This window comes from Podarcis cretensis (assembly GCF_951804945.1).
Source record: "Podarcis cretensis genome assembly, chromosome: 14".
Classification (NCBI taxonomy): Eukaryota; Metazoa; Chordata; class Lepidosauria; order Squamata; family Lacertidae; genus Podarcis; species Podarcis cretensis.
Window position 1 is genome coordinate 7,624,077 of NC_137183.1, and position 67,588 is coordinate 7,691,664.

General features: G+C 44.1%; 2 protein-coding genes across 2 annotated transcripts in view; both read right to left on the reverse strand.

Annotated features, from left to right (window-relative positions):
* The window catches only part of SEC11A (SEC11 homolog A, signal peptidase complex subunit), an 11,188-nt gene extending 364 nt beyond the window's left edge, over positions 1 to 10,824 (reverse strand). Inside the window, exons 1-5 of the mRNA XM_079953525.1 lie at positions 10,666 to 10,824; positions 7,601 to 7,710; positions 4,801 to 4,950; positions 1,411 to 1,530; positions 975 to 1,032 (exon numbers count right to left, since the gene is read on the reverse strand). Coding sequence (XP_079809651.1) covers positions 975 to 1,032; positions 1,411 to 1,530; positions 4,801 to 4,950; positions 7,601 to 7,710; positions 10,666 to 10,716 — 489 coding nt within the window. The 5' untranslated portion in view covers positions 10,717 to 10,824. The remainder of the gene's footprint in view (positions 1 to 974; positions 1,033 to 1,410; positions 1,531 to 4,800; positions 4,951 to 7,600; positions 7,711 to 10,665) is intronic.
* Positions 10,825 to 15,912: 5,088 nt separating this feature from the next.
* Positions 15,913 to 59,198, reverse strand: ZNF592 (zinc finger protein 592). Its single transcript, XM_079953170.1, has 9 exons — positions 59,089 to 59,198; positions 44,982 to 47,365; positions 29,617 to 29,795; positions 27,719 to 27,895; positions 25,880 to 26,039; positions 23,509 to 23,772; positions 22,412 to 22,524; positions 19,522 to 19,657; positions 15,913 to 18,216 (listed from the first exon to the last, which is right to left on the reverse strand). Exons 2-9 carry the CDS (start codon positions 47,355 to 47,357, stop codon positions 17,722 to 17,724), a joined length of 3,900 nt encoding a protein of 1,299 aa, XP_079809296.1. The 5' UTR covers positions 47,358 to 47,365; positions 59,089 to 59,198; the 3' UTR covers positions 15,913 to 17,721.
* Positions 59,199 to 67,588: the final 8,390 nt, after the last annotated feature.

Below are 67,588 nucleotides of genomic sequence, written 5' to 3' on the forward strand. Positions count from 1 at the left end.
AGAATGGAAGACAGGCCACTATACAGGATCTCAAGATATCATAGAATCACAACATCCCAGCTTAACAAAACCAAAACAAAAAACCTAAAAGTAATGCCCTTAAAAATGTGGGTTGGTTTTTTCGGGGGATATTGTTTTTGTTTTTATTTTGATTATGTAATTTCGGTTTTTGTTTTTTTTTTGGACGCAGGTGGCGGTGTGGGTTAAAGCCTCAGCGCCTAGGGCTTGCCGATCGAAAGGTCGGCGGTTCGAATCCCTGCGGCGGGGTGCGCTCCCGCTGCTCGGTCCCAGCGCCTGCCAACCTAGCAGTTCGAAAGCACCTCCGGGTGCAAGTAGATAAATAGGGACCGCTTACCAGTGGGAAGGTAAACGGCTTTTCCGTGTGCGGCTCTGGCTCTGGCTCTGGCCAGAGCAGCGATGTCACGCTGGCCACGTGACCCGGAAGTGTCTCCGGACAGCGCTGGCCCCTGGCCTCTTAAGTGAGATGGGCGCACAACCCCAGAGTCTGTCAAGACTGGCCCGTACGGGCAGGGGTACCTTTACCTTTACCTTTTAATTTCGGTTTTTATATTGTGATTTTATCCTGTGAACCCACTGAGACCTGTGGGTATAGAGTGGAATAATAATAATAATAATAATAATAATAATAATAATAATAATAATCCTCATCAAGGTGGCAAACTAATACCTGGATAGTGGACCATACCACCACCTTCAGACTGCAGGTGGGGTTTACGTGATGGGATCAAACCCACCCCTGCTCTTCTCTCCACAAAAAGCTAGATGTCAAAGGAGAAATGGTTCTAGCCAATTTAGGGGATATACAGGGGGAGGAGAGGAAGGGATTCTGTTGCACAAGTGGGAAGAACTGTGAAGAGCTGCAGAGATCCTGCTAACAATTTTTCTACATAAAAGCTTCCTGCCTAAGGGAGGAGATAATTTCTCCAGCAGATGAACTGAGTGGAAGATCATACCTTAAATTTTGGGTAATCGTTCATAAGGATGGTCACTATTCCAATGTATGGCACAAATCTAAAAAGAAAGAAATTATGCCACTGTTAGACACACATTGGGTTGACTGTTGGTTCTGAAGATGCATTCGATAGATAGGACAAGGCTTTGGCCACATGGAGGAAAAACAAGATGGCCGACTCCTGAAATGGTACCGTTTCAGAGAGCAGGTGGGGGAATGCAACATTTGAATGCTTGCTCTCCGCAAATTCTGCAAGTCAAAAGTTAGCACATTGAGAGAGAACTTCTACCCCAGCCGCTCACCTTCTGGTGCTAGTTTCTTTTTACTTTTAACAAAGAGAAATGTTAAAAAATGTGAGGGCAGCTCACTGACAGCTTCACTGGAAATTGAACATGCAAGGTATGCTACAGATCGTCCCCTGCTGGCTCACAGCTTACCCTCTTGCTCGCCCCACCACGTCTTTCTTCTCCAGCCAGTGCTGGCCTTGCTTGTACAAGCCTCTGTCATCAACAGCATTATTGTCACCCTTCGTCAAGAACTTGATGTCTCCGTTTTGTCTTAGGGAGGAAAAACCAGAGTTAGGTAGCTGCTGAAGGGCAACCAAGGAAGAATCCAGCAACTTTTTTTAATATAAAAAAACCTGGTGTGCATCTCATTCCTCTGGACAGGATGCCATTGCACAACAGGGTTACAAATGTGTGCAAAGGTCAGAAATGCCTGCCCCAGAGAGAGAAAATGATTGGGATGCAATTCTGGGAGAGATTCTACAAAATTATCATTATTGATTTTCATTTTGTTTATTAGTCACTTCCCATGAGACACCCCAAAGCAACTAGAATATAAATTATGCACCTTTAGTCTTAGACAGCCATGTTGCATGCACTCCTGCACAAACACACACACACACACACACACCCCACTACTGGGATACTCTGTCAGGTCCAGCACACTACAGTTTTAAGGGATGTTGCAAAGCTAAAGGCCAGAAAAAATGTTATCGAATCAAGCAATTGGGGAGGGGATCGCATTAAAAGTAGTTCCTATCAAAAAGACAGACAATTTATTTGGTCACTGCATATATACTTTCATGAGAATAGATGTGAGAGGCCTTCTTATAAACATACCGTATTTTTCGCTCTATAAGACGCACCAGACCACAAGACGCACCTAGTTTTTGGAGGAGGAAAACAAGAAAAAATATATTCTGACTCTCAGAAGCCAGAACAGCAAGAGGGATCGCTGCGCAGTGAAAGCAGCAACCCCTCTTGCTGTTCTGGCTTCTGGGATAGCCTGCATTCACTCCATAAGACGCAAACAAATTTCCCCTTACTTTTTAGGAGGGAAAAAGTGAGTCTTATAGAGCAAAAAATATGGTAGGATGCAAGATGGGTTAAAAGAATAAAACAGTCCAATAAACTCAGCAGGGGACTACGATGGGGGGTCAGGAACAGCAGCATTCATCCAATAAACTGTGCCAAAGCATAAAATAGCCATGGTTTAGATCCCACAGCTATTCCAGAACTGCAAATACCCCCACTAAGCCAAGGACAGAATGCTATTTCCTGTGTTATTTCCAAGGCAGCCAAACACATTCAGACATCACATACCCTTATCTTGTGATCTTTAAAGGATCAGGAAGAAGCTTCCTCTTCTCTTCAAGCACTGGACTTAATAAAACTATTCCAGGTTTAACCAAACTAGTTTGCTGATCTGAATCAGTAACCTGTGATTTGAACAAGCTGTTCAAATACGATTTCAAAAAAGTAAAGTACCTAGGGGTAAATATAACAGCAAAAAATCTGAGTCTATTTAAGGATAATTATGAAAAATGTTGGTCAGAAATTAAGAGAGACTTAGATAGTTGGACAAAATTGAAACTTTCTTTGTTAGGCCGAATTGCTGCTATTAAGATGAATGTATTGCCAAAAATGTTTTTGTTTCAAACACTACAGATTGTGGACAAGACGGAGTGCTTCCGGAAGTGGCAGAGAGATATCTCTAAGTTTGTCTGGCAGGGCAAAAAGCCCAGAATTAAGTTTAAGATATTAACCGACGCGAAAGAGAGAGGGGGCTTTGCCCTGCCGGACTTAAAGTTGTATTATGAGGCCGCAGCTTTCTGCTGGCTAAAAGATTAGCTACTTCTCGAAGACACTGATGTATTGGATTTGGAAGGTTTTAACAATGCTTTTGGTTGGCATGCATACTTATGGTATGATAAGGTTAAAATCAATAAGGCCTTTAAAAACCATATTGTCAGAAAAGCAGTGTTCAATGTCTGGACAAAATATAAAGACTTATTGGAAAACAAAACTCCAAAGTGGCTATCACCTCTGGAAGCTAAGGCCCGAAAAAGACCCAATATGGAGGCCAAATGGCCAAAATATTGGGAAATTTTAGAAAAAGATGGAGACAATTGGAAATTGCAGAGTTTGGAGAAAATGAAGGATAAAATGCGAGACTGGTTACACTACGCTCAGATTAAAGAAGTTTTCAAAAATGACAAAAAGTTAGGGTTCCAGGTGGAGAAATCGAAATTGGAATCAGAACTGCTAGAACCTAAGACTAAGGTACTTTCAAGAATGTATAACTTGCTGTTAAAATGGAACACACAAGATGAAATGGTTAAATCGGCTATGATAAAGTGGGCACAGGACATTGGGTATAATATCATGTTAGAGGACTGGGAAAGGTTGTGGACCACTGGGTTGAACTTCACTGCATGTAATGCTTTGAAGGAAAATGTAATGAAAATGATATATAGATGGTACATGACCCCAGCTAAACTTGCCAAAATATACCATTTGTCTGATAACAAATGCTGGAAATGTAAAGGGAATGAAGGAACATTCTTTCACCTCTGGTGGACGTGCCCTAGAGTGAAGGCCTTCTGGGAAATGATATATAATGAGTTGAAAAAGGTATTTAAGTATACTTTCCCCAAGAAACCAGAGGCCTTTCTCCTGGGTATTGTCGGCCAGAGGGTGATAAAGAAGGACAGAACTTTTTTCCTGTATGCAACAACAGCAGCAAGGATACTCATCGCCAAGCACTGGAAAACTCGAGATCTACCCACACTGGAAGAATGGCAGATGCAACTGATAGACTATATGGAATTGGCTGAGATGACCGGCAGAATCCGAGACCTGGGAGAGGAGAGGGTTGAAGAAGACTGGAAGAAATTTAGGATTTATTTACAAAAATACTGTAATTTGGTTGAATGTTAAGAAGGATGCCAGACCATAAATAATTGAGCACCACTAAATTAGACGTAATCTGGATGATAAGTGAGATTGAGGAAAATATAAACCTTTTGGAGAATTATTAGACTAAATTAAATGAACGAGACTTAAGAATGTAAACAAGATGATAAATTGCTGGAAAAAGTTTACAATGATGTAAGTGGGAGCGGGAGACGTGAGGGAGTCCAAAGAAGCTTTGAAAATATGTTATGATACATGTCATATTGTTTATTATTTTTGCATTTTGTATTTAAAAAATCTCAATAAATATTTATATAAAAAAAAACCAAATACGATTTCAAAATTAGGATCAAATCATGACTGCCCTCCTGGTTCAGAGGGTTTGCTCAAGCCAGATTGATGGTTTGGATGCAATGGCAGGCTGCGGTTTGTTCAAACCACAAAGCAACAAATGAAACTGAGCATAGAAGAGGAGAAGGGATTGCACAAGCACAGAATTTGTTCTCTATCCTCTAAACCATAGTAATGTGACATCTGAACGCAGCCGCTGTCTGGAAAAGGATTCCAGCATAAAGCGACATGTAAACAGACTTTTGCAGCAATCGCCATCCAGAAAGGCACACGTACTTTTCATGAATTTTCAAAACCCGATGCACTATTGGGATTTCCCTTCCTTCTATCCTAAAGACCACGATTTCGCCCACTCTGATTGGCTCCTCGATACGATTGGTTAAGAACAGGAGATCTCCTCTGTGAAATGCAGGCTCCATACTGCCGCTGGAAGACAAAGCCATCGGTTAATGAGCACAGTGTTTGTGTCCTGAGATACCATCACCCAGGGTGGTTTTGAAGGGCTACAGGACTGCTAGAATGGACTAAACCACACCAGCTATCACTTTAAGAATGAAACACAGTGGGAATCTTCATGTGCATGCAAATGAATACTCCCGGGAATCTAATTCCTCATGTGCTGCAGTAAGGGGCTGTTATTGATTCTCTCCATCACCAGCATTATTTTATCCCAGGCACTGCTAGGCCATTACTGATTTCTGGGAAATGGCAAAGTGATTCAAAATCCTTAACCTTTCAAATTTTACAATAATTGATCTAGTGCAGGCAGAGATGCTGAACTTTGTAAGCATTGTGCATCTGTGTGTTATGCCTGCATTCGCCAGGAATACTGACATTCTGTCAAGGAAAGCAAAGGCAAAGAGGGAGTCTTCTGGTGTCTCATTTCAAGCTCTGGCAGAAGATCTGCAGATAGTGCAAGCCATCAGCTATATGGGATGCAAGCTTAGGGATAAAGCTTCGGAATATTATTTGGCTATTGCAATCTTCGTCAACCTGGGGCCCTCCAGATGTTGTTGGGACTACAACTCCCATCAACCCTTATAGAAAACAACTACATCTGAATGGCCCCAAACTGGGGAACATCGGCATACTGTCTAAGACCAGGGTTTTCTTCAGAGCTGCTTCTTCCTGTATAAACATTTTAGAGAAAATTGCACAGCATCTGAAGCCCTTCTTACAGTCTCACCATTGATGGAGGTTTGGCTCATAGAAACACAAGAGATGGCCTTCTCAGTAGTGGCCCCATACTGTGGAACAACAATCTCAGATGGGTATATTTGGTATCCTAAGACTGCTCCTTTTCAGTGTGTGTGTGTGTTTTTTAATTAAAGCATTTTAGGATTTGTTCCATCTTTAAGGACTTTGTTTATATTTTAATCAGTTTTCTTGTTAGGCTATTGTTTCATTTTGTTTGTTGTTATGTGTCTTGTGTCTGCATCACAAAGAAAGCTGGTATAGACATGTTATCGTAAGTACAGGCAGCAAATGTTTTAGGTATGTCCAATATGTGCGCAACCGCACAAGCGTGCATCATGTTGAACCAGGAAGTGACCCTAAAATGTCACAAAAAGGGGGCAGAACAAGGTGTGTGAAGGCTTTTCCATGGGTGTTCCACCAAGAAGCTATTTCACACAATCGTGCTATGACCCAGAACGCAACCCCTGCGCAAATGGGGAGTTGCCTGTATATAAAATCCAGCCCATCTGAAGCTACTTTACTCTACTGCCACACCTGACAATGGGAACTTTTTCAAGAAGTAATGAGCTCTACAGGAGTCCTCGACATGTTACACTCTTTTCCATGAGTCCATCTCACGGCATGGCTGTTAATGTTTAAAGAAGGGATGGGGAACCTGTGCTGTCCAGATACTGTTGGACCAGGACTCCCATCATCACTGACGGCTGGACAGAAGCTGGAGGCCAAGAACATCTGGAGGGCTGAAGGTTCCCCATTAAGTGGACCCAACTGTGTGCAGAAGGCAGAGAGATAAAAATTCACAAGGCCTTCTATCCTTGCAGCTAAAAGAGCCAGAAAAGAAATATACCGCCAGCTTTCTCAGGACAGTCTGTACTGAGGAAGCCAGGAAGCTGCACACTTTATTGTGCCTTTTAGTCTTCCCTGCCAGCTGACTTGGACTACTGATCTCTTGGCAGTCTTTCTTTTCATTTCATACACATTAATATGTGGGTAGCAAGAAACGGATCTTGGCTCTTCTCAAGCTGGGGGTCCATATTTTCCCTTTTACGTAACAGTTTAGTACTTATTATTCACATTGCTGGCTCCATTAGAGTAGCAGCTTCAAAGGCAGCTGCAGAAGACCTAGGTAACCCTAGAAATCTATCCTGGAGTATATGAAGATCTGCCAGCATTAGCCCAACCATTTTACTACTATAATCAAGCTATCAGAAACCCCATAGCTCAAGTGGCCACCAGTGGAGATGGTCTGGCCTACCTCACAGCAAAATGCAGGTTCAGAACTCTGGATAGCTTTACTGTCTCTTTCTGCTCTGTAGCCCCAGTTTTAAGCCCAACCCGCTCCCATTAAAAGGGCCTCAGGAGGCACATCTAGGAAAGTATTACACTGGAAGTCTTTGTGGTCTGCTGTCAATCAAACTAGACAACACTGGACTAGATAGCCCAAGGAGTTGACTTCATATGAATAGATACGTTCATATTCCTAGAATGCCTCCCCTCAAGGGCTAATTACTCTCTTCTTCAAAAGATCTCTCCCTCCCTACATTAAAAGTGTAATGCCTATCTTGAAAAATACAGTTTACTTAATAATGGACAGCCCTTTTGCACTCTGTCACCCAAGAAACGCACCCCCTACGTGGTGGGCTTTGGATATTTTAGGGTTTGCACCCTGCCTTTTTTCAGATGTTTGAATAGCAGTTTCTTGCTATTCTGGGTTTCATAGGCCCTTCTGTCAAGATGACAGTGGTGAAAGGGTCTGTGCTGGTTGGCAGAGGCCATGCCCAGAAGATGCTCCAGCCCAGACAAGCCATTCCAGGCTATCTGAGCTCCAGCAATCCTTGAGGTCTCACCCTGCAACCAGAGATTCCCAGCACAGTTTTACCTAAGCACGACCACGATGGGGCTTTCACTGCCCGTTGCCACCATCAGCCCCTTCCAGATCATCAGCGCTGAGGAAACGATCATCCCAAAGTTCAGCACCTGGTAATACAGCTGGGAGGGGGTGAAGGGGACAAGGGTGAGGTAGGCACTGAGAACACAAAAGCCACCCCACTGCCCAAGATACATAGGCACAAAGATCTCTCTCAAGAGAAACCCCACTCCAAAAAGCCCACCCTGCTTTCTCTAACTGTAGTTGGCAAACTTGTTTCGTCTGCAAGTCCCAGCACTGTCAACAGCACTACTTGGGAGTAAGTGGAGTGCAACCAGCAGCTTGCCCGGACATACAATTACATTTGAATTCTCAAGCACTGTTAAAACAGTGGAACCTAATTCAAATAAAGTGGTTTAGACTGGCAGATTTAAATATTCTGAGACTTGATATTGTCTGGAGGTCAACATACTGGATCTGAATTTTAATGACTATGCCCACTTTTGCACTAATCACACATCAGACCTGGAGGGTCGGTCATGGGTTTTGTAGCCCTTTGCCCCAAAACAGTTAGTCACACTTGCCCTTCAGTGCTCTGCTGTCTCCTTGGGGGATACTGAAGACTAGTTTGTGCACAGGGGCCAATTAATGGACTTCCAATCTTGCAGCAGGATGTTGGGACTTTGGATGGTTTTATAGGCGCTCTGTGCTAACAGCTCAACTCTTCCTGTATCTACTGATAGCAAATCACCTTGAGTCCAGCAGCTGAACACTGCTTCATGCAAGTGTTCCGTGACAGCACCCCTTCCCACCACACCTTCAAGCTTCAATCTTAGCCACACTTACTTGAAAGTAAATTCTTTTCAATTGATAGCACTTAGTTCTAAATAAACAAGCATGAGTTCATATTGCATGGCCTCAATCCTTTGCAAACGGAAGCAAGCTCCACTAAACACAGCAGGCCTTACTTCCAAATAGCCTTATCTACAATCTGTTTGCTCTTAATCTCCAGCTGAGCCAAGGAAAAAGGAAAAGGCATTCTTTACCTGGACAAACTAACCTTTAAGCATAGTGGGAGCAAGTCTGATCCAAGGTGGGTCACAACAGCATTATTATCACCATGCAATGATGCAAATATATGGTAAAAAATTAAGAAATCTGTCCCCAAATTCATGCTTGGTTAAAGGCAAGTTCAAGGTTGGAAAAGGTTGAAGATACCTGCCAAACCCCATTTCAAAGCCATCTAAGGCCAATTCTAAGCACATACTGTATTGAAATCAATGGGGTTTCTTTCTAAATAAAGATGTTTAGCCTCAGGCTGTAAGCCAGGGGAGGCACATCATGTAACATCAAATTTCCTAAGATTGCCACCTTAGACATGACTGACTTCTGAGTAAAATTGCTTTGAACAAAGCAAGTGGCATACTACTTGAAGTACGGTCCCTCCCTAACATGCAATTTTAATTGACAGTGCACACCATCATAAAAAGGATTTCACTGCAAATCAAGACTATAAAGGATCAGGGAGCAGCTCATTTTGAAAGACTCTGGAAATCAGACATCACTGAGCTAGATAAACATACAGGTGTCAACCTAGCAGAAGGAAGCTCCCTGTGCTCTTAAAACAATGTGCTATGTGAAGAGGGCCCCCCATTGTGTAGGGGGGAAGCCACAATCCAACAGGCAAAGGACCTGCTTTGCATGTGCAATGTCCTAGGTTCACTCTCCAATGGCATCTTCAGGTTGGGGGAGGCTCCTTGCCTGAAGACCTCAAAGAGCTACTTATTGCCTGTTAGTACTGACAATAATGAGCTAGATGGACCAATGAGTATCCTGACTCCCAGCTTCCTATGCTCTATGTCAGTGGCTCTCAAAGGTTGTGGTGGGAAGATTCAAGGGCAATCAAAGAAACATTCAAACATTTCAGTGTAGTTTAGCACAGTACAGTGGTACCTCGTGTTACGTACTTAATCCGTTCTGGAGGTCCGTTCGTAACAGGAAACTGCCCGTAACATGAGACGCGCTTTCTCCAATGGCGCCTCCTGTTGCTGCCGCGCTGCCGGAGCACAACTTCCACTCACATCCCGGGGCAAAGGTCGCAACGAGGGGCATCTCCTTCTGGGTTAGCGGAGCACATAACCCGCAGCATTCGTAAGGGGGATGGTATGTAACACGAGGCACCACTGTACCAAAATAATTCTTTTTATTTGCAGAATGTGCACAGATATCTTTTCAAAATGAGAGCAAGAGCACCACGTGATACCGAGGACAATCCTAGCTGTGTTGTCCAATGTACAGTGGTACCTCGGGTTACATAAGCTTCAGGTTACAGACTCCGCTAACCCAGAAATAGTACCTGGGTTAAGAACTTTGCTTCAGGATGCGAACAGAAATTATGCCCCAGTGGCCTGGCGGCAGCAGGAGACCCCATTAGCTAAAGTGGTGCTTCAGGTTAAGAACATTCAGGTTAAGAACAGACCTCCGGAACGACTTAAGTACTTAACCCGAGGTACCACTGTATTTATAATGAATTAAAAAGTTGGTGTGGTGTGAGCAAAGTTTGAGAACCACGGCTCTATGCTGTCTGTCCTAAATCTACGGCCAGCGAGGTTTTTTCCATTATTAGGTGGCTCCTCCCTGCCTCCAAATTCGGCCATTAAGGAAGGGGGGGATATATCAAAGTCTAGTTTTGATTCTGTTAATGTTTAATTGTTTTTTAAATGATTTCCTCTCTCCCCCCCCCCCGCCTCCCCTATGTTCTTAGCTTTTCATGGTTTTATTTGCAAGCCGTCTTGGGTCCCTGTCAGGGGGAAAGGCGGGGTTTAAATTAATTAATTAATCCTCCTCCCCCCTCAAGGCGACCCCTCACGCCTTTGATCCTACGAGGCTGCACAACCCCTCCCCCCTCCGGGTCTGCGGCTCCCCTCCCCCTCTCCTCTCCCCGGGGCTGCAGCTCCCCTCCCCCTCCCTTTTCTCCCCCCTCCGTGGCTGCAGCTCCCCTTCCCACCCCCCTTCCTTTTCTCTTTCCCTCCCTCGTGGCCTGCGGCTCCCCGTCCCCTCCGGGCGTCCGCGCGCACCTGCCGCTTATTCATCCGCCGAACATCGTCTAAGAAATCCAGAGAAAGCATCACGAGGGGACTTGGGGAGGGAGAGGTGGGGGGGAACAAAAAAAAAAATGCCAGCACCGGGGAAACCAATGGACCCCCGCACTTCCGCTTCCGGTCGCCTGACACCGCTTCCGCCCAGCGCGACCATGGAGATCCATTCCCCAGAGCGGCCCGAGGGAAGCTGGTCCTCCACGCCCCTCCCCTAGCCGGGCGCGTCCCGGAGCTGCACGCGCGGAGGAAGATGAAGGCAGAACGGTTAAGAAACCGAGGCGCTTATTTTTAAAAAATGATTTTTTCTTGAATTTTGTTTTACAGTTTCAGATAAACATTTCACATACTTGAGATATGCATGACTTCCCTTCTCTTTCCATGGTCCATTTTATATATCTTACATCCCTGCATATTTTACAAAAACTGTTATTAATCGGTTTTCCATTATTGCATCCATCAAAACTTATTTACACTGTTGAATTTATCTTAATGCTGCCAGAGTTTTCAGCTGTACACAATTAGTTTCCATATATTCAACAAACGTTTTCCAAACGTCTTTCAACGTAGGTTCTTCTTGTTCTCTTATTCTATATGTCAAGTCTGCAAGTTGTGCATATTCTGTCAACTTAAGTTGCCATTCTTCTTTGGTTGGGACCTGGCTCATATACCATTTTGGGGCTAACAAAACAGGCCGCAGTTGCACACATAAATAACATTTTCTGACACCTGGGGAAATTTCTAAATTATCCCCAACAGATAGGACTCTGTCATTTTAAGCGTTTTTTTCAATTCATTATAAATCATTTCCCAATATTCATCTACCCTTTTTTTTGTTTTATTAATATGTGTGTGTGTGTTCGTAAATTATGGACTCACAGAGCGCATTTCCTTTTTTATTGCAGTGGTTTGGAGAGCATTTATGAATTGCATTTTCCCATCCTGTCCAAAGAGGTAAAGGAGCAGTGTTCTGTGCTCCTCCTTTTAGCATAACATCCGTATAAAGTAGGCAAGGCTGAGACTTGAAGGTTGCCCAATGATCACCAAAACTGCTCTGTTGCAACTCCCAGTGACTGCTCCACCCATTTCCAGTGAGGAGAGAAAGCAGGGCTTGTTCTGTTTGCTTCACTAGGGCTGGCTGGCTGGCACTGGGCTTTTCTTGCAAACCTAGCTGCAGCCGAGGCAAAGGAGGCATGGAAGAATGTAAGAGGAAGCAGTGTCCCTTCCATTAAAAATTAGGAAGCAGTGTCCCTTCCATTAAAAATTTGGAGACTTGCATTTGCTTGTTTCCTGCTTCCTCCAAACTGCTCCAATGTGTCGTGTCTCTTGCATTGTATGCCCAAGGGTAGGGCCTGTATATTTGCCAAAAATCTTTCTATGGTGCTTGTTTTAGGTACTTTAAATAATAAAGTATAAATTAAGCAATGGTGAAGATTCGTCAAGTCTCCCAAAACCAAGTCCTGCCTTTTAACTTGCGAGAAGTGGGGTTACCCGGGGGGGGGGGGGCAGGCAGAGGGCCTTCTCGGTAGTGGCGCTCGCCCTGTGGAACACCCTCCCATCAGATGTCAAGGAAATAAACAACTATCTGACTTTTAGAAGACATCTGAAGGCAACGCTGTATCAGGAAAATTTTTATGTCTAATGTTTTACAATTTTTAATGTGTTGGATGCCGCCCAGAGTGGCTGAGGGAACCCAGCCAGATGGGCAGGGTATAAATAATAAAATTATTATTAATATTATTAAACCTCTACACAATATTATATTATGTGATGATTTGGTAAATGTAAAAGATTAGTAAATGAATCTTGATGGCTGCAGAAACCTGCACCCCCCCCCCATTTAATAAAATGAAAACAGTATCACTATTATTTCTGGTAATTATGCTTTAAGAGCAGAACAACACAATGCACCTTGCACCCCATTAGTTTTAATCTTGGACAGGCAGGAAATTATCAGGTGGAGCCTCACTGCTGCTTCTCCCATCGACTTTCTGCTTGTCATAATTCATTTAAAAGACAGGAGCCCTGATATGCAAACATCATGCTTTTGGGCCCAGTGCAGTCGGGCCAGGATCAGTGTAATATGCTCAAACCATCTTCTCCTGGTGAACAACCTGGTCATCCAAATCTGTACCAGCTGAGGTTTCCGAACTGTATACAGAGACACATTGCAGTAATCTAACCTAGAGGTTATCCGAGCACAGATGACAGAAGTTAGGCTATCCGTGTCCAGGTAGGGGTGCAGCTGGAGGAATGCAGTCCACACCACTGAGGCCACCTGAGCCAAGGATCTAGGAGCACCCCCAAGCTATGTACCCGCTCCTTCAGAGGGAGTGCAACCTCATCAAGAGCAGGCCACCTCCCATCTATCCAGTCGAGGGAACCGCCCACTAACAGTACCTCCGTCTTATCTGGATTGAGTTTCAGTTTGTTGGCTCTCATCCAGTCCATTACCGAGGCAATAAATTAAGTAGACTGAAATCTGAGAAGGAACTTAATGGTGGTGGGATCAGTTCAGTTCGAGGAACTGGCCTTATGGAGGAACAATACACAATGCAGTATTATGCAAAGATGCCATATGTGGTATTGGAAATAATTTATCTAAAGCAGTGTATTAGTCCTGGTTGAGATTATTGCATCAGGCTTATTTTTTTAAAAAAATGGGCGATTATGTTGGAACAAAAACAAGAGTCTTGGGACCCGACTTAATAATAATAATAATAATAATAATAATAATAATAATAATTTATTATTTATACCCCGCCCATCTGGCTGGGCCTCCCCAGCCACTCTGGGCGGCTTCCATAGAAAGCAAAAATACAATAAAATATCACACGTTAAAAACTTCCCTGAACAGGGCTGCCTTAAGATGTCTTCTGAATGTCAGGTAGTTGTTTATCGCTTTGACATCTGCTGGAAGGGCGTTCCACAGGGCGGGCGCCACTACCGAGAAGGCCCTCTGCCTGGTTCCCTGTAGCTTTACTTCTCGCAATGAGGGAACTGCCAGAAGGCCCTCGGCGCTGGACCTCAGCGTCCGGGCAGAATGATGGGGGTGGAGACGCTCCTTCAGGTATACTGGACCGAGGCCGTTTAGGGCTTTAAAGGTCAGCACCAACACTTTGAATTGTGCTCGGAAACGTACTGGGAGCCAATGTAGGTCTTTCAAGACCGGTGTTATATGGTCTCGACGGCTGCCCCCAGTCACCAGTCTAGCTGCCGCATTCTGGATTAGTTGTAGTTTCCGAGTCACCTTCAAAGGTAGCCCCACGTAGAGTGCATTGCAGTAGTCCAAGCGGAAGATAACCAGAGCATGCACCACTCTGGCGAGACAGTCCGCAGGCAGATAGGGTCTCAGCCTACGTACCAGATGGAGCTGGTAAACAGCTGTCCTGGACACAGATTTGACCTGTGCCTCCATGGACAGCTGTGAGTCCAAAATGACTCCCAGGCTGCGCACCTGGTCCTTCAGGGGCACAGTTACCCCATTCAGGACCAGGGAATCCTCCACACCTGCCCGCCTCCTGTCCCCCAAGAACAGCACTTCTGTCTTGTCAGGATTCAACCTCAATCTGTTAGCCGCCATCCATCCTCCAACCGCCTCCAGACACTCACACAGGACCTTCACCGCCTTCACTGGTTCTGATTTAAAAGAGAGGTAGAGCTGGGTATCATCCGCATACTGATGAACACCCAGCCCAAACCTCCTGATGATCTCTCCCAGCGGCTGCATGTAAATGTTGAAAAGCATGGGGGAGAGGACAGAACCCTGAGGCACCCCACAAGTGAGAGCCCAGGGGTCTGAACACTCATCCCCCCCCACCACTTTCTGAACACGGCCCAGGAGGAAGGAGCGGAACCACTGTATGACAGTGCCCCTAGCTCCCAGCCCCTCAAGACGGTCCAGAAGGAAGTTATGGTCGATGGTATCAAACGCCGCTGAGAGATCGAGCAGAACTAGGAAACAGCTCTCACCTTTGTCCCTAGCCCGCTGAAGATCATCAACCAGTGCGACCAAGGCAGTTTCAGTCCCATGATGAGGCCTGAATCCCGACTGGAAGGGATCCAAATGGTCCGCTTCTTCCAGGCGTGCCTGGAGTTGTTCAGCCACCGCTCGCTCAATCACCTTGCCCAAGAATGGAAGATTTGAAACTGGGCGATAGTTGGCCATCGTGGCCGCATATAAAGATGGTTTTTTAAGACATTTAATGCAACACACTCATAGGTCACTCATGTTAGACTCCTGCCGTAAGACTCTTGATGGTTTTGCTGTAATAGACTATTAAGGCCACACTGCTGGAAATCATATTGGAGAGCATTGCCATTTTGGTTCATAGCTGGAGCTACTGCAGATTTCTTTTTGGAAAGGGCATATACTGTACAAAGGTCATGGGCTTGCCTCTGGAACACTAAATGCGTATCTAATATTCGGGTGTGCATGTAACTGCATAAGAAACCCAAATTATCTACTGCCTGGAGAGGGATCATGTTTCCAATTGTGCAACCTCATATTTTTTGGGGAGCAGGGATATGCTGATATTGGCAGCCGTTAAATCTGACAGAAGCATTTAGATGCTACCTCTGACAAGTCACCCTCTCCCCACTTTGCTAGCAAATCTTTCTAGATTTTATTGCACAGATGTAATCTGGAGGCAATGAAATTCAGCTGAACCTTCCCAATTGCTGGATGTTGGCAAGCTGCAATCCAATACACTTACCTGGGAATAAAGCCCACTGAGCACAGCAGAATTTACCTTTTGAGTAAAACATGCATAGGATTAAACTGCTAGAAAACTGCAAAGGAGGTTGGGAGAAAACCAGGACACAACATAAAACTGCTAAAAGCCGCAAGTGACAGGAGCAGATTGCACACCATGCACTTATTGTGCTGCTAGACCCATGTGAGATCTTCTCATGTGGCAAATTTCATAAAACAAGAGAAGGCAAGAGAACAGTCTCCCTAGTAATAGCTGAGAGTTAAGATCCAAAGTCCTTGCTGGAGGGTTATTGCGGATAAAGATGCCCACTGAGGGAATCTTCTCAACATGCACAGCATGAATTACAGCCTTGAGGGGAAGAAATGAAAGGAACTGCCTGCCTTTGACCCCAGTCATGGCCCTCAAACCCTGAACTCAGGAGGGTGGGGAAGGAGCCGTTGCTTCCTTAAGGGGGGGCTTGCTGCCCCACACATGGAAGAACCACAGTATTAGAGAATGGAGCCTGGCAGCCACACATTGTTAGATGGTTTTATTTGAAATACTTTGAAGTAAACATTATAGCAAGGCACAAATGCCACTGCAGATTAAATAGATATGTGATGGCTTGGGAGGGACACCCCCCCTCCCCACCCCCTGCTATTGTTACTATAGCTAGGCTACCTTGTAAAACATTCCCTAGACTAAAATGTACACAGTATCAAAAAATACAAAGGGTTTTATCAAAACACATTTCAGACGAGAAAGTGAGCAATTCAAATGCAATAAGATAAATAGGTTTTTTTTTCCTTTTTTAAAATTATTTATAGTAAACATATGAGCAGGGTTCAGACTCAAAACATAAAAACCGTATAAAAAAAGTTAAGTATTACACAAAGCATGAGGATCGGCACAGGTGAGGGGGAAACGGCACAGACGGGGGAGACGAGTCAATGCAAGTGTGGAAAGGAAACTCCAGAATCAATTCGGCCAATTGAGCAAAGGTGGGAGGGGCAGGGAAGAGATATAATGTAGTTCCTCAAGAGCAGGAGCACTTGGAAGAAAACGAGGAAGGGAGATCTCTTGGAGCAAGCATCTTCTTGTCCTCATTTTGCTGGGGGGTGATCTGGAAAGCTCCATTCTGAAACGACGATCGGCGGCCGGCCATGCTATACTTGGCAGCTGGATATGTCAACAGACAGACAAGTTCTGCTTCCTTGAATACTGCTTCTCCTGCAGGGCCCTTTCCACAGACTGAAATTCTTACGGGATGATCCTGCTCTGGCTGATACAGCAAGAGAAGGAACCAAACATAGGCAGAACAATATGCTAAGCTTACAAGGAAGGAGAATCTTGAGACTATGGGATGGATCACACAGGGCCTGAATGGGCAGCTTAGGCATGAGAGACAACTTGGGAGCAAACTCTCTAGCGTAGACATTTAATCGTGCAGAATTTTATCACGTATGCAACCCAATTCTTATTTAAATGTCATATGCCCAGTGAGAGAAAAGCATCCTGCAGTCTATCATATATGTCACTAATACTCCCAGGCCAGGTATGTGCATGCGGGGTGATTAGTGCAAGCTTGTACTTTGGCTTGCAAGAAGCTCCAGCACAACCCAGCCCAGTTCTGAACACAGGAGAGCTCCAATTGGGGCCAACGCTGAGGCTGATTATTGTTTAAAACACAGTGGGAACCTAGAAACTCCATTTGTGCAAAATTTAACCCATGTAAGGTGAATGTTTAGTGGCACCAAATCTCTTCTAGAAAAAAAAAAAAAGACCAATTTTGTTTTTGTGTTCTGCATGGGTGGAGGACCAGACTCATGGAGTGCTGAAGCCAGCATGATTTTGGGGAAGGAAAGCCTCTGTGGATTCACATCTCAAGAGAAAAAGTGTTGACGCAGGCTTTGCAGCCTGGACAGAATGCCTGGCAGGCTTGGGTAAGGAACTGAAGTGGAAGGCAATGCTTGATATGAAATAAAAAAGAAGAAGAACAGGAAAACTGAGGTGGAACTGTTGGCTGAGGCCTTTAGTGGGACAAGAGTGGTCCTGCTGTTCCTGGAAAAGGGGTGGGGAGGTGGAGAGACGCACACACAAAGCAGAAAAGTGCTCCTGACCCTGAAGGTTCAGACATGGTTCAGCTGGACATCCACATCACATTCTACTTCCCCCTCTCATAATTGTTACATATTCAGTGCTACAGAGACGGTGGCAGTTTGCCATTTTGATTTCCCTTCCTAATTAAAGTGAATGGAATGCCGCGCCCATTCCATAAAATGAACAGCGGGTTTAAGAACCCCACCCCTCCAATCAACATTTAGAGGGAGGCAAAACACGCTCTTTAAATATTTGGAGATTTGGGGTGTTTGTTCTGCGTGCTGGGCTTTTCTGCATCACAGGACGTGGGGTCGCCCTCAGAGTCCTGGCTCTTTGAACCTCCTCCTTCCTCGTCCGCAGTGTTCATCTTGCCATTTGGCTCTGCAAGTCCGTTCTCGCTTGTCTCCATTTGCTGAGCCTCTTTTTCAGAATCTGGCTCAGGCTCAGGCTCCTCCTGTTCCTCCTCCGGATCTTTCACTTTATGAACAATGAAGAGGTGCCTGTTCAGAGAGATGTGAGACGTGTAGCACAAGCCGCAGAGCTGGCACTGGTACGTGGAGCTGTCCGTCTTGTGCCGAGGTATGTGTTCCAGAAATTCACTCTCAGCGGCCGTTGCAAATCCACACTTGGCGCACTTCCAGTGTGCCTTCAGTTTTTTTGCTGGTGGATCTTCAGATCCCGATGCCGTAGTTTCCGTTTGGTCCAAACCACCTGCAGATACCCTCTTTGGATATTTTGCCTAGGAAATGAACACATGGCTTTATTGTGCCAATCAGCACCGTAAGACAACGTTCCCGCCCACCCTTCGTGCACTGCAAATACAGAGAGAAATCCCCAAAGGGAATCTTTTCCCAACCAGGAGCCCTCCAGATGCTGTTGGACCACAACTCCCGTCAGACCCACCCACCATGGCCAATGTTCAAGGATGATGGGAGCCCAACAAGACCTGGAGAACATTCGGTTTGGGAAGGCTGCCATAGAGTATCATATCCATGTCCCTTTCCCAGGCATCCTCACTTAGCAAACCAAGCCATTATGTGACTGAGGAAGCCTGTGCACAACTCTTGTATTCCTGATCATGCCTTCTGCCTGGTCAAGGAACATGCTATGCCCACAGTGGCCGTGCACAGTGCTTTCACTATGATGTGGGTGTGTGGGGAGGAGCGAGAGCACACAAAAAAATATCTATTACACCCTATGGAGAGCAGATCCCTTCAGATGTGGGTGCTGTACTCACAGTGGACCTGACCAGGCCATAGTCCACTGCCCAGATCTGGGAAGAATGTGGTCTTCCGGAGGTTTCTGGACTGTAGCTTCCATCCTCCCTGACCACTGGCTAAGCTTAATAGGGGTCGTACCCTCTGGAAGTTTTCCATCCCTGACAGACACACAAATGCAATGGAGCAGCATTTTGGGAGGAGACGGGAAGAAAGATTTAGGAACTGCTGCCACCAATGCTTTGCATAAAAAAGGACAAAAGCTGCTGGAAGTGGGTATGCTCCTTCCTGGTATCACTAATTGTATTAGTTGCCTCATCTGCATTTCATTGTTTTCCATGTGGAAAATTCTCTGTCCCATCTCTAACAATGCCAAAAGATGTCCAACATGACCACCAGCTCCCTAGAAGCCTCTAATTTCTCCTCACATTCTGCCTGGTTATCTTCAGTTTAATTACTCTATTAGTCCGGATTATAATTTAAGTTTCTTCAGTGCACAGGATTGTAATTTAACACGGAAACAAGACGAGAGCTAATTTATAAGAGACATGTGCTCAGAGGATAGAGGAACTAGATGGACTGAAACTTCCCTACAGTTTTTTTAAAAACCACATTTTTAATGGGAGATCTAGCAGTTCCTCAAAGAGATTCAGTTTTGTATATAATCTATATCTATACAGAATTCAAATCCTGATGGAAAGAAAAAGCTGAAAATGAATTCCACAGGCCACACAAGGAAGGCAGTTCTTGAAGGAGGCCACAAAACTGGGGAGGGCAAGCACATGAGATAGAATTACATATTATTTAAGAAAAGCATGGTAGATTACTTTTGTCAAGTCTTCTGCCGGAGCTTTGGTTTTGGATATCTGTGAAAGGTCTGGGTTTTTGATGCCGTGCATGAGGCTGATGTGGCTCTCTAGCATGGACAGCTGAGGAAATGTCTGGATTTCATCTGTGCAGTACCTTAAAAATACAAAGCAAAATAGTATCATGATGTAAGTAGTATTTCTTTTTCATATTTTTTTTTAGAAAATATTTTTATTGGATCTTGATAATGTATGTGTCTATACAAATATATAAGCAGAAAAAGGTAAAAAGGAATAAAAATAAAATATGCAATATAAAAATAACAAAAGGAGCAAACAGATTCATGAAAAAGAAAAGGTGTTATATCACAAGTTAAAGAGAGGATAAACACAGTTCTTCCACAAATCTATGACATTTTTAAAGATGTCAAGAAGTTAACCCCAAACCTCCCTGCATAATGAAGCATGAGTATTCCGCCTCTCATCCCTTACCTATTCTCCTACTTGTCTGTTGGCTCCCCACAACTATCAATATATTGAGGGCAAGTTTCTCGGGGCATCTTTCTGCTTATGCAAGTAGCTCAAAAATGGACATTTTTGTTTTGCTTCAGAGGACAGTCATCAAGCCACTTGCACAAATAACCCATTCCAGTTCTGCCCCCTCAAACGGTTTCAAATGTATTATTATTATTATTATTATTATTATTATTATTATTATTATTATTAAAATTTGTATATCATCCATCATCAAAAGATCACAGGGTGGTTTACATTTTAAAAACACAAAAATACCTACCATAATAACAATAATAGAAGAAAAACAATAATACATTCGATGACATGAGGCTCTCAAACATTTTTCCTTCCTAGTTACTACAAAAGATCAAACGCAATCTATGTATACATCCACTTCGAAGAGCCATCTATTTCTATTCCAGCAGCACCATGGCAAACTTGGCCCCTTTTACAGCTCTTCTCTGTACAATGGCAAAGGATAACAATGGCTTCCCTTTTAGAGAATCAATAATTTAAAAAAGAATCAAGCGAGAGCAGAATCTGTTTCGTCCGTGAGGGAAATGTCAACATTTGTGTCCACATTAGAACTTTCAAGACTAAATTGCCAGATGTACTTGTACAACAAAATGTACTGTGTATCAGTGAAAGTCACATTCCTGCTCAGAATCAGAGTCTCCTTGGTCATGGATGTCATGAGATGTGTCACATTTGTGTAACACAGCATTATAAAAGCATCAATACAAACCTTAACATGCGAGTCTGTTACTAAAGGTGATCATGAAAGGAGTGGATGTCCATATTTTATGCAAAGTCGTTCAACTAGCAAAATGTTGGCGTTTAAATACATTTATTCATCAAAATAATAATATTGCAATACTTTCAGAGCACGCATCATTTTACAGAGTTACATTGGCGGCTACGCTTTGGCAGTTAGCAGTCACTTGTAGACTTGCAGGAAATTTATTTAGTGGTTTGTCTCATTTGTGTCGTCACCTTTCCCTTCAAATTACCAAGACTAGTCACTCATTTCCATCCACACAACCACCCTGGAAGGCAGTGATTTGTTCAAGGTCAGCTTCATGACTTTGAACTTGGATCTCCCACCACCAAACCAGGCAGTCTAGCCACTGGGTAAAAAGGTAAAGGTAAAGGACCCTTGGATGGTTAAGTCCACTCAAAAGTAACTATGGGGTTGCGGCGCTCATCTCGCTTTCAGGCCAAGGGAGCCAGTGTTTGTCCACAGACAGCTTTCCGGGTCATGTGGCCAGCATGACTGAACCACTTCTGGTGCAACAGAACACCATGACAAGCCAGAGTGCACGGAAACGCCGCTTACCTTCCCACTACAGCGGTACCTATTTATCTAATTGTCCTGGTGTGCTTTCAAACTGCTAGGTTGGCAGAAACTGGGAGAAAGCAACAGGAGCTCACCACCGTTGCATGGATTCGAACTGCCAACCTCCCAATCAGCAAGCCATGAGGCTCAGTGGTTTAGACCACAGCGCCACCCGCTCCCCTGCTGTGGGCTGTGCCAATCTGGTGTCTGCGCTAAGTTCGGCATCAATATGGCAAGCCCTGGGGAGCTGAGGTGCGCCAGGTTGCCCAAGGAGGGGTGAACCAGCCCAGGTTGGAGACGGAGCAGGTAAAAACTCCCATGCCAATCAGTAGTGGGACTGTGCCTGTGAAGAGCCACTGCAGTCTTACCTGGGCAAGACAGCGAAACCCAGACTCTAACCATTACACCACAGTGGCTCCAGCAAAGTTAATATAGAAGGAACTAAGCATTCTACATTTGCTTAGATATAGCCCAGTGCTTGCATCATTAATGCCTAACGTGCTTCAGTCTTATCATGGAATCTAGCTGTGAAACCTAAAAATGTACCTGAGCTAGTGCAAGATCCTTTGATCTAAGCTATGCCCTAAAAAGGGGGACGCAGGTGGCGCTGTGGGTTAAAGCCTCAGCGCCTAGGACTTGCCGATCGAAAGGTCGGCGGTTCGAATCCCTGCGGCGGGGTGCGCTCCCGCTGCTCGGTCCCAGCGCCTGCCAACCTAGCAGTTCGAAAGCACCTCCGGGTGCAAGTAGATAAATAGGGACCGCTTACCAGCGGGAAGGTAAACGGCGTTTCCGTGTGCGGCTCTGGCTCTGGCTCTGGCCAGAGCAGCGGTGTCACGCTGGCCACGTGACCCGGAAGTGTCTCCGGACAGCGCTGGCCCCTGGCCTCTTAAGTGAGATGGGCGCACAACCCCAGAGTCTGTCAAGACTGGCCCGTACGGGCAGGGGTACCTTTACCTTTACCTTTATGCCCTAAAAAGCCTTAGATATGGCCCAATACAAAGCACTTTTTTTAGCCTGGAAGACTAATAGAAATTTTCAGGAAAATAGTTGTGTACTCACCAGCAGGTGTAAACTTTCTTTGCTGTGTCATGGTTATTGCGTACATGTCTGTGCAGACTATTGGAGGCGTTGAATGACCGCTCACACTGCCGACAGGGATATCTTTTCACATTCTATGAGAGGAATGGGAGCGTTAGTCCTGACAGCAAGAATGAGCTGCCTCTTTTTTTTTTTTTTGGTCTTGATCTGTGCAAAAGAATCCACACAATCTAGATTTGTGTACTAACATCTGTAATGCATCTGCCTGTATCCTTGATCTGACAAAGTGTATTTTTGTGAAACAGGGTAAACACATTTAAGAGTCCTGGCCAATTGTGGCCCTTAGGTGTGCATTTCCCAAGGGGCTACAGACATGTTTTTCTTTGAGAGTCGCTGTGCTCACCATAGAGACATGCAAGTGACCTGCTACAAACATGTCTCTCTTGTAGCATAAAAAGTAGCCCTTGGCCATAAACCTGGTAAGCTTGCCTTGAGCCAGTTCCCCATATGCAGAATGCGAATGTTCATGATCTAATTTATAAGATTTTTGTGGAGAGGAATCCAAATAATGCTTATGCATTTGCAGTCAATACAGTTTCAGAAACATATGGTCTTAAAAGGGGCACATGGAGAGAGAGAGAGAGAGAGAGAGAGAGAGAGAGAGAGAGAGAAAGAAAGAAAGAAAGAAAGAAAGAAAGAAAGAAAGAAACTCTGAAGTTTATCTCTGATGCTGCCATAGGACTGCAGAGACCAAAAAGAAAGAAGCATCTACTCAGGCTCTCACCCTGCTACAAGGTTTATGTAATAAGCAGTAGCAATTTTATTTGTTTAGCTGTAAGCTATAACAAACATAAAAAGGTATACTATGAGGTTTAGATTAGATTTGCACATTGCTTCTTATTACGAAGGTCCTGAAATAATTTTCAAACAAAACAAACTCCACACAACCATTATTAAAAACAGATGCAACAGTACAGCCATATCATTGGTGCTGCCTAAATGTGCAGGAAAACAAAAACTTGTTCCCCTGGAGCTCAAACAATGACAGGCAGGCTGCTGAAGAGTTTTAGATGAATCCTGTGGGAAAGAGGAGCAAAATATAGCCCCCAGACCCTTACCTTTCCATGGCTTTTCCTCATATGGGACACATAGGTTTCTCGGTCAGGGATGCACTGCGAACACTCCCGACATGTCCAACTGCAGGGTTTTGGCTTGGGTTTTGATTCTGGGCTCGTCCCTTTTGTGGACAAAGAGGTCTGGGAAGTACCACTGATTACTGACAGCTCCTTTGATGCTGGAAGAACACTGCTGTTAGTTGCTGTCTCTGTCTTCTGTCGGAAGCTAGCAAGATCTTCAGGATTCTCAGGGACCCCGTGGACGCTCTAATGAACAAAAACAAAAAAAATCAAGCCTCAGCATTAGAGCAGGGCAAAGGGAAGTTGCCTATTTTCCTAAAATAGCAGGAAACTGCTCTGCTCAACAAAAGCATATCATTTCCCACCTCCTTCTGTTTTAGACAGCCCAGACCTAAGATAGAGATTATGTCCATAGCCAATAGGCTATGTTAACGCTAAGGCAGTGTGATTCATTCCATCAACACAGTGAGAAACTATGCACTTAACTTTAAATTATAACAGAACAGCATAGTGTGTTTGCAGCAGACTTAAGACTGAATTCAGAGTTTGGAGGATTGTGAAAAAGTGCTGCTGCTGTAGAGTGCTCCCTCCTCTGCCTCTGTGCAGCACGTTATGGTTTGATCAAACCAAGTAACAGTTTGCAGATACATCTGAACTGGCAAACTAAAGTTTGAGCAAGCCCTCCAAACTGGGATTGCAAATCCTAGTTTGGAATGCTTGATCAAAGGAAAAGGAGTGTGAGAGCACAGTGTTTGTTCACAATCCTCAATACCCACATCAGGCTTGGCCCAAGGATGTGATTTGAGGAAACTGCACCCTGGTTTGTACTCAATTAAACTCTGAACCAATGCAAAGTTGCAGGGTGCATGTATACATGCATGTTTGAATTGAGTCTTGGTGCTCCTCATTCGCAATCCAAGAGTAGGTTCCGAGGATGATTTGAATTTCAACCTAAGAGTCCTGTGGCATTTTAAAGAAAACAAATGCATTGTGCCTTGAGCTTTTCTAGACAAGGGTCTACTTTGTAATCGAAGACATTGTTACAAATAGCACTGTTCAATTTGCCATAGCAGCAGCTAACGTATACAAGGATTATACAGCTCAGTCAAGTCTCTGATAAATCCATGTATACGTTAGCTGCTGCTACGGCAAATTGAACAGTGCTATTTGTAACAATGTCTTTGATACCTGTCAAGAGATGGACAAGTTTTTGCTGGCTCAACCAAGATGCCTTTCTAGATAATAAGGATGTGATATTTCTCTCTTGGTAGCATCATGAGAGGCAATATATGCACAGATAATGAGGGAGATTCTGAATTTTGTCATCTCTCCCTTTGGCAAACGCTGATGACATATTCTGAAATCATAATGCTATGAAAGCTCTTCCTTGAGTACAAAAGTGGCAGGTGGTCACTGCTGCTTTTCAGACAGAAAGACACAGGCAAAATTTAACTAGATGCTGCAGCTAAATCATTCAGCCTCTCCAATACATGTTTTGATGAGTGCTTCTGTAAAATATTTTCTTGCTTGTGAACAGCCTGAACGACATGAAGGAAAGAAGCCTAGCTTGTAACCCAAGAAGAAGGAAGCTGCAGCCCTCTAGACGATGGATTCCAACTTCCACCATCCTGACCACTGACCTTGTTGGCTGGAACTGATGGGAGTTGGAATCCAACAAGACTTGAGAGTCACAGATTTTGCAGCCCTTAAGTTTTCCAGGGAATTTTGGAGGCATGAAGAGAATTCACATGCCTGACACACTTATTTATTAGAAGAATTTTTATTTTTGCCCTTCAATCATATTTTCAGGGCAATTTACACAAAGAACAATAAAATGTAGGGGGGGGGGAAAGCATGCATGTGCACATACAGAAACGCACATATACACAAGAAGCTAAAAGCCCACAAAATTATAAAAGCAGCATTAAACAGTTAACAGGCTGCATTTTAAAAGCTTTAGACAGTATTTGGCACTGAAAAGAGAGCATTCCACAACTGGTCTTCAGGCACATACTACTCCTGACAGGGGAAGAGTTCCACGTATGGGCAGGTGCACATGGAGAACAGTGGCCCTTCAATTACGTTGGTCACTTTGCACTGCGCCCAGAAATGAACTGGGAGGCAGTGCAGTCAGTATAGCACCCGTCTCAGTAAGAAATCTAGACGCAACACACTTCTGGGAGGCCTGTTTTACATGCAATCTTTGAATTGGTTTTGAGGCTGCTTGTGAAGATATCCACCAGTGGTGGGTAAAAAGAAAGAAGGGCAGCCGATATGTTTCATGCAAAGCAATCTCAATCCAGAAGGTAGAAAAGTGTTATGTGCAGGCATGGTATCCTCTTCAGTCACCAACCTTAACATGCTGCATTAGCTGAAGTTTCTGCATATACACCAGCTGGCAATGCGGACACTTGAACACTCCCACCATCAGCCTGTTGGCATTCTGCTGGAAGTGCTCCTGCAGAAGCCTCTTCTTGTTAAAGACTGTCTCACAAGAGCATTTGTAGATCACCCTGGAACAATTGAAAAATGAATTTGCAATGAAAGTTTACTCTAAACAAAAAAACACCAACGTAGATAAATTTATTATCATCATCATTATATTAATTATTGAAGTATTATTATTATTATTATTTATTCAACATATATACCACCCCCTTTATCAGAAGATCTCAGGGCAGTGCACAACATTAGAAACCCAACTCCAACAAAATGCCTTGGAAACATGTTATTTAACAGCAAACATTGTTGTGATGTCACCTGGCGGGTGGGCCTCAATTCTGTTTTGCTGCAAGTGGCTGTTCCCAGCAGGAACAGTTTACAGGTGACGGTTAAATCCTGCTCCATTTGGCTGAGCGCATCTGTTCCCTCTTTGCAACAGGTGCATAAAGTAAAAGGAAGCAGAAGGAAAACACTGAGTCTGCTTGCTTTCACTGTGTGCGCCTGCTCCATGGAAAGAGGTGCATGCAGCAAAAGCAGGCCTGTCTTAATTCAGCATCACTACATGAAAGGGGGGGGGGGGAGAGAAACCGCTAGGGAAAGTTGATCATTGCAAAGGGGGTTTCCCCATCCCCTTGCTGGGAAGCGTGTGCTGAGCAGAGGTTAAATTCTGCTCCATTTTGCTGCACACAGCTCCCAGGGGGAGTGGGGAAAGAACTGCTTTTGCAAGGATCAGCCTTCTACAAGTGGTTTTCCCCATCTCCTGGGAGCTGCAATTTCTCCTTCATGCACCAGCTGGATCTACCTTTAAGTGTGTGTGTGTGTGTGTGTGTGTGTGTGTGTGTGCGCACGCGCGCTTGCTTCAGGAAGCAGGGAGGGGGCTCATTTTAACATTGCTCCAGCATGGACTTTTGATGGGTGGGTGTGTTGCCCACCTGTCAATCATGTGGGGTGCCTCGCTCACCTATCAAATTTGGCCCGTGAAGCTAACCCTGGTAAGGATTTGGCCCACAGAGCCAAAAAGGTTCTCCACTCCTGCTCTAAGTGCTGCTATTTACTTTAATTTGTAGTTCTCCCCGACAGGCTCTGCCTGAAGCTCCCATTACTGCTTCTCTAGCAGACAAGAGTTACAAGGCAATTTCACAGAGATATGGAATCAAAAGGACCTTGGAGGGCATCTATTTCCAATCTCTTGCTCAATGCAGGACCTGAAATCCTGGATGCAAGTACAGCATTCCCAACAGATGGCTGCCCCAACTTAAATATAACCAGTGAAGGAGACCCCGACAGCTCCGCAGACAGTCTGTTCCCACTGTCAAACAGCTCTTACCATTGTTTATCCTCATGGTTTGCCAAATGGGTTTCTGTGCAATAACCATCCATTGGTTCTAGGATGCCCTTTGGAAAAACACGTAACATCATGCAGAGCGCAGGGGCTGTCTGTATGCTAACACATGATAAATCCGTCCTTGCTTCTTTCCAAGTGTGAAAAGTCTTAGGAACAGATGGGCTACATAACTAAATATTAAGATTACTAGAAAACAAGATTTCTGCCTAACCCTTCTTTTCTTTAAAAGAGAAGGTATGCAGATCCTACTAAAAACTGTCTCCACAACACAGTTTATTCTCTCTCTCTCTCCATACAGTTGGGACAACAACGTTCTTGTAAGCCCTGTGGCGATGGGCATAGAAGGCAAACTGGGTAAAGAAGAGAAATTGAGCAATACATGTATTTAACCGGGCAGACACTTACTGAGATGTCTTATGAGGTTCTGCGGGGTGCTGACTGGTAATGTGAGCAGTGGTGCTGTCTGCAGACTTGAAGGCCATAGGACAGAACGAACACTTGTGGAAGACTTCACAGTGCTTCTCGTGAATGTGCACTTTCAGCATAGCTTGCGACATGAAGACAACCCCACAGTGAGTGCACCTGGGAAAAGAGAGAGAGAGAGCTAAACTTGAGCTCTGCAAACAAGAACAAAAAAATCATAAACACACACTGAGATTTCCGTGAAAGTTCAGGAAACAAGGACCCACTGAGGTCTGCCTCACTGACCTGGAGGGAGTAGTAAAATCCACAGCATTTGTAAAATCCACAGCATTAAAGTGTTCCAGGGTGATCGATAATGGTGGTAAAGACAAAAATGAATAAAAAAAAAAAAACAGGGGGGGAAGCCTGTTTTCTGATAAGACACTCAAAAGTCCCAATGAAATGCACACTGAAAATGTTTTAAAACCTCCAGCGATACAGCTGATAGTGGACAAAGTCACTCCAATTTGAGGGGTGTTCAAATCAAAATGCAACTGCTGTTAGTCACAAAGGCAAGTAAGAGCAGGACCAAACTTCCTTTCTATTTATTGCCTGCATTAGCCTGGGCTTCAGTGCTTTTATTCCAAGCAAATCAAGTCACTTAGGAATCTGCTAAGCACCCTTAATTCATGCTGCATTGTTCCACCTAAGCAATAAACAAGTATTTGGTGCTCATCTTGCTCTTGCTGCCAAACGTCCTGTTTTACATCAAGAGTGGGAAAGCTGTGGTCTCTCCAGGTGCTGCTGGACTCACATCAGCTCCAGTCAACGTGGTCAACAGCCAGTGATGATGGCAGCTACAGTCCAGCAATTTATATTCTACTTTCAATGGTTAAAACTATGCTCAAGGAGGCTTACAACATGAAAAAATGCATAATTACAAATATAACAAATATTGTCAGAAACAATACATTTAAAAAATCAGGAGGTACACAACCAAATTGAACAAGTTCCACATAAAACCGTAAGAAGATCTAAAAATAAAGATACAAAAAATAAATACCAATAACAGAAACAGACCCTGCTAACAACCCCCACCCTAAACAATACCCAAGGGTCTGTTCAGCAGCCTCAGCTTTTGTAGCTGGAGTCAGTCAGCGTACCACCTTTCCAGGCCAGGTGGGAAAAGGCCTGCAAGGCAGGGAGCAGGTCTTCCAGGACTCACAGCCAAGATGGCCACATCAAAAGGGCCATAAGTTCCCTGCCTGTAACATAAAGTCAGTATTGCATCTGTACTTCTTCAGTTAAGACACAGAAACACCAAATTTTAGATCAATTCAGTTTCCCCCCCTATGGATACTATTTATTTTTAAAATGCCTAATCCACCGTTTATCCAAATGGTAGTGAATAAAAATAAAAATGCAATATAATAAAAAACACCACCACAGTACACTCCTTTGCAAGCAACAAAACTGAGAAGCCAGAAAGCGACAGAACTATAAAGCATACAGAGGGAGTAAACTACGTGTCAGAATCAGGCCATCACTACTTCATAACCTTTAAGAGGGCTATGAAAGACCATCGAAAAAGCCCTGGCATTTGCAGCATTTTCCCCTCTCTTAGCCTGCAAGCACAGAAGAACACTCGTTACCAAAGTGTCTATAAAGATGTGCGTCCTGAAGGCACGGCAGGAGAAACACGCCTTATCAGCATTTGATATCCTGAAATTGTCAGCCTGTCTGATCACCAAACAAGTTGGCAGCCAAACTGTGTGGCGTGAAAAGGATTTGATAAGATTTTAAGCTCAATTCCCCCTCGCCCCGTTCATCCCCGCTCGGTGTGCATTAAATGTCACGACACATCTTCCCCGTGCACCACCACCCCTCAATTGAACACAAACCTGTAGCCAACTTTGCGCGAGTAATGAAGGCAGTTCTCCTTGACGTGGGTTTGGAAATAGGCCGACCGGCAAATGGCACCACACTCTGGGCAGCAATAAGGGGATTTGTGAGCATGGATTCTTTGATGAGCACAGTAACTGCACTTGTTGGGCAACAGCATCTGGCATACTTGACAAGTCTAAAGGAAGAAAAGGAGACGCCACAATTAGCCATTCCTGCTGCACTCTTCACACCATTTTCCTGCTTCTTTCCATTACGAGAACTTCTACCAACACAACTTCTTACGTAAATCCTATGTTCTCCCTTTATCTTCTTACCTTTGCCATGCCACTTCCGTGTTCTATAGGGTGCCCACATACTGCTGGCATTAAATGGTATCCCTACCAATGAAAATTTGGCTTTCTTCGGCAAGTATTTTTCCCCCAGGGGTGTGTGTGAAAAAAAAGAGAGGTCTAACATAATGCTTATTCTACTTTCCAAACACCAGGACCATGTTGTAAAGAGAGCTGTCAGGATTTTCCAGTGACAAGTCGTTCCAAAGTCAAATCCTAACGTACGTACCAGTAGAAAGAATTCTGAGGAAGCACTGAAGCCAGGCAACTGTCTTTCCAAGCCAACTTAACATTAGCACCATATTTTCCGACACCTGAGCAAGGGAATTTCAAGGCCTCTCTGAGATCCCCACCCAAAGTGGTCCCTTTTGCAACTGCCATAGTTTGTAAGGCCCAGAGTTCAAAAGCAATGGACATCCAGATAGCAACTGTCTTGGAGCTGGGTACACATGGCTGAGCAAGGATGTGATGATGGTGTTATCTTTGAAGCAGGAAATGAAAAAATGAAATTCCAAACACCTCTATTTATTTAGCATCGGTAGAACACCAACACATTTCATATCCAGAGTTCTCTGAACCCAGTGATTAGGGATAACCCAAACAACTAGTAAATGTCTCTGGCTTAGCAACCACTTACTGAAAAAGCTTACCAGAGATCTTAGGCTTGGAGGTCTCTTTCCTTGTTTTCTAAAAGGTGCTCTTTTTTAGTCAACTGGCTCTGCAGATGAAATGATGTGCTGTGGTCCAGGCCTACTCCTTCCTTGGGCTTGAACCAGTTTCCACTGTATCTCCTTATGGGTTTGGGAAAGAAGGAACCTCTTGGAGGGTGACAAGTCCAACAGGCACCTCATGCTTACAGGCCAGTAGCACAACACCCACTCCCACCATCCCACAGCTCTCCTCCTTGTGCTGGCTACCTTCTTATGTGAGGTTCTGCAAGAAGCATAGAGTAAAGGCCACCCCACAGTCTCCAGATCAAGCCATGAGCTGACAATGCCGACAAGTTGTGCCTTTCCAACCACTGTGCGTCACAACCAAGCCAGGTGGCCTTAATGGCGAAGCTGTTGGCTCCCAGCCACAAATCCCAAGCAGCTAAGGCAGGACTGAGAATACACACAGCTGAATTACAACTCCAAGCTCTCTGTTAACAGGTTATCATTTCCAAAACATCCCAAGACTTGCCTCTCCATGTCACTTGGAACTGCAGCATGAGGAAAGCACAAGTAGTGTGATACGCCTACCAACTGTAATCTGGTGTCCTCAACCAACATCCAAGTCTTGATAACTATTTGTACACGGCATTAATTTACAAGCTGTTGCCATCCACAGTGACCCTCTGGCCTAAACAAATGCTCAAGTTCAAAATGTAAGACCGCCCAAGTTTTCAAGAGCTGGAGAACCAAAGAAACAATCACTTCTGAAGCTGCTCAGGCGTCATGCCCAGATCCAAACAGTTTGGTTAGTGGCCAGGCTTTCAAGAACTGAACCCAGGATGGCTGTGTCCAAGGCTGGTGAGCTACCTACAGCGATAGCCAGGACAGTTGAGCACTGTGCAACTAAACTCCTAGAGATATCCTGCAAAAAACATTGATTGGATTGCATTAACTCCAGTCGGCTCTAGCATCTACAACCAAAGAAGGCAAGGGTAGATAGTGGACCACTGACCAATTTGCAGTGGACCTACTGGCACCTGCTCATTGCTGGGATTCTTGCAGTGAATGCAATTTGCTATGTGTAGCCTTCTATGATCCAACAAGGAGCTTCTTAAGCTAAAATCATTTGAGTTAGACCTTAACAATTAAAGAGAATCCAAGTACACATTCTTGCTTCTGTAGATCACAACTGACATCAACCCACTCCTGGTCTACACAACAAGGCGCACAGTCAGCACTTCTGCTTCCTGGGTCTTCTGTGCTTTGATTCAACCCTAAACATCTTTCCTTTCTCTGCCCTTGAACTTTTGTCACTCTCCGTCTGCAGTTTCCTGCCCCCACCAGTCATGGCTATTCTTGAAGCCCACGTCATGGCTTGCTGCCAATACAGACAATTTGGACAATTTGACCGAGGATTGTGCCCTGACACTACAAGACAGCTCTCCTGCTGATCATTCCATTTTACTACGTTCGTTTCTACACAAGTTACAGCAATTTCATCAGAGGCCTTATCATTGTCCCTGAAAGACTCGCAATCCAAGTACTGAATGTTTACTTGACTTACGTACATATGTTTCTATTAATAGCCTCAGAATGGTTTTAAATAGTTACCTATTAATATTTTTATTCTGTGCTTTTAGAAAGCCTTTAGTTATTGTTAATATAACCGGTTATCACACACACCCTAAAAATTTGGAGCTTTGGGCCTCAAAACACAGTAAACACTGAAATTCCAGACTAAAAGCTCAGGAACAACAGTCCAGAATTTCAACAGCCTACAAGCCTGCCTCTTCCCATCTCCTTGCCCCTTAAGATCAACACTGGACTGCACCCCTGCAGGTGGCAAGGAGTGTCAGACAGCAGAACGCTTCTGACCCCTTCCCCTACAGAAAAAACCTCTGCATATGGAAAGCTTGCACACCAAAGAGGATGAAACTTCTTCCTGACATATTAGCTGTCTACGTGAGAGAGGATTTTTACACAATGGGAAATTTAAGCATACTGTTCCCCCACTGCCAGCAGCTTTAGGTAGCACAGATGGGGAAAGACTACAGGAACTATGGAATTTCAACATTTAGTATACTCTGGGGCCCAAAGGTCCTGATTCGCAGAGAGCGTGTGGTGATTGCTTTAATTGGAGTCATGTTTTGGATGCTTAAATCGGGAGTTGGTCTAAGATTCTTCTTTCATAGCAGCTGCCTGATATACATTCAGAATCCAATTTATTCATGCTACTGTTTCATCAAGACCATCCAGTCTAATTTTGTGAAGTGGAAATGTTTATGTAAAAACTGAAATTATCATAGGCTTATGAAAGTAATGCAAGTTACTGAAAAGCTGTGATAAGAAATGTGAGTAAAAAGGAGGAAAATTTGGGTAATAATCCACAACCATTTAAGCCCTAGAAGTTTTTCCTACCGAATTCTGTATGTTGTGGATTTAACTTTTTTTTATCTACTGTTGTATGATATGTATGCCCTTGCTGTATAGTATGTATGCTCTTGATGTCTGGGAAATACTTAAGAAGGTTTTGCCAATGAAAGCTACCAAATTATCTCAAAATTTAAATTCTAAGGTCCTCCCAAGCCTCATGAGCTTCACCAATTCACTGGAGTCAAATCTCCACTATCATTTATCTCCTTTTCATTTATCTCAGCTCTTCTTCACTTTATGCTCCCATCATTGCATCAGGCTGTAGCAGAGCGATCGATGGGAGCAGGACCACTCCATTAGCTCTGCTGAGAAACCAGCTCCACATGGAGCGTCCTCTCCATAAATGTCTTCCATTCCAGTTGGTCATTATAAGAAGAACTATGCAAAAGAGTTAGTGCCTGCGTTTGCTTGTTTCCCTTTTCCCTCCTCATTCCTTTGTCCTGTGTCTTTTATTTAGACTGCAAATCTGTGGGCAGGAACTGTCTTGTTTCATTAATCTTATGTAAGTCTCTCTTGAAACTTTTTGGTTGAAAAGCAGAGTACATTAATAAATTAATCTATAGAGGAACAGTTGTGATGGTCCTTGATCATCTAAGTCAGGCACTCCCAACATTCGGCCCTCCAGATGTTTTGGCCTACAACTCCCAAGATCCCTAGCTAACAGGACCAGTGGTCAGGGATGATGGGAATTGTAGTCCAAAACATCTGGAGGGCCAAAAGTTAGGGAAGGCCTGATCTAAGTAGTACTTCAGGGTCTCTGTTGTTTCTAGCCTCCTAAACATCTGGTGAACTGTCAGGAAGATCTTCAGGGAGAGGGAGGTTAGGTGGGGAGAGAACCTAGTTTAGAAAAGGATGTTGGTAAAATAGTATTTTTACCAGTTCCCACTCACTATCTCCTGCAAAACCACGAAGATATTTAACTACTGAATAATGCTTAGCAATTGGGTAGACACTACAATGGTACTATCTGTTTAATTAAAGGGAAATAGATAAAAATAATCAGGCAGAACCCAGCACCAAATGTTGTATTTCCATTGTATGTTCCCAAGGGAAAAGTAACTTCTGACTTTAACGCTTTCACTGCAACATAAAACTAAAGTGTGCATTAAGTAAATAGAGTACACATATTCTCAGATTTCTAAAGTGAAGAGAGTCCCTTTCCTTAAGTAAATGCTACCATTGAGGCAGCTGCCCATCCCATAATGCTACCTGAGCAAAAGACTTGCACATCCCTTATCTGCAACTCTGAATCTCTCTCATCCTAGTGTTTCATTGCAGTAGCTTGTATTTAATCAAATATTTGACTTCAGTATACAATTAGAAACTGTGATATGCTACAAATACAGCTGCATACAAAGGAATGTGGTCAGTTGACAGGTTTAGAATTAAATTATCCAAATTAAAAAATAAATTATCTGTACAGGACCCTTGTACCTACGGGACCGCCTCTCCTGGTATGCCCCGCGGAGGACCTTAAGGTCCACAAATAACAACATTTTGGAGGTCCCAAGCCGCAAAGTGGTTAGATGGGTCTCAACTAGGGCCAGGGCCTTTTCAGTACTGGCCCCAACTTGGTGGAACACTCTGTCACAAGAGACTAGGGCCCTGCGGGACTTGACATCTTTCCGCAGGGCCTGCAAGACAGAGCCTGGTCTTTGGTTTGAACTCAGCCTGACCCTTATGTTTTCCCTCCCCTTATGGTTTTGATTTATGGGCTACTATTAAAATGAAGCTGCATTTTAAATTGTATTTTAACCCGTATTTTAATAAACTGGTGTTTGTTTGTTTGTTTGTTTGTTTGTGTCCCCCACCCCCAATTATGTTTTGTTGTAATTTTATTGGTGTTAGCCCGGCTCTGGCTGGGGAGGGTGGGGTATAATTGTTGTTGTTGTTGTTGTTGTTGTTGTTGTTTTAGTGTTATCTATTGAAATTACATTTTCATTTGTATAGTTGTAAATTAATCTGTCACTCACAGTTTCCATAATGAAAGTTCAGTTATTCAATACACCTGGCCCATGTTCTCCACAATTCCATGCCTCTTTTTCTCCTGATTTGCAGGACAAATGCAACACTTTGCCAGTTTGGATGAAAAAGGCATATATATTAGCCCTCCAGATGTTGCTGGATTACAACTCCCACAATCCCACCACTGGCCTCCAACAACATCCAGAGGGCTGCACATTTGTCACCTCTGACATAACCCTATACCAGTTTGTCACTGCATCTGACCCACCCAAATGTCATAAAATATGAACAAAGATTCTGCACTGTTATGTGTCTACAGAAAACACAAAGAATAATAATTCCTAACTTTACTCCTAGGTTGTGGTGTTGGAAATATCAATTTAAAATCAACCAAGGGGCTCTTTAATGTTGGATACTCAAGACAAATTTTCTAACTTTCAGCAGCCATAATCATAAAAAAGAAGGCTCATTTAGCCCGGAAATGAGTCCTCCTTTATCGGCATTTTGAAAACACATCACTTAAGCCACTGTTTGTACCCAAAAGAGTGAACAGGAGTAACAAAGTCACCTTAACTAAAGCTGACATCTGTCCTATTGCCAACAAAGATCACAGTCAATGGGAAGAATAACTATCAGCAACTCCAGAGATTATGCAAGGAAAATCCAAGAGGTCTAATCAATCAACTGCAGTTCTGAATAAAAATTACCCTCCAGATTCAGCAGGCGGGACTGTTCGAGAAGAAGAGGATTTGCTGAGTAATTCTGTTAACCTACCAAATAAAGAGCAAAGTGACATTCTCACCAAACTAGTTAAGTTACAGTCCAGGTTGACCCAAGTACAACAGCATGGACAACAAAATGTTGGTGAAACAACTGACAATCAAGCCTTTTGCCCACAAGCTGTTTCTCCAAAGTGTATAGTTAAAAAGAGGGCTACCAGAGGAACTTCGAAGTGTATAGATGCAGAGCTGCAAACTCAACCCCCCTTGGAATATGACAGGGTGAGGGACAATCCTGATGGCATGACTATGAATTCCTGGCTGAGCTATCAGAAATTAGCTCCAAATGTAATAGGTAGTCCTCTCCCCAGAATCAAAAAGGATACTAACATCACTGAATGTGTTCTTACTGATAAGAGGAATGGAAGCGGTTTTTTTAGAAAAACGATAAATCAATATTTCCTGAAGTTTGGGCCACAGCCCTATATTCAAAAAGGGCCTTACATTCAATCTAGCTAGTTATAGACCAATTAGCTTGCTACCATTAATTAGCAAATTATATGCAAAGCATCTTTACAATAAGCTAATTGACTGGATAACTGATGAAACTATTCTTGCCGAAGAGCAAGCAGGATTTAGTTGAGTCAGATCCACTATAGATCATTGCCTTGTACTAGTTCATTTTACAGATGATTGGTATGTTAAGAAACTGGGTGGTGTGCTATATGCAGCTTTCATTGATCTGAAAGCTGCATTCGATGCAATCTCTCGAGTAAGACTGTTGGATTAGTTGAACTCTTAAATACAGATAAAATATTATTGTTCTTGATTAAATGTCTATATAAAAACACTGTGCTGAAAGAGTGCTGCTCTACAAATGGGCAGCTCACAGGATCTGTAGCAGCCACAAAGGGAGTTAAGCAAGGTTGCATCCTAGCTCCCGCACTGCTTTAATTATCCTATTTTACCGTGTATAACACACACACACACACACACACACACGTTTATAAGACTACCCCTAATTTTGGCTGCAACCAATCACTCGTCCCCCCATGCATATATTCCATGTATAAGAAGATCCATGTTTTTTAACATTATTTTAGAGTAAAAAAAACCTAGTCTTATACACAGAAAAATACAGTATATATAAATGTCACTGTCCAGAGTTTAACATCCCCAGAGAATCATGCCCCTAAACTGGCCACAAAAGCCATCTCTGCATTATTATACGCAGATGATGCGATACTTCTATCTCAAACAAAAGTGGGCCTAAAAAGATTGATGAGGGCATTCTCAGGATACTGCCAAAGAGAACAGCTGGCTGTGAATTACAAGAAAACTGAAGTCATGGTGTTTTCAAGAAACTATAGGGCTCATAGATGGTATATGGATAATCAGCTGATCAAACAAGGTAAAGTCTTTAAATACCTCAGCCTTATTTTTCAGTCAATAATCTAGTAATTATTTAGTTCTGTCTTGGTCCAAATATACTTGCCAAATTCCTCCTGCGTCCCACTTAAAGACTGCTATAAACTGTGGACATGGAAGCAACAGCACTGCTCCCAGCTTTTTCTTCCCATCCTCCCATCTTGTTTAACATCCTGTCCGACAAAGAGTTCTGAAGTACTGGAAAGCTTCCTCACTATTTTGGGTAATGTCCTAATAGAAGTATTGACCAACTGTGGGTTCTCAGTTTTTCCTTTATTTGTATTCTCTATAACAGGCATAGGCAAACTCGGCCCTCCAGATGTTTGGGACTACAACTCCCATGATCCCCAGCTAACAGGACCAGTGGTCAGGGATGATGGGAATTGTAGTCCCAAAACATCTGGAGGGTCGAGTTTGCCTATGCCTGCACTATAATCTATAATCTATTGCTTGAAAGTTTATAGTGTGGTGACATGCTCCGGTTGCCCTGCTAGGGAAAGCAGCAATTACTGAAGTTCAACCACACTGTTTTTGTTTTTAATTAAGCCAAAAACTTCACCAATGAGAGACATGGAATTTGCACTAATTTTCTTGAAGGAAAGCCTACGTGCGGGAAAGAGGCAAGAACAGCACAGAGCTGCATAACTCATTGGCAAACACTCACTGGATAAAACCAGTTCCTTAGCTTACTCGTTTATTTCAGAAACATTGTAAGAGCTCACTTTATTTCGTGGGTTTTTTTTTTGTTTTTACCCAAAGCCAGATTTTATTGGAACGAATGCTCTCGAACAACTTCCCTGCGTCTCTTCAATTTCTCTATAGGACTTTGTACACATTGGAAGTTGGTGGCCATAGGCAGCCTGAATTCCACAAATACCCCTGGTACTGTAACTCAACCCCACCTACAGATGGTGTAGAAGAAAGCAGGAATGGGGACCTATGACCTCCCATCAGCACCAACCAGCATTGCCAATGGTCAGGGTGGGTGATAGGAGCCGCAGTTCAACAACTTCTAGAAGTTCGCAGGCTCCCGACCCCTGCTGCAGAGTAAGAGTGAGCAATTGCTTTAACCCCCAAATATGATGATGATGATGATGATGATGATGATTTTTGTACCCCGCCCATCTGACCAGCTCAGCTCCCACCCACTCAAGTAAATGGTCTTAAATTCAATCCCTGGCATCTCCAGGTAAAGGCTGGAACCCTGGAGAGCCACCGCCAGTCAGTGCAGTAGACAATACTGTGTGCTACATGGACCAATTGGTCTGACTCAGTATAAAGCGGTGTTTTCTGTTTCTATGGAAGATTCAAGATGGATTCTATCATGAACGGTGCAATTCTAGAAAATCAAATTCTGCAAATCAATTGTAGATAGGCTCCTCAAATCCAATAATAATAATCATTTATTATTTATACCCCACCCATCTGGCTGGGCTTCCCCAGCCACTCTGGGCGGCTTCCAAAAAAATATTAAAATACTGTAATACATCAAACATTAAAAGCTTCCCTAAACAGGGCTGCCTTCAGATGTCTTCTAAAAGTCTGGTAGTTGTTGTTCTCTTTGACATCTGGTGGGAGGGCGTTCTACAGGGAGGGCGCCACTACCGAGAAGGCCCTCTGCCTGGTTCCCTGTAACTTGGCTTCTCGCAGTGAGGGAACCTCCAGAATAATACAAAGGCAGCATATGCAAAACTTTGGGGGCCCTGGAATTGCCCACTGGAATGGTGGGTGCTACCCAGGTGCCACCTGGCTGCTCTTGTCATTGCAGGCTATGAATCAACACAATAAAGTTTGCTGTTGTGTTTTCCTGTAGGTCAGAGAGTCTGATTAATGCCCTAACTGCAGCTTTAGCGGTGCTAATCTGTTTTCAGGGGTTTGGGGTTATTTGTAGTTTTTACAATGGGAAAATTGATGGCTTCTCTTACAGAGTTACAAGAATATATCACATGCCAGCCTGACATAGAAATCTGCACATTAAAGTGTTTCTACAACAATGCACCCACCACAGCACAGGAGACACCTTCAAAAGGTCAGAAATAGTAAAGCCGAGCCTGAACAGGAAACCGGTCAAAACAAGTATTTTTGTCTCACATTTGGAAATCTTTGCTGAAATTTAACAAAAATAGATTCAGGGACGCGGGTGGCGCTGTGGGTAAAACCTCAGTGCCTAGGACTTGCCGATCGCATGGTCGGCGGTTCGAATCCCCGCGGCGGGGTGAGCTCCCGTCATTCGGTCCCAGCTCCTGCCCACCTAGCAGTTCGAAAGCACCCTTAAGTGCAAGTAGATAAATAATTCAATTAAAAGCCAGTGGGGTAAAGGCCCCAGGTGACACTGTACACAGAATATGGGTGATGAGATGTAGCGGTTAGAGTACTGAACTAGGAACTGGGAGACCAGGGTTCAGTCATCAAGCTCATGGAGTGATCTTAAGCTAGTCGTCCTCAGTCTAACCTACTTCGCAGGGTTGCTGCAAAGATAAACGGGTGCAGGCACTACCTATGCCACCTTGAACCTCTTGAAGAAAAGCAAGGGTACAAATGCAATAAAAAATATAATAAAATGGAATGTTGCATGCTGCTTTGTGCTCTCCTGTTCTTTTCTTCTCCAGCACGAGTTACACCACTGTCTTCCGCCCCAGCTGATCCGCTGTTCACCACTGCTGAGGTTTATATCAGCAGCAACCTTAGCTATTCGTTATGCCAACAGGGGTTCCTTTTACAAAAGGTTTTGTAACCAGTTTTAAAGCTAGGCTTAAAACGCTGCTTAACAGGCAATGCTGGAGAGCATTAACCACAGTGCCATCTGGCAGCGGGAGAAGAGGGAAGCCATGCCAGTGTAAGGAGAGGTGGGGGAATGCAAACCTGCTAATAAGAAGGTAAGAGGAGCCTGCTGGATCAGTCCAGTGGCCCATCCAGTCCAGTATCCTGTTTTCACAGCGCCCAACTAGACACCTATGGGAAGCCCACAAGCCAGCGTTCAAAATTTGCCTGGTGCCAGGCACTTTGGGCACCTGGCTACTGGCCACTTGCGACCAAGTGAAGATGCCTAGGCATCAGGATGGCACCTAAAGTCTCCACCATCTGGATGTGCATGCCTGGGGATCCTTGGATCTTGACTGTTTTCACATGCTAGCAACACGTTCTGTAGAATTCTACCCATTATACTTTGTCTGCACAATCAGAATTTCTGGAACCAAAATGAGAACAGAATGTGGACTGTCCCTGGATCAAGTGGTTTTTCTTCTTTAGGATCTCAAAGCTCTTAATCTAGCTCAAGGCTGTCATCTGAACTAGCCCAATGTTTGACTGAGAATCCATCATGGTCAGTCCATCGTCTGAAAAATAAGACTTTAGAGCCGTCTTGCCCCCAAATGGCAACTAGACGATTTGGCGATTGCAATGTTGGTTAAAGGAACAATTTGGCACCTAGCTTATATATCTGAGTTTCTAACACTGCCACAAGCAGAATCTGAGTAGAAGAGCACACCTCCCCTCAGTTCCAGCCCCTTAATTATGGTGAAGTAACTGGGAGTGTTACACTGTCCCTGTCCCAACAGAAGCTGGGATATTGTAAACTACACTGTGATCCTTGGATAAAGGGTGGTACAGAAACTTAATAAATAATAATATGATAAATAAGTAGCCAGCAAGAGCTCTGGGATTCATAATGAGGCTACACTGAATAGCAAAGTTAAGTGCTTTTTTAAAAGGGCCCAAAGCAGGACATTAAGGGATTGGGAGAAGCCCCTGTGATGGATAGCTGCAGGATGGGTCGTCCTGGAGTAACCTGAGGCATTGCAGAGTACAGCAAGTCCCACAGTACTATTGACAGAGATCGGTACTGGTCAGCAGCACAGTGCAGGCTGGGTAGTGTTTCTCACCTCCAGCGGTTCTCAACCTGTGGGTCCCCAGATATTGTTAGACTACAACTCCCAGCATCCCTGAGCTCTGGCCTTGCTAGCTAGGGGTGATGGGAGTTGTAGTTCAACAACATCTGGGGGCCCACAGGTTGAGAAAGGCTGCTAGGAGCTGGCAGTGATGTTTGACGATGGAAAGGCAGGTGAGTGACACCACCCTGTTTGTGCTGCCCAATACTGCTGCCCCTACCAGTGCACAGCTACACATGAGCATTGATGGATTTTCCCCAATAGCAATTTTGAGCATGTTACTTCCTCTACCACCTAGTGTTGCAAAATCAGCATTGTCAATATTAACTCTTTTCTGGCATGAACCTCAACAGTTACTGGTTCAACTCCCTACCTTGAAGGGGTTGAAGTGGTTACAGAAAGCATCTGGTAACTACAATAAATCCCCCAAAATAAGACAGGTAAAACCAGTGCAATTTTTCCTGAAAAAGAGGTGCCAGAATTCCTGAAAAAGAGGTGCTAGAATTAATCACGAGCACCACAGACGTACCTTGGAAGTCGAATGGAATCTGTTCCAGAAGTCCATTCAACTTCCAAAACATCCTGCAGCCAACTGGAAGCCATGCTGGATGTTCGGTTTCTGAAAATCATTCGAAAACCGGAACAATCACTTCCGGTTCCCGATCATTCGGGAGCCGAAACATTTGAGTTAACAGGCGTTCAGCTTCCGAGGTTCCACTGTAATGGCATTAGCGCCCACCTGAGAGGTGCCAGAACAAAAAAACGCCCAATATAGCATTTAGCACTTAAGATGGAAGCCAGAACTGTATCTGTTTCCACTGCTGGGCTTATTCCAAGGGAATGCTCAACTCCAAATATGACATCTTCTCCACATGACTACACATGTATAGGCTACTGGGAAATAATTTTACATTCAGTTGGCAACCTGAGGATTAATTAAGGTGTTGCAGCAGCCATGTGGAGGTCAGCTAAAATAAATTATACGTGGTTTCTCCATGCTTTGCGTGTAACAGGTGGCTCAAAACACCCCATGGGTCACACAACTATATGCAATCATGCATAAGTTGGGGGATGCCTGGGCTACAGACTGGGCTAAGCAGGCTTTGTGATTTCTCTCCCAAATATGAACAGAAAGGGGGGGGGGGAGGGCAGAAGACACAAAAATGCAACAACAAACTGGGTTAAGAATAAAGCAAACTGTGTAAATGCCTATTATAAAAGCTACACAGAACTGGAGCTGTGATTGCCAAGACAACTCTGAGTCAAAACCCAACAGGATTCAAGGAACTGTCAAGATTTCCAGTCAGCCCAGTATCCTAGCCGATGGTTTCCAATACAGAATAGCCATTAGCCACTGTAGAATTGACACATCTAAGGATCTTAAAAAATTAAATTGGGTTGTATCAATAAAGATTGCACCCTGCAACTTTACATCACTTTTTACTGAGCAGCTGAAACTAGAGACTTTGCACACCTGAAGACTGTAAACACAAGTACACCAAAATCAGAAAGCAAGTGCATGAAATCCATGGGACAAAGCATATTTACTCGAATCTAATGCTCACCTTTTTTGGCCAAATTATGTTGTGAAAATTCAGGTGTGCATTAGATTCGATGGCACATTTACATTTGCCAGCAAATACTTTTTTTTGTTTCAAGGTTCTGAAAATTCAGGTGCGCATTAGACTTGAGTAAATGCGGTAATTCCAATTAATTGTGCTAAGGACATGGGTGCCAATTCCCTCACTGTAGTATTTGTATAAGCAGCTAGGAATTTAGTTGTGTTCAACTAACTTTTACTCAGAGCAGATCAATTAATTAACTAAAATTAATGGACCTAAGCTAGTCATAGTTATTAATTTCAATAGGTTTACTCTAAGTAAAACACTACCAACAACCTTAGCCAAAAGGCTACTTTGAGTAAAAGCTAGCTGAATACAATTCATTGTCCTTTGCCAGTGAAATACTTCCAAGAATGCTCCTGGGCATTTTATGACATCACAGGATGATGTCAGAGCAACAAAGCCAGTGGCAGCCACAGGCCATAATACCTGGTCAGCTGAAGTACTTGCACATGTAAAAAGCATACACTTCACTTGACCCCTTGCATGGGCCCAACAGAACTGAAAAGGGTAATGAAGTTTATGGGATTAAATGGGAAATTTATTTCAATATTTTAATGCCAAAGCCTTCCTACCTTTTTCATTATTTTTTTCAACAGTTCTATCCCAAAGGCTTTCAAAACATGAAGCTTATTAAATAATGCAAGGGAGTTAGAACATGGAGATGGCTGTTAATTAATAGTCCATTACTCCAAAACTAAATTGCAAGCCTACATAATGCTGCAAAAGGCATGCAGCAGGTGAGTGGGCGACAGAAAGCTTGTTGATGGAATTTTCGTTTCGTTTCATTTCTCTTTCCTCTTCAATTTTACTGCTGATTATAAGTACCAGTAAGTAAAGGTATTGCTGGGGGGTAAATTGCTGTTGAAACATCCTCAATGACCAATGGGGTACAATAACACAACCAAGGTTGTTTGAATTCCAACAATTCTGCAATCTAGAGAGCAGCAGATGAAGATAGGAAGTGAAAGCGTGATGAAGTGCCCTGCCACTTATTATTATTGTTATTATTAAAATTTGTATACTGCCCTATACTTGCAGGTCTCATGGCAGTTACAACATAAATCACAAAATATATAATAAAAACAAAAACCACCGATAAATAGGTCAACAGCTCATTTAGATGTAAAATGTTGGATCGGAGTTAACTGGGTTCTTAACAGTCCTGACCACTTTTACTTAGAATGATCACATACTGTTTTCAACATAACTTATGTCCATGTAAATGTGCCAAGGATTGCAGTCTGTCTAAGTATTACAACTTTTGAGCTGAAAACTTTGGTGCCAAAACTATTATTTTGCTTCTTGCTTATCCAATTTTTGTATACTAAAGTAGCAGCATATTTCAGATTCATTTCTTGTATGAAGAAGCATTGGTAAGATGGGAAGTGTGCAGAAAACCATTAGTTTAAAGAAACCTTTTGCATTCTCAGTCTAAAAGAAGGTAAATATTTCCCAGGGAACATACCTGCATGTCACACTAAACCCAAGTTTCATGTGACATGAACAAGCAGGAACAAGCTGCAGCGAGTCTCAGACTTGCATGGAGTCTCTACCCTTCAGTCAAAGAGGCAGCATTTCAAAGCTTCCACTTCTGTCTTTGATTAATCACAGCTCGCTATATTGTCCAGACTCGGAAACGTGGTTAATTTTAACTATGGTTAGTTTAAACAGGACTGCTTCAGGAACTATGGTTTGAAATTGGTTTGTCAGCTGATCAATTTGGACGGCTAAACAAAGCTCCTTCCACGTAGGAGTAAGACGGGAAGTGTGTGGGGACCAGGAGGGGACACACACAACACATTGGCTGCTATGCAAACCTGTTATTTTAGACCACAGTCTTCCATCTGCATAATTCTCTACATGTCATTGGGCAGAGAACTGAACGCTAGGTCCAGTTAATATTTTTGAATGAACACTGGCCAGAAATGGGCTGTTCACGTCGCCAACAAATGGAGCACAGCAAGCTACTTAAAAAAACCCCTAGACAAATAAATCTATACAATAATAATAATAATAATAGCTTTGAAATACATCAATCCCTCAGTAACTTGAGGGGATGAAGCAATTTATTTCTGGCACTGAATGGTTTATGCTGTATATTCAATCATTTTAAATCACACATATAGATCACCATCTCCACGCTCTTTTCAGTCACCTGCCACTTTTCTTAGATTTGCACATAGTGTATAGCTCCCAAGAACATGGAAAGATGCAGTTAACTAATCTCGTGTGCCTATCTTAATGTACATTTGGAGTGTCTGGCTGTTTTTAATCTAGGCCCAACAGAAAATAGCTCTGTTCTTTATTCAGGAAGTGACTTACCAGTCCCTCATTATCTTCCGAGGTTCTCTGATAATGTGCTGCTAGGGCAACATAGTCCAGTGCCTGCTTATTACATTCAAAACACTTTAATCCGTGACGAATTAGTCTCAACGGGTCCGCATACAGGGGCAAAGCTGGCTGAGCATTTGTCGAGCTCCCAGTCCCGCTTCCCGGCGCAGCGCAAGTCTTATGCGGAAGAGGGGGCAACCGTGACGTCTGAGATGTCGAAGATGTTGAAGAGCTTGTTGGAGAAGGTGAAAACATTTGGTCTAAGGAAATGGGTTTCATGAACAGCTGAGAACACTGCATGATAAAGCCTTTGCTCTTGTGATCCCTCGCATGCTTGAGCAAGCTGCATTTGTTGAAGAACAGCAGCGTCGCCGAACACTGAGTGCACATGACTTCAATGTGGACACTTCTCCTGCTGTAATGCTGGGTGAGGCTTTTTTCTAAGGCAAACGAGTCGCCACATTCCAGGCAACAATACCCAGACGCAGGTAAGTGAATACTGCTGTCAAAAGGAGGGCTGAGGTTTGGAGTATAGATTGGCACAGGATTGGCACCATGCAACACTTTGTTGAATGCCTCGACGACAAGAGGAGCGGCTTTCTTAACCTGGTGCACAAGCGGCACAGACATCTGCGTGAGCTGGGACGGGCCGCGCCGCTGCACGGAAGATTTCGCCGCCACAGAAGCCGCAACGCTGTGGGGAACCAGGTTGAGATTGGCCAGGTGCACGGCTTTAGGAAGGAGGCTGGCAGGGTTACAGGGCTGTGCCACCACACCTGGCTGCTGCTTCTTGCTTGACGGCTGTCCCACAATACCTACTTTTATTGTCCCGCTGCTGCTGTTTGCCAGCAGGGGTGCACCAGGGGAGCTGCTTACAGGAATGTCTGCACTCATACTGTCAACGTGGGGACTTGCTAGGTTTGCCTCTTGAGCTGTGGCTTTAGCAAAGTCCTTGCATGACTCAGTGTCCATGGATGCATTTGGTTCTGGCGAAGGGAAGGATTTCACAAACTCTTCGGTTGCTGAACTCTCCACGGGCGATTCTTGAGGAGATTTGCCCAAGTCATCGACTTCTGGCAGGATCCTTGTTACCATTCTTTTAATTTCACCAGAGGAGGTTTTAATAGTCTTGATCCTGACTTTGGGAATTGCTGGGGGTGAACCAGTTGCCACCGAAGGAGAGCCTTTGCTACTGCTGTCACTGCACACACTCCGGGGAGACTCAGGCTGCTTGCTGACTTTTCTCACCATCTCAAGGGGGCTTCTGGGACTCTTTGGTGACTTTGGCATCTTGGGGCTTCCCTTGATGCCATCTTTAAAGGACCCAGAAGACTCCTTCATCAAGTTTCCCTGGTCCTCCTTTGAGATGCCTGCAACCTTTTTGGCCTGAAGGGCTACAAGTGCAGCGACGCAGGATGAGAGCTTGGAGTGGGCAGGTTTGATACGCTGGCGAGGTGGAACTGACGAAGAGGAGTAGTTCATTTCAGGCACAGATCCTTTACTTTCACCCAAGTTATTGCTATGGAAATTGCCAAGCTGCAACCCTTCACTGAGGAAGTTATTGGTGTCCACAAGATCTTTGACAGGGCCTTCCCGTTTCTCAGGGCTCTTGTCGCGTTCCCTCTTGCTAGCATCCACCCTGCTTTCTTGCAGTTCATGCATATCTATCTTTGGATCTCTTTTACAGTATTGATCAAACATACTTAACTCGGGTTCTGCTATCTTCTTACTAAGCAGATCTAGCAGCGATGGCCCAGTTGACATAAACCTACTAAACTCTGGTTCTGGCAAGGTCCTACTAAGCAGATCTAACACAGATGACCCAGTTGGAATATACATTGGATGCGGTGGAAAATAAGGAGTTTGGACATGTTTAGGTTTATCTACAATACTGTTATCTTTGAGTGCATCCTCCGGCTCAGGGCTGGAGATGGGGCTGAACTGACTGAATGTTGGTAAGGGCTCTGACTTTGTCTGTTCCAACTTTTCAGGATAGTTCCTCAAGCCATCACCATTGATGAAAGTGGAATCAAATTTCCCATAATTGTGAGTCTCCAGGGGAAGTTCAGACCCCCGGAATCCATTGTGCAGCAGGCCTGGTCCTAGGTGGTTGCCTTCCTTTTCTGCTTCAAATGACTCTTGTCGGCACGTGTTCTTTACAATGACACTCACAACTGGAATGTCAGAAGCTGGTGCTGCATGGGACAAGGATGCGCTTTCATCTATACAAATCCCGGACTGCTTGAGATGGTTTTCGTTCTCCTCACCAGCTGTCTGAATGGCTTCCTTGGCATCAAGGCTGGTTGGGTCAGGAATGTCAAAAGCAGCCAGCAAGTCATCAAAGTCTGGAGTTTTCATGTCCCCCATGATGAAAACTACAAAAAAGCAAAACATTGTCAAAAGCATTCTCGGTGCGCATTTTCTGAATTTATCTCTCTTTCTAGAAATGCCAAGATTTGAGTTCTAGTAACAGTAGAAAAACATGCCTACTGCTCTATTAGTAGTTCCTATACTCTATGAAAAACTTCTTCAACCTGGTTCTCTCTTTGGATGTTTTGGACTACTATTTGCAACATTCCTTGCCCATGCTGGCTGGGAATGACAGGAGTTGTAGCCCAAAACATCTTGAAGGGCCCTGTGTTAGGGAAGGCTTCTCTAGGTATTCAGTTGATTTTTCAGAAGACGACACACCCACACTTTCTAGAATGGGAATGAAAGGTGTTATATTTATAATGAACAGACCACAAGCAGTCTCCTTGAGACATGCTTTGCCTTTTCTAACTTCCTTCCCATTGCACACAGCTGCAGCAAGAAAGGGGCAGGGAACCCTGCAAATTTTCAAAGGCGATTTACCTGTTGTTGCTGATACTCAAAACCCAAAGCCTATGATTTTCCTTCTACAGATCGTGATGCAGTATTATATACTAAAAATAATGATAACCCAGGGGTGTGAGAAATATGCCACTCTTTCTAATAGCAAAACATCTTGGTCCAGTGCCTATCAGTTGAACAGTCCACAGGCAAGGTTCGTGTACAGTCAAGGAGCCTCCCCAGGTATGCAGAAATGCATTTTTGTAAATTAAAAGGGAGAAAGGACTTGAGGACGCTCAATGGATTCCAGAAGTTACTGAAAGTTGAGTGCATCAGCTGAAAGCAAGATACTGCGGCATAAGCTTTCGTGGACTAAAACCCACATTAAAGGTAAAGGTACCCCTGCCCGTACGGGCCAGTCTTGACAGACTCTGGGGTTGTGCACCCATCTCACTTAAGAGGCCAGGGGCCAGCGCTGTCCGGAGACACTTCCGGGTCACGTGGCCAGCGTGACATCGCTGCTCTGGCGAGCCAGAGCCGCACACGGAAACGCTGTTTACCTTCCCGCTGGTAAGCGGTCCCTATTTATCTACTTGCACCTGGAGGTGCTTTCGAACTGCTAGGTTGGCAGGCGCTGGGACCGAGCAGCGGGAGCGCACCCCGCCGCAGGGATTCGAACCGCCGACCTTTCGATCGGCAAGTCCTAGGCGCTGAGGCTTTAACCCACAGCGCTACCTGCGTCCCTAAAACCCACATTAAGAGATGCAAATAGGCTCCAGCCCACTGAAGCTTTCTCTTTAGGCAAACACAGCTACCCCACTTGGAAGTGGCTTACTGTATCCTGAGGGGGCGGGAGACATGCCATGAGATTTAAAAAAATCTCATACCTGCACCATACAGGGAGGTTTCAGTATAGGGGAAAAGAAAAACAGTATATATTTTTTTCCTTTTCCTGCTCTCCAGAATCTCTTCCCCCTCTGTCTTTGCACATCATAGCAAAAAAGTGCTCAACTTCAGGGCTAATAGCTCTTTTATAGCATGGCGAGGGAAAGTTTGAGGAGCATGGGAAAGAAAAGCTCCCCCACATACCACAAGCCCTGAACAGCACTGCAAAGCATCTTTTCAGGCTGGCTAGAGCTCTGAACAGGAGAATTCCTGTTAAGGGCTGAGGATACACTGCAACACTTTGTTGCAGGTTCCCTCTATATAATAAACAAACAACCTTGTATTCCTGGCACCCTGGGGTTCTCGTCATTCTTCTTGTGTGTCGTTTACCAGGTGCTGCCTTGCTTTTTTGTTGTTACGGTTGGTACGTTTCTTGCAGCAAGCCCAGCCAAGGAGGGAAAGGGACTAAAGTGTGGCATAAACCGATTATTTGCAGTTGGTCTACAGCCACCAGGGGAAACAGTGCCAAAATACGCATTAGATCAATCCCTTCCTGGCTGATAGAAAGGTTCACAGCGATGGCTCCTCTTTACCTCATGCCTTTCTGGGTTGCACACACAGGGTGATGACATAAGGGAATAATTATTTTGCTCCAGACTGCACAAAGGTCATACAAGAGCAAAGTCCATTTTTTGCGATGTGCCCTCCAGAGCTGTCAAGTGTGACAACACAGAAAATTAAAGGGGAAACTCTTCCAGCTTCCTGCTGCAGAAGCCAATCACAACCACAGAAACTGGAACTTAAAACTCACGCCTTTTTATATAGCACAAGAGCGCCTAGGTACGGTATCCTATACTCCAGCCTTTGCCAACCTGGTGCCCTACAGATGTTTTGGGCTCCAATTCCCACCAGCCTCAGCCAGAACAGGGGCTAAGTCTACATTGCCTATTGGCTGCCCAGGTGATACGGGAAGGACTGTAGCTCCCCTGCTTTGCATGCAGAAGGGCCCAAGTTTGATCCCTAGTAGAGTCGTGCCTTGGAAGTCAAACAGAATCCGTTCTGGAAGTCCATTCGACTTCCAAAATGTTCCAAAACCAAATTGCGGCTCCTGCAGCCAATCAGAAGCTGCGGAAGCCCCATCAGACGTTTGGGTTCCAAAAGAACCGGAACAATCACTTTTATACAACTCAAAACATCTGGAGGGCACCAGGTTGGCAAAGATTGCTGGACACCCTTCTCTTGACATCAGTTCAAATGCTTCAAGGAGTGTGTCAGCTGCTACAGTATGAGAAGCGTCATCTTCAAGTAACGTTTTCATTTTAATATGGCAGAAAACCCAACTGACAAAGACAGAAACAGATTTCATCTATATACTGCCCTTTCTCCAAGGAGCTTAGAGTAGTGTATGTAAGGACCATCCTGTTTTATCTTCAGAACCACCATTTCTGATGGGTTAGGCTGAGAGAGACTGACTGGTCCAAGATCATGCTACTTCACTGTAAAAATGGATGAACTAGCAAGAACAGGGCCCAGGATGATCCATGTTCAGGCAGAACTAGTATTTTAAAAAGTGCCTTGTTATGAAAATCATGAGCGTTAGGCCAGGATGCAGCACAGGGTTCAAAATTAGCCAGGCACCACCCCTGCACCACCTCATATTTTGGACTTCAAACTCTACAATTCAATGAAAACCACAGGCCTTAAGCAAGAGTCTTGCCAGCTGTTAGATACAGCCAATGGTGAAATCAGCCTTCATCTGCACTGTCAGAAAGGGGAAAAAACAAGTATGGGGCCAAATTGAGAGATTTAAGAGCCTCGGACGTGAGATTTCCAGGCTAATAGTATATTGAGACTGATGGACACTTGCTGGGGACTGAAACCAGGAAGGGGGTGGGTGGAGTTTGGGAATCCAAAGGGTATATAATTATAATTTGTTTTGTTTTTGTTTTGTGATTCGTACGAAAATTGGTAAAGTCGTGGAAGGGAATTTTGGTCGACTTTATGAAAAATGTTTAAGAATGAGTATTGATGTATAAGTATTGATGTTTAAGTTTGGATAAGCTAAAACTGGTCTTTAAAATGATCTAAAGTAAATGAAAATAAGGTTTGTAAAAATAAATTGAGGAAATGGATGAAAGAGAAAAAATAAAATAATAACATGTTAAAATAAATTATTAAGTTAAAGTTGAGAAATAAGTAATAAGGACTTGCTGAGCTAATAATTTGAATTGGAATACAAGAAGGGGAGGTGCGAGGAGGTCTGAGAAGCAAGTTAAAAGAAAATAAGCAGTTGAAATTTTATGTGTTCTTAATTGTTTTTAAGTTTTGTACTTTTGTATTTTTGTCATTTTTTGTTTTTTTGTGTTGTTATTGAAAATGCTAATAAATATTCATTAAAAAAAAAAGATGTACTTGACTGTTCTGCAATTCTTCTGCAGACCACCACACTGAAACATACAAGCTACAAGTTTGAAAAACTCTACATTAGGGACTCTTGCCTACCACAGATTATTCATAAAGAAAGGTTAATGGTTTCTATGCAAGTTTACTTTTTTTTTTTTAACTTTGCTGTTGGAAGCCTTGAAGTGTGGAAAATACCCTAAGCCACATTGTACTGTGCTCTACCCAAAATTAATGATTCTTCACAAGAATGCAGGTATGTATTTGAAAGGGCCTGAAAAGATCTCTTGTGGTGGGAAAACAGATTTTCTTGTGTAGACCAAAGACTGAAAAGATTAAGAAGCACAGAAGATCATCCCAGGTGTCGGTGAGTGACAGTCTATGAACTAAGGGTAAGAAAGACTGGGCAGTTCAGACAATTCATGGTTTCCAGTGCTTTAGACAGGAAGTCCAACTCAGACATCACAGAAAATAATGGTTTCTGCTAAGCCAGCCTTTCCCAACTTGATGTTCTCTAGATGCTTTGGACTACAACTTCCACTATCACTGACCACTGGACATTGTCAGGCTGACTAGTGCTGATGGGAACGGGAGTACAAAACATATAGAAGACATCAAGTTGGGAAAGGCTGTACAAAAAATAAACAGACTGTAAAGTTACGCATGAGAGTGTAAGCCGAGCTTGTTCCAAAGTCTACAAAACATGGATTTCAGGGTTATCTGAACCAAGACTATAAAGCTATGTACAGTTTTAATTTCACTTCTAAAACATTTGTTATACTTAAAAACTGCACTTGTTACAACTAAAGCTCAATTCAGTGTTCCATTTTCAACAATAGTCAACTAGTTGTCATTTGGGAGCTCAAAAGCAAAGAGTACAATAGTTACAGCCCTCCATTGTTATTCATCCCCAGTATCTGAGACATATAATGACTCTGAATATGGATACTGTAGTCCACCGTGTCAAGGCTAATAATAAGTTAGCCAGCATGATTTTGTCTAATGTTTCTTTAATGCTCTCTTACTCTGCTGGCCATTATCTTCTGATGAAGAATTTCATCTGGTCATCCTGCGATAAGTACTATTTATTTACAAATTAAATAACAAATAAGAGCATCTTAAATGCAGCCTCCCATCCAGTCACTTATCAATAAGTTTTTCCTAGTTTCAGCACCAGGTGTAGGGTGGTGTAGGTGGTTCCCCCACCCAGAGCGCTGACCCGAGGGGGTACAAAAATGAGAAGATCCATAATTGAGAAGATCCGTTTGGGGACACCATATTTTGGCCTCGCATACAGCGTGGTGTTACAAAAGATTACCAAAGTCCACCCCTGAATAACTGCCAGTAGCATCAGAATAAGCTCTAAGTCTACACAGTCATACCTCGGGTTGCAAACGCTGTGGGTTGCACATTTTCGGGTTACAGATGCGCCAAACTTGGAAGTACTGAAACGGGTTACTTCCGGGTTTTGGTGCTCGCACAGACGCACTAAATCGCACTTTGTGCATAAGCGCCGAATCGTGTCACGCGCGTGCGCAGATGCAGCACTGCGGGTTGCGAACATGCCTCCCACACGGATCATGTTCACAACCTGAGGTTCTACTGTATTCTGATACTTCTTAATTTGTCTTGAATCTGCTGCCAAACAATGCCAGATGTGTTTAGGGAGACAGCCATTTCTCTCTATGCACTCTAATGATGGTAAAAACTTAAGAAGCCCTGCTGGATCTAGACCAGTATCCTGTTCTCACAGTGGCCAACAAGAGGCCCGTGAGAAACTCGCAAGCAGGACCCAAGCCTGAGCACTCTCCCCTTCTGTAGTTTCCAGCAAATGGTAATCCCATTGCTCAGTCCCAGCTCCTGCCAACCTAGCAGTTCGAAAGCATGCCAGTGCAAATAGATAAATAGGTACCGCTGCAGCGGGGAGGTAAACAGCGTTTCCGTGCGCTCTGGCTGACGTCATAGTTCAGTTGCGCCAGAAGCAATTTAGTCATGCTGGCCAAATGACCCGGAAAGCTGTCTGTGCGCAAATGCCGGCTCCCTTGGCCTGAATCGAGAGGAGTGTCGCATCCCCATAGTCGCCTTTGACTGGACTTAACCGTCCTTTTAATCATGCACACCCAAGTGTGGAAGCAGAGCAGAGCCATCATGGCTAGTATATTTGTAATAGTATCCTGCCCTGCCATTCCTAACTAACCTTTTCTCTGAACTGAAATAAAGCTTTTCTTTACAGGGATGATCATCATTGTAGGTGCCCATTTCTATATATTCTCTAGTATTAGTGTATGACCTCTTTGGAAAACTACAATGTATAGAACTTTCTTAAAGTGTCCATGATACAAAATTCATATTATGGCAATAAGATAACACTTCCGGATAGATTACTCAAGCCGCAACTTGTCTGTGGATGGTAGTTTTTCTCTCTGCTGAAGTCTGAGAATTGTAGCATCCACTACCAATAGAAACATTTGAGCTCCTAATGCATCAGACTATGTAACAAGACATTTCAGACATCACAAAGCCATCATAGACAATCCAAATCCTCATGAAACAGCTGGAAAAGCTCAAAAAGTGGGAGCTGTGGGTGTTGCTATAGTTCCAAATGCACTCACAACCGTTACTTGCAAATATTTTATCCATTTATTTAAATAAATGAATAATCACAAATGGAGATGGGACCATAGTTCAGCAGAAGAACAAAAATTCAATTCCCCTATATCTCCTCTTAAAAGGATTTGGTAACAGGTGATATGGAAGTCTCATCCCAAGACCCTGGAAAGCCATGGATAACCAGAATTTTTAAACAATATAGGGCCCGACTGACCAGTGGTCTGGCTCAGTCTCCTATGTTATCCTAGCACCCTCCTTTACTTGTAGTGCTCTATTGAGACTTCCATTATACTCTGCAAAATTTAAAATATGCAAATACAGCATGATGCACACTTAAAATGGTGATGCCAAATACAGGAGTGAAAATATTCACTGCCTTCATTAAATACCAGGGTCTTAAGAGGCTCATTGGTCATCTCTCAGATATTCTATGAACTGCCCTCTCTAGCTTCAGTTTGGAAATCACATCAATGAGAGCCAAGAAGAAGTGTGCATCCATCAATCATAATCTGGTATCCTCCTTACAGATGCAAAATACGCAAAGAAGAACATTCCATGCAGTCTTACAATTCATAATAAATGTCCAAGGGATGGTAATGTTAAGCCTTCTAGGATTCGCTACACATCCTGGGTCAATATTCTTTACCCACTTACTCCTTCTTTTCCTTGTCTGTCTATTTAGATCAGAGATGGGGAGCCTGAGACCCTCCAGTTGTTGTTGGGCTCCAACTTCCATCAGCTCTAGCCAGCATGGACACTGGCATGGATGATGGGAGTTGTAGTTCAGCAATATCTGAAAGATTACAGGCTCCTCATTCCTTATTTAAATCATATACCTGAGGGCTGTGTTTTGCTATTCCTTAGCTTATGCCACATATTGCATTATACCTTGTTTTAGGGATATACGCTAGATCAGTGTTTCCCAACCTTTGGTCTCCAGCTGTTTTTGGACTACAACTCCCATCATCCCTAGCTAGCAAGACCAAAGGTTAGGAATGTTTGGAATTGTAGTCCAAAAACAGCTGGAGACCAAAGGTTGGGAAACACTGCGCTGGATGACTCTTTGTTCATCTAGCTCACTACAGTATTGTTTAAACAGGCTGGCAGCAGGTCTCAAGATTTCAAAAAGGAGACTTTCCAAGCACTGACATGAGATGGCTGAGACTAGAACCCAACACCATTTGCATGCAAAACATCCACTCCACCACTGAGCTACAGCCCTTTTCCAACTGGGTTCACATATGTGCTCCTAACCCTTTCCAAAAATGTGCAGTTTTATTGCCCCATCAACCAAATGGAAATGGCAAGAACCTTAGGAGGTTACTAAAAAGCTGAATGGAGATAAGGACTGCACACTAATATCATCATCATCATCATCATCAATATTATGAGTTATAGTCCCATCAAGATGGCCCAACACAAAGAGAAATTACAAGTTCAGCTTTATGCATTCACTGCAAATGACCTGTCCAATTTAAAGTCACTCACAGACTTAACTGCCTGTTCACTTTTGAAACTGTCTTGATTTGAAAAATCTTAATGCTATTAAGAAACAAGCAGGCATTTTAATGCCTTCATTAAAGAGGGAAAGAGATTGCCAAAGTGTAAGATGACGCGGAAACAATTCAAAAACTTTTCCACCAGCAATGGTCATCAGTCAGTTGGCTAAATTTTCCGAACGTCAAGTTAACCAGAGAGACACAATAAGTGTAACACTGCAAAACACCCAGAGGGCAGTCTGAAGACACTAAAAATGCAACCAAAGGAAAGGCTCTTATTTTGCTGGTGGCAAACACATTTATAAGTGCAAGTTTGAAAAGAAGAGCCTCAATGATAAAGTCACAGACTGGACAAGCATTTCTTGTAAAAAGTGTTGCTCTGTTTTTAAAGCTAAATTGACAAGTAGTAACCTAGTATCCCAAGCACATATAACGAAATCCAAACAACGTTCTTTCCTATTATCTTCACCTTTGTCTCCTTCCTCTAATGCCTGTGTCAAATTGCTAAGTGTTGAGTTTTTCAAGGCAAGGACTTTTCTTCACACAAACTGTTAGTGAATAATCATAACACACCTTAGCTCTCATGACCTCTCAAAATTTTTTTGGAAATCACACTTAATTTCTAAGCTTACTGGCTCTTTGGTATTTGGACCATCAACACCAACCGAAAACCCATAGTGGGTATTCTTGCTCAGCTCCTCCTCTTTGTATCACAGTCACAAAAAGAGTCTATTGGAAATTGCCGAGTACTTGCTATCACCAATAAGATGTCTAAATTTGTTTACACATACTCATTCCTTGGTGGAGTCCTAACTACCCACCTCCAAACACCTCCATTTAATAAACACTGCTTTAGGTAAAGGTAAAGGGACCCCTCACCATTAGGTCCAGTCGCAGACAACTCTGGGGTTGCGGCGCTCATCTCGCTTTACTGGCCAAGGGAGCCGGCGTACAGCTTCCGGGTCTTGTGGCCAGCATGACTAAGCTGCTTCTGGCGAACCAGAGCAGTGCACAGAAACGCCGTTTGCCTTCCCACCGGAGCGGTGCCTATGTATCTACTTGCACTTTGACGCGCTTTCGAACTGCTAGGTTGGCAGGGAGCTCACCCTGTTGCCCTACTGATCGGCAAGCCCTAGGCTCTGTGGTTTAGACCACAGCGCCACCCGCATCGCCTAAACACTGCTTTACCTAGACAATTAACTTGCCAATGTTTACAATCGTTTTCTGGTATTACTGTTATCATTGCCTGAAGCATTATTTTTCTGCTCCTGACATACTGATACTTCTATTTTGGCATAAACATTCGATTGCAAGGTGATTTCTCCACCTACTCCCCCCCCCCAAGAAAAATGTTAAATTGTCTCACAATATCTAAGTAAAAATGTCATTCAACAAGAGAAGTTAAACCTTTTTTAAGCCTGACCCGAAACATATCACATGACAGTAGATCTCATAAGTTTTAGCAGGGTTTACTTCAAGGCAATGACGCTTTAGATTGTTATTATTCTTCCAGGCCCACATGATGGACATGGTTTGAACACATTTGATGCAGCAACCTTGCTAAGGCTAAGTCGGCCTGTTTCTGGTCAGTGCTTAGGTGGGAGACTGCCTAGGTAGCCATGGTCAATTGCAGGGAGGGAAAGTGGAATATAAGTGTAATAAATAAATAGCAAGTGAGTGCAATCCTCTACACACTTACCTAAAAATAAGCCTCATTGAATATATATATATTTTTGGGAGGGGGAAGATGATACTTCAGAGTGAACATGCATAGGATTGTGCTCAGTGATGTGGGTCTTCCAGAAAAATTTCCACCGCAAATTAGGGTAATTTGTAAAGCATACTTTTCAATTTGCAGGAGCTAAAGAGTGATCTAATTTAGCATGCTTATTTTACTTTCATTTAGCGAACAACAGTAAACATTTTGAAACTGCCAAGCTTGCCAAATGCTGTATTTGTAATTGGCGTCCAATCACTACTAGTACTGAACGAATAAAACTGAAAGTTTTCTATGGAAAAATAAAGCACTGGAAAATTTTCCGATCCACATCACTGATTGCCCTGTAAGGCAGAGTTGGTTCAATGTCAAAATCATGAGTTCCCAGTTTAAATATTAGTTCAGTCATGGGTAGCCTTGAACTGCTCCAATAACTAAAGAAATAATCAACCCCTGTCTGTAATATGGTGATAATAGCTGTCTATCCAAAATATCCTTACAACAGCCCTGCGTGTGGAACGATTCAGCTCTTGATAAAAAAAACAGCAACTAACTTTTACTCAGAGTAGACCCACTAAAATCAATGGCCATGACTAATTTATATCCATTAATTTCAATGCACTACTGTGAAAGTTCGTTGAATACAACCCATTGTAAACAAATTACCCTAGACACATTTACTCAAAATTAAGTTCCAATATCATCTACTAGACTTGATTCTTAGCATGTTTTGTAGCAGATTGCAAATATTTTATGAGACCTGACTGGTCTTTCTGAAGAAATCTGAGAATCAGCTGAAGCTTAGCATCCCCAAGGAGCTTTCCACTGGACAACTGAAATGCTCGGCAGCACTCAGCATATGAATGTTGCAACTTGGGGGTAGAAACCAAGTAAACATGCCCAGAAGGAGGTGGTGTTGATAGCAGGTTAGGTATTTTGAAGCTTAGGGCACAGGAGCAGGAGAAAAACCAACATCTGATAAATAAGGCACCTGTCAAGGTTGAGAAGAGTAAGAGACCCCAAAAGTGGGCAGCGCTGCAAGGGTGCCCCGATTAAATCTAGAATTTAAGACTGAGAAGGCAGCTCTTTGCCAAATCGATGTGAGCTCAGTCCGCTTTGCAATTTATGCTTTTGCATCTATGGAAAATGCACATGCGTGACCAAGGTTTATTTGCAAACCCATGGGTTATACAGGTGCATATCAGGGAGTCAGGACGGGCTGTGTGTCCTCTTGTCCAAATGTCTACGCAGCAGCAAACACGAAGCGTCAAACCAATGTGTAAAGTGATGCCGGTATAAAGGGGGGGAGCAAAGTGTGGGGCACCCCTACAACTGGGTGGGGGCAAATCAATCATCCCAGTACGTCGTGGGAGGGAAGGGAGGCACGTTGTGGTTCTGTTAACAGCATCCTGAATAGCTATTCAGAGGGATGCCCTGCCCGTCTATTTGGCCTGCCTGTGGGCATCCCCACAAGAGGACACCTTGCCCGACCTCTGGGGCAGGTCAGCAAGGCAGAGATTTTGCCAGGGGCAATGCCCGCTCCAAGGCCGGGAGGTCTCTAGGGCCACTTCTTCCTGCCCCTAAAGTGACGCGACTGCACTCAGCTGTGAGAGAGGGGGGGCACTGGCACCCTATTAGTATTCTGACCCCCCCAAAAATAAAATGCAACGGGGGTGGGTTGCGAAAGTGGGGAGAGGGCGGAGGCGGCGGCGGCGGCGGGGAGCAAGGCGCAGACGTCTCGTCTGGACGTGCAAATCGGTGGGGTGGCGCACGGAAGCTGCCCGGGTCCGGCGCAGGCTGGTCCCGGGGGCGGGTTGAGGATGGCGATGGGCAAGAGGCACGCTGCCCGTGGGTCTGCCCCATAGGGGAGGCCGGCGTGCAGGCAGGCATCCCCCAGCCCCGCAACCCCACGGAGAGCATGGCGCGAGCCTGGAGCCGCCGCCGCCGCCGCCGGGACGAAATGGGCTTCTGAGGCGGCGGAGCCACGGGCTCGGTCTGCCCGCCCGCCCGCTTCGCCTCCCTGCCTGCGCGCCTACCCGAGTCCCGGGGAGCCTCCGAGGAGAGGGGCCTGCGCCAGCGAAGGACCCGCGGCTGCGCTAGGCCAGGCGCCGAGGGAGGCGCCCCGCGCCAGGCCCGGCCGCGAAAGCCCCGGCCCGCTCGCCCCGCCGGCACTTACCGACCCCGTCAGCTCCGCGGTGGGCTCCGTCGCCGCCCGGGCCCGCACAGGCCTCACCCAGCGCCGGGCAGCGGCTGCCTCAACATGGCGGCGGAGGGCGCGGGAGGGGCTGAGCACGGGGCGGGGCCTCGGAGGACGGGCCCACTCGCCCCGGCGGCCTCGCAGTGAGCGGGACGCGGCCGAGGAGAGCGCCCGGGTCGGGCGGGGAGGCGGCGGCGGCGGCGGCGGCCGGTCTTCGGAGCGGCGCCTCTCGGGTTGGGAGTGGGGGCCCGCCCCGACCCCCTGAGCTCTTGGCGGCCCGGCTTTGCCGCCCTGCTCGCCCCCTCCAGCCTCCTTCGGAGCCTCTCGCCTTCACGCCAGCAGCCTCGCCGTTTCTTTTCTCGTATAATTTTTATTACATTTTCCTTTTTACATTTCACATCCTTAAGATATCAGTGACTTCCCTCCTTCTCTTTCCACCATGGTTCATTTTACATATCACAAATCCCTGCTTGTTTTACAAAAACTATACCAATCGGTTTTCCATTATTACTGTACACCCATCAAAACTTATTTACACTGCCAACAGTGTCCTTCTGGTGTATGCCATCAAATGCCAACAGTGTCCTTCAGCTCTCTATATTGGACAAACAGGCCAAACCTTACGCCAAAGAATAAACGGACATAAATCTGACATCAGGAACCACAAGACAGAGAAACCAGTAGGAGAACACTTCAATCTCCCAGGACATTCTATACAAGATCTCAAAGTAGCTGTTCTATTACAAAGGAATTTCAGAAATAGACTGGAAAGAGAAGCTGCTGAATTGCAACTTATTACCAAACTTAAAACCATGGAGAGACCTGGTCTGAACAAAGACATTGGATTCTTATCTCATTATACATGACAAAGCCATTTTTCACCTTCTCACCCCTTGCTTTTTCCTGTAAGACCTATTGCAGTCGTTAAGAGTCGTCAACAGGCTCATCACAGCTATATGCCAATCACCCAATCCCACCACCCTTCTGAGTAATACCCCTCCCCACCTTCTCACTATATAGAAGGGTCTGGTGACTTCTGTTTCAGTGTATCCCGAAGAAGTGTGCATGCACACAAAAGCTCATATCAAGAACTAACTTAGTTGGTCTTTAAGGTGCTACTGGAAGGAATTTTTTAATTTTATTTACACTGTTGAATTTATCTTAACGCTGCCAGCGTTTTCAGTTGTGTTATAATATTTTTTTAGGTCTTATAAATATATAATAATTGTTCATAAATGTACCAAGCAAACACATATATAAATATATAAACCATATGTCCGAAACACATAGGAAAAGTCTTAAAGCCATTTCGACTCTTTCAGTCATCTAAAATATTTCTCTACAAGGTCGAAGGAAGTGCAGAAACCTCCCCATTGTCTCTGTCCTCACAAATCCTGCCTTAAGGGCACATTTAAGGTGTGAATAGGGTGAGCCTGTGACCTGGCTCAGGAATTATTATCATTACAAAAGAATGGCCAGACTCCCCAGGTAATCCAGTCAAGTGACCATTAACAGGTAACCTGGCAGACAGGGTAAAAACAACGCTCTCAGATTTCTCTTGTAGACCGCCTTTTCTGTGATGTATGTATGATGTTTCTGGGGGTGGTCTTGGGCACCAGGGCGGGCAATTTAAAATGTCTATGTAAGGGTGGGCACACCTTTGTTCTGGATCCTCCTCCTCTCTCCTGCTTGTGGGGGGGAACCCCCTGTTGCAACAGTTCAATAAAGATCAGGCTAACTAGCTGCTTTGCTTCTCAATATTCTCTGGTTGGTCTCTGTTATTTTCTCCTACCGATAGAGAACCTACAAAAGGACTCTATGGGCTCTTGGGTACCCTATAAGGGGAAAGGAGCAGTTTTATTACTTATAACAAGTTGTACACAATTATTTTCCATATATTCAATAAACATTTCCTACTCTTCTTTAAACGTATGTTCTTCTCTTAGTCTATATGTTAAGTCTGCAAGTTGTGCATATTATGTTAACCTAAGTTGCCATTCTTTGGTTGGGACCTCGCTCATTTTCCATTTTGGGGCTGTTATAAGAATTTTAAGTCATATATATATATATATATATATATATATATATACACACAGTAATAGATGTTCATAAATGTACCAAGCAAACACATAAAAAGATGTAAACCACATGACTGAAACCCACGGAAAAGTCCTGAAACTATTTTCTCTCTTCCAAATTGACCCCAGATATTTCTCTGCAAGGTCGAAGGAAATGGGGAGCCTCCCCATTGTCTCTTTGCTCACAAATCCTGTCTCGGGCACATTTAAAAGATGAATAGGGTGAACCTGTGACCTGGATTCAGGAGTTGAGTAATTATCATAACAAAAGAGTGGTCAGGATGCCCAGGTAATCCAATCAAGTAACCTAGCAGACAGGAGAAAAAAACAACGTACTCAGATTTCTGTTGTAGTCTGCCCCGTCTGTGATGTATGTATGATGTATCTGGGGATGGTCTTGGACTCCAGGGTGGGCAATTTAAAATGGCTATATAAGGGCTTGCACACCTTTGTCCTAGGTCCCTCCTCCCCTCCTGTGGGGGGGGGGAGCACCCTGTTGCAACAGCTTTAATAAAGATCAGGCTTACTAGCTGCTTTGCTTCTCAATATTCTCTGGTTGGTCTCTGTTATTTTCTCCTACCAATAGAGAACCTACACAAGGACTCTATAGGGGCTCTTGGGTACCCCATAAGGGAAAAGGAACAATTTTTTTCTCATAACAGGGCTAACGAGACACGGGCCGCAGTTGTTGCATACATAAATAACCTTTTCTGACACCTGGGGAATTTCAGTCTGAATTATCACCAACAGAAAGGACTCTGAGTTTTTTGGGGGAAATAATTTTAAACATTTTTTTTCAATTCATTATAGATCATTTCCCAGTATTCTTACTCTTTTACCACCACATATGAAAAAATGTTCCCTCCGCCTCTTTACACCTTCAGCAGCCTCACCATTTCAGCCCTTTCTTGTTATTTGCAGTAATAAACCCTGAAAGGCACCGAAAGCAATGAATGACTGCTCATAATAGCATTTCTCACCCACCTTAAAAGGAGGGAACAAACCAGCCTTCCCCAGGGTGGCTTTCAAATGTTATAGGAACAAGTTTATTTATGTTCTTTTTCCAAGGGGTTCAGGGTGGTAGACATAATTTATTTCATTGTTGTTTCTTCACTTCATTATTTCCCTCATGCTATTTATCTGCTTCTTCCTCCATGCTGTTCATGTCCTTCTTTTTGATCCTCATAACACCCCTGCGAGGTGGGGGTGGGTGGGTTGCTTTTTGCCAGCACCAAAATGACCCCCTCCTCCCCGCGGTGCAAACCTGGGCAGTGTTTGTGGAGCTCCTAGGCTGCCCAGATGACTTGCTGATGTGGCCCCAAGGAAAACAGATCAATGCCTTTGGCACCAGCTTGCTGCAGGAATTGCCAGAATGAGGCTTCTTTGGCGCTTCCTCGTAGCCGAGTAAGATTGTCTTCCATGAACACGGTTTTAACAGTGAGTTCGTAAGTGACTGCGTAGGCCAATTTTGGATCCACACGTCCTTCCACAGTGGGGACATAGGTTTCCGGGCAGGAGTTGATCACGGTGTGGATTTGCCAAGCATGCCTTCCTCTTAGCACATTTCTCCCTTGCGTCCTGAGTTCGAGCATCTTCAAAGCCCATGACACCTTTGGTAAAGGCTGTTCTCCAACTGGAGCACTTGCAGGCCAGTCGGCGTTTATATTACACTTTTTTAGAATTGCCTTGAAGGCATCTTTAAACCTCTTTTGTTGTCCACCGGTATTTTGCTTTCCATTTTTAAGTTGGGAATAGAGTAGTTGCTTCAGAAGACGATAATCAGGCATCCGCACAACATGACCAGTCCAACAAAGTTGAGGTTGAAGAATCATTGCTTCAACACTGGTAATCTTTGCTTCTTCCAGTACTCTGGCATTAGTTCGCCTGTCTTCCCAAGTGATGCCTTTCTTCCCAAGAAGGAGGCATGTAGGAACCATCCAACCATCTTGGGGACTCAACTCCAGATTTGGGTAGTCCTTCAATGGCTGCGCTCGTTCCTCTTGGTGGGCTATTTAAAAAGTCTTTAAATGGGCTTGCACACCTTTGTGCTTGGTCTCTGTCACCTCCTTGCAGTGGGGCTGGGGGAAATCTATTGCAAAAGAAAAATAAACATTAGGGGACTCAAAGTCCCTTGGGGGGTTGGGCAGCAAAAGACAACCCCTGATTTTTCCATAACAAAAACTCTAGGGATACCTTCTGCTGCCGTAGAGTGTACTGGCTGCCCCACTCACTGCTGTGTGAAGTATCCTTATGCGTGTGGCAAGAGGTTGATGTTGCTATTTCAACATGTGAGGGGCTCCATTGAGAGCTTTTTTATTATTATTATTGCTGATGAATTTTTGTTTTAAATTGTTCCACCAAAAAAAATAAATAAATAGATTTTACAAAAGAAAATGGCATAAGAAGCATAATGAAAGGCCTGGGGAAAGGAAAGAGTTTTGGGCGGCCCCACAAAGATAACAGGGTAGTTGCCAGGCAAACCTCCCCAGAGAGAGCATTTCACAAATAAGGTTACACCACTGAAATTGCCTCTGCCACAAAGTTATGCAGCTTCCCTCATGGGGTCCCCACCAACAATGATGCCTATATGTAGACAATGGGGTACGATCAGCAGTGCCCCTTTCTGCGCATGTTGCCCCTTCACAGGAGGAACGTCGCATTTCCACAGCATTCAAACTGAAATATTTTCTACAAGGGCAATGAGATGTTGTATCGCTAGTGGGGGATTTATTTGGCATGCTTGGATGCAATAATGGGCTGGATGAGGGCCAATAAACTGATGCTTAATCCAGACAAGGCTGAGATACTGTTAGCGGGTGATGCTTTTGTCTGGCTGAGTGGTGTGCAACCTGCTCTACATGGGGTCACACTCCCACTTAAGGAGCAGATTCGTAGTTTGGGGGTTTTCGTGGATCCATTGCTTGCACTCATTCTCACACACCGAGTTTGACTTTTTACTTGCCCTTCACTATAAGATCCCCAGGCAGATTACCACGGTTAAAAAATAATAATATCTAATATAATATAATATCCAATGTAATATCAATAATACAATATCAAAAACAGTCCCAAGAATAAGGGACTGTGTGTATGATGTCAAAGAGCAGTGTAAAGAGCTGTGTCTTCAGCAGATGACAGAAACTAGATAAGGAAGGTGCCAGAAGCACCTTTACAGAGAGGGAATTTCACAATTTAGTGTCTGCCACAGAGAATGTCTTCTTCTGAGCTGCCACCTCCTGAACTTCTGAGGGCAAGAAAAGTATCAAGAGCAGGAGTCAGCACCCTTTTTCAGCCGTGGGCCGGTTCACAGTCCCTCAGACCATGTGGGGGGCTGGACTATATTTTTTGGGGGGAAATATGAACGAATTCCTGTGCCCCACAAATAACCCAGAGATGCATTTTAAATAAAAGCACACATTCTACTTATGTAAAAACACCAGGCAGGCCCCACAAATAACCTAGAGATGCATCTGGCTCATGAGACCAGGGCCCTGTAGGATCTGATTTCTTTCCGCAGGGCCTGTAAGACAGAGTTGTTCCACCTGGCCTTTGGCTTGGAATCAACTTGATTCCCTCCCCCTCTTTCTTTTTTCCTTTCTCCTTCTGTGTCGGAACTCCTATTTGGGGACTTCCTTGGCTTTTTTTCTGGCCCATGTAGGACCAGTCTGGGTAGTTAGCCTTGGTGAAGACTTGATGTTTTTATCCCCCCAAAAGTTTTTGATTGAGTTCCACTGAAATAAGGCTGCATTTTAATGTTTTAATGTTGTATTTTAATTTTGTTTTTTAAGCTGTATTCTAATCAATTGTTTTTATATTTGGTGTTAGCCGGTCTTGGCTGGGGAGGGCGGAGCATAAATAAAATTTATTATTATTTATTATTATTTTAAATAAAAGGACACATTCTACTCATGTAAAAACACGCTGATTCCTGGACCGTCCGCGGGCCGGATTGAGAAGGCTATTGGGCCGCATCCAGCCCCCGGGCCTTAGGTTGTCTACCTCTGACCAAGAGCATCTTAACACCCAAGGGGATCTGTAGGGAAGGAGGCACTACATTATTTTGGCCTTTAAGCACCAATGGGAGCACCTTGAACTCATGGGTGTAGCCAAGGGAGACGGGGACAGTTGCTCCCCAAAATCAAGTAAATCAATAAAAATACTTAATTAACTGAGGTTCTTCTCCCCACAACATGAAGCCTGCCCCCACCCCAACATAAATCCTGGCTGTGCCCATGTTTGAACTGCCAACCCTGAGTCACGGGTGGCGTTGGTGCTGCTGAGTACCAGCTCAGTTATAATCCCATCTGGACAGGGATAATTTGACTACAGCCTCTGGTTACCGGTACTTCAAGATTCGACTTCTGCGATGTCCCTTGAAAACAGTTCAGAAGCTGCAACTAGAACACAATGTGACTTCCCAACGATTGACAAGTTTCATTATTTTTTAAAGTCCACACAGTACCCCTCTCCAATGGGGGGGTTGGGAATCGACCCTGATATTCCTAATCCCATGTTTGAATAGTTCAGACTGAACTGTGTTGTTGTTTTATTAAATTTGTATACCACCCTCCATCTAAGATCTCAGGGCTGTTCACAGCATAAAAATACTATATAAAAATACACAATACATAATAAAAATAAGAACAAGGACCCATTCCACAAACACATTTGAAAGGATGTTACTCAGCCCAAGGCCTGGTTGAGGAACGTTTTCACCTGTAACCTAAAGGTGTATAATGAAGGTGCCAGGTGAGCCTCCCGATTAGTATTACAGTATTATCTGTTTAGTGTCAGTATCTAGAAGGGAGATTATATAAGCAGCGGTGGCTTTATGTGCTCAAAGTTCATGGAGTTCTTAGACCTAAAGGCAGCCTTTGACAGTGTTCCTAGAAATATCCTATGGGAGAAACTTGCGAAACAGGGCATTGATAGAAGACTCTTATGGCTTATAAGTCAGTTCCACGAAGATACCCTTGCCAGAGTGAGACTTACTCCTGCGGGCGACCTCACAAATTCGATACCAATAAACAAGGGAGTGCGCCAAGGATGTATATTGGCTCCCTGTCTATTCAACCTATTTATCAGCGACATGCGAGCACCCCTAGTTAACTCTTCTTCAAGTATACACGCGCCTAGACTAGCGGACTACCGCTGCCCACTCCTTTTATATGCAGACGACGCGGTAATTCTATCTTATACACGTGTTGGACTAATCAGAGCTCTGAAGATCTTTGCCACGTATTGTCAACTCAACCAATTAACCATCAACCATGTTAAATCCAAGATTCTGATTTTCTCCAGAAGCCGGAGATTATACGAATGGAAGCTTGGTGGAGCAAAAATAGAACAAGTTCTAAAATTTCAATACCTAGGAGTTATTTTTCAATACAATTTGGGGTGGAAAGCTCAAATTCAACACCTACTTAACAAGGCCAAAACTCTGTCATATGCGCTCCTCCGATTCTTTTTTTCGGATGGAGCTTTGCACGTTCCCTCGGCCCTAAAGGTGTTCAAGGCAAAAGTGGTTGCCGTGCTTGCTTATGCTGCCCCGCTTTGGGCTGTGATGACAGATCTTGCTCCTCTCGAGACACTGCAAAATCAATTCCTACGTCGGCTCCTTATGCTCCCTCTGTGCGTAAGCAACGCAGCCATGCGACTAGAATTGAAGATCGCATCCTTAGAAACTTGCCTGTGGAAGCAAGTCTTCAATTATTGGTTATCATTGTGGCATAGACTACCAAACCACTACCTTGTCCAATGCTTATGGCGAGATGAATTCTCTAGCCCTTGGACTAGTAGAATTCATGCCAAACTCCTGAGTTATGGAATCTCTCCTTCAGATTCCCTAAAACTAGACCAAATTACTGCTCAAAGACTGATCCGCCAAAGACTGGATGACATCGATCTACAGCGAAATTATATGCTGGGGGGAGGTGTTTGTTCGCCTCAGAACATTGGTATCACATTAACTTACTGCGTTCCATCATACCTCTCCTCCCTTTCGACTGTTGCCCATAGACTGGCCTTCACCAAAGCGAGGTTCAACGTTTTTCCCTCCAACATCCTGAGACATAGATTCTCAAAGGGCCAAGCCCCCGCCATGTGCGAATGTGATAAGGAGACACCGGAGTCGCTCCAGCACATTATGTTCACTTGCCCCCTGTTTAATGTGCCACGGGCAAATTTGTTGGGATCAATCATATAGAAACTAGAGGGCACCCCACCAAAATTCCACCTTGCCCAAATCTTGCAGGATAAGGATACTCATATGACCCTGATAGTGGCAAGGTTCCTGGTCGCTGTCCTTACCCAAAAGCGACGCCAAGGAGCACTACAAGCTAACTAAGGCGTAGTATGCCATTCTATTCTATAGTATTTTATTGTTATAGTGGTGCTTTAGT

Excerpts from the sequence above, each read along its gene's own strand:
- ZNF592 (XM_079953170.1), bottom strand. The coding sequence starts at position 47,357 with ATGGGGGACATGAAAACTCCAGACTTTGATGACTTGCTGGCTGCTTTT. Across the intron at positions 29,796-44,981 it reads CGGAAGATAATGAGGGACTG|ACTTGTCAAGTATGCCAGAT; the intron begins GTAAGTCACTTC and ends TTCTTCCTTTAG. Across the intron at positions 26,040-27,718 it reads GAACCTCATAAGACATCTCA|GGTGATCTACAAATGCTCTT; the intron begins GTAAGTGTCTGC and ends CAATTGTTCCAG.